This window comes from Diadema antillarum, unplaced genomic scaffold (assembly GCF_040938485.1).
Source record: "Diadema antillarum isolate AM-2024a unplaced genomic scaffold, OU_Dant_1.0 seq00000036_RagTag, whole genome shotgun sequence".
NCBI lineage: Eukaryota > Metazoa > Echinodermata > Echinoidea > Diadematoida > Diadematidae > Diadema > Diadema antillarum.
The window spans coordinates 100,524-172,612 of record NW_027271150.1 but is presented as its reverse complement, the minus strand read 5'-3'; the positions used below and the strand labels follow the sequence as shown (position 1 = coordinate 172,612).

Sequence of the window (72,089 nt, the reverse complement as noted above, 5' to 3'; positions counted from 1 at the left end):
GGAATCTGTAAAAATCTTCTTCTCTAGAACCATAAGTGATAGAGCTAAGTTAATACTATGAGTTTGTACATTAATGACTGTAGTTTCAAGTTTGTTCATGGCAGAATCAGGGGTGCCCCCCTTGGGACCCAGGGGAGGGGGGTGAGGAGGGATCCTAATGGGGCCTAAATTGTACATTTTTATCTTCTTGAGAACCCCATGACCCATTTTCACCAAACTTGGCAGGTAGCATCCCTATAAGGGGTTAGGATCTCAATTTGTTAAAATGGGCACCATGCCCAACCCAGGGGGCCCCCGGGGGGCCCACACCCCCAAAATGAAGGAATCTTTTAAAATCTTCTCTAGTATCAGAAGTTATAGAGCTAAGATAATACTATGAGTGAGTACATTAATGACTGTAGTTTCAAGTTTGTTCATAGGAGATCCAGGGGTGCCCCTCGGGGAGGGGGGGGGGGTGGTTGGGAAGGTCCAAATGGGGGCCTAAATTGTACATTTTCATCTTCTTCCTGAAAACCTCATGATGGATTTTCGTCAAACTTGGCAAGTAGCATCCCTAGGGGATCAGGATCACAATTTATCAAAATGAGCACCATGCCCCACCCAGAGGGCCCCAGGGGGCCCCAATCCCCCCAAATTAAGGAATCTTTTAAAAAATGGGACCTTATTGTACATTTTCATCTTCTACTTGAGAGTGCCTGGTCAAATTTTGGTAGAGCTGTGAATAATTTAGATTAGTGACTGCGTGAAAGGTGAACTTGCAATACTCAGGTGAGCGCTAGACCCGCGGGTCTCTTGTCATATATATGAAGACAGTTTATGAGGAAGTCGGGACATGGAATCATTTTTCTTGTAGACATCCTATCTAGTCTGATCTTCAGCTGAAGTGAATTGCCTCGACTTGAAAGACTTGATCTGTATTGCAATCCCCATTGCACCAGATGTCACATGTTTTGTTTTCCAATCTAAGGAGTTCATCAACAGATGGGCCAATTGATATTTGTGACATTGTAGAAGTGACCGTGGTGACCTTCGTTGACAAGTTTGCAAAAGAAACAAGTGGTGTGTGAAATCATCAAGTTTTGCTTGAGTTACATGTACATAGACTTTGTAAGTGAGGAATGAAGATGTGGTTATCCCCCTCTCAGACTGTGAGACAGGCTGAAAGCTATTTCCATGACTCCTCACTCTGCTCTCCTATACAACCCATGTTTATGTTAATCATAGTAGTTTGATGAACCAGGAAAGTGATGCCCCCCCCCCCCCCACCTTACTCAAAGCTGAAAAGTGATATCAAATTTGAATGTTTGAAATGTTTCAATATATGAATGTTGTGTATCCCTTTTTGCAAATGTTGTGAAATTTTGCATGGTTGAAGAATAATATTTCCCAGCATAATATATAAGATCTTGCGGTATAAATACACCTCAGAGTCTTCTCATCCAGCATTGGCTGCACTGAAACTTTTAAGATGCATAACTTTTGAGCTGATTGTCCAATTTCCAGCAAGCTTTCACCGATGTGTTTGACTAATATTGCTGCATTCACTCAATCCACATTTAAGTTTGGGTTTTATTGAGCTTTAACCTTCTCTGATCTACTGCATTAATACAATTAAGTGTGGTTACATGTACACTATTAGCTGGAATGTATTCAATTGTAAATCTTGTTTATAGTACTTATCATGACATGATTAATGTATTAAACAATTTCTTACTTTTTGTTTTATTGACAATTATGTTGAATCAAATTTGATATTATGGACAGCTTTATCATATGATATGGGGTAACACATAGGGATTCATTTGCCTCTGGGTAATAGTAAAGAATTTTACTTTTGCGAGTCCTGGCCCATGTGCCACCTCCCTTACATTTAATACATGTACCCCTGTATGTATCCTACATTGCAATTGTATGGCCAAATAAATAAATGAATAGATATATGAATAACCAAATAAATGAATAAATTATTGTTTAATAAAATGATTAATAAAAGTTTAATGATAATGGTAATGATGATGATGATAATAATAATAATAATGATAATAATAATAATAATAATAATAATAATAATAATAATAATAATAATGAAGAATAATAATGGTAATAATGAAAAAATTATAATAGTGACAATTATAATAATGATAATGATGATGATGATGATGAAAATAATGATAATGATAATAACAACAACAACAATTATGCTGATTGTTGACTTTTTTGTAAACTTTGGTTGATTTGAGCAAATGAAAGACTTTGGAGCAATGCTTTGATCTCCGGTGAAGAGTGGTGCATTGCAACCATGCAGGGACTGTGTTCACCAGAAAAGCCTGCATCTTTAAGGGCATGCGTCCTTTTTTTTTTTGTAATTGAATCAATATCACTTGTCCTCTAGGAAAATCTACATTTATTCTGCCCATGTTCCAAGCAATAACAGTTTGCAATTGTGTGATTAGCCAACTGTAAAACACGCATGTCCTTGATCCTATTGAAAATCTCCCCAAAGTCACTTGAATAGTAGGTTGCAATGAAGTGGAAGTAATTGTGTACATGTATAACATATACATTTGATGTGTTTATATGTTATACTTGGCTGTGATAATGCATAGATTATTTCCAGCACTTTGCTTCTTTAGGAAAAGGTCTGAGGATGGGGTGGAGTTTTAACTGCATTAAGTGCAATTAAATACCAGTGATTATTTCCCTGTGGCTGTGGCTGAAAGGCCCTCGCCGTAAAAGAAAAGTTAGTGTGATATTAAACAAAACAATAAACACAGCAAGACAGCTACAATAATTTTTATGCAGTGCCAAGCGGTGGAAGTTACTGTGGGTACTGTAATAATCAGTCTTTTATGGGATAGGTACTGTGAGTGAAATTGACCATCTAGTTAAGAGTACAGTAAAAAAAAAAAAAAGTTTGATGTCAACAGCCAGTTGCTGAAGGGAATTAAAGGATAACTTACAAAGAAAGAGGGAACCACTTGTTACACTTAGACCTGCTCTTATCGATTACCTTTGTACCCCTTTTATACTGGGCGTAAGCTGGCTTCAGGTGCGGACCTGAAGCGAGCTAACTCTCAGTATAAAAGGTCGAAAAATAGTTAGTCCGAGCTAAAGTTAGTCCGCTCTAAGGGATGGATCAGGTCAGCTTCAGGTCCGAGCTAACTTCAGTATAAAAGGTACGCGAGTTTAGCTCGGACTAAATCCACTGACCCGTGACTGGAAATCGTGTACGGTGCTTCTGGGTTGCCAATATGTATTACGTTTACTGTTGTACTGTTGCCATTGGTGCACTGTGTATTACACATGGCATGCACTGGTGTATTAAGAGTATTTCACACTGCTGTCGTCACTGTTCGCTGTTCGGTAAAACTCTAGCTCTCAGTGAACTCTTTGAACTAGCAAACGACATGATTAAATCTTGAGAAAAAAAATAAAGCGGCGCAGTGCGTACACTATATAATAAGTATATATGAATATATGCCGATGACTGGTTGAATTTTGCAAGTAACGTATAACAAGTCAACAACAGAACTGAAATCGTACTGTAAGCATGAAAACTGTCACTGAATTTTCACGCTGGTGGGAAGGACAGCAGGCTGATGGGGAGGGGGGGGGGGCGATAGGTCTGGTCTCGCACGTAACCTTGAGTGGTCGAGAATGGCAGTATAAAACGACTCAGCCCGAGCTAAAGTTAGCTCGCTTCAGAAGCGAGCTAAAAATCGTGGGCAGTATAGGAGGGGAATTAGAGAGAGTTATGGAGGAGGAGAGAGAGAATGAGAGAGACAGAGAGAAGAGGGAGGGGGAGGAGGGGAGGGGAAGTGGGAGGGAGAGAAGAAGGAGGAGAGGGAGAAGGGAGGAGAGGGAGGGAGGGGAAGAAAATAAAGGAAGGAGGGGAAGAGGGGGAGGGAGAGGGGTAAGGGGGGAGATAACAGGAAACAAAAGGGAGAGGGAATAAAAAATGAGATATTGGGATATTGAAAATGGCGCATGGTCATGATTGCAAATTCACTGATGCAACATGTCCAATTAATCACACTACATGTACTACTGCCGTCTAATGGGGCGCTCTTCCAAACGACCGCCAGTCTGTTCGGGATGCTCTGTGAGTTTTGGATGCTCCACGAGTCTGACGAGCAACACCGCTTCATCAATTACGAGTGACAGCACACCCTAAACATTGACACCTGTATAATCTCCCCACGTTTGCTTGACGGATGACGGAACGCTCTTGGCGCACTGTAAATAGTTCCGTTTATAGTGCACCTTATTGCTAATTGATCAATTGAATTAAAACAGTTAAGATGAGTGACAAATGCATGTATTTGTAGAAGAGAAGTTTCCAGAAGAAAAGTCAAATCCTGGCATTTATTACTCAATCCTTTCCCCATTCCTTCCATTATGACAGCAATTTTCTTTTTAGAAAAACCCCAAAACAAAATGAAATTATCTTTTGTGGTACAATATTCTTTTTTATTTAATCAATAGCTTTTTTCAGTCTAAACAGCATGATAGTGATGACACTCCTTCTCAAATTATAATTACGATGAGATTCAATAAAAGGATATGCTGAAGAAGTGGCAGGAGTTCACAGTAAAGAATTATGTTTCGGTATGATCTTACATTACATTACAGCTTTCTTTTCACATTCAATTACTTGCATTCTCTACACTTCCGCAATACCTTGGAAAGTACAATGTTCCACTGTCATGTCATCAAAGAGTTGGTTGTAGGAATGAGATATATGGGCATGAAATCGTTAAGAATAATGCTGCCATGGGTTGCTTGATGTTACGCTTGAAGATTCTCTGGAATAAATTGAGAATTGAGGACATCCTTGGAAGGGGAATAGAAAATGGGGATGTGATGACAGAAAACGGGCATGAAGGAAATCTTCTGAAAGTGTAAAAAAAAAAAAAATGGAGAAATTTCATTTTGTTGTTTGTGGGCTAGGGTCTAGACAATAGAATGCTTGTTGAGTTGACATGCTAGTGTATTTGGAGGAGCAAATTATAGAATGTGTCCTTTCTGGTACATGTTGAGCTGATAGCTGTCTGCTATTGCATCATGAAGCAAATTTGTTTGAAATTTCCATATTGAAAATTTGGCCTTTACGTCTATGTCACATACCCTCATTTGAGGTCTTTCGAAATTGCTAGACAATTGAGCTCACGGTCAGATCTTATGGCATGTGTGGATTGCTCTTTCCTCCTCCCCCCCCCCCCCCCCTTTCTCAGCAGAGCAAATATGTGGTGAGGTTGTAGCTTGGATACAAATATGCTCTCACAAAACCAGAGGATTACATCCTGACAAAAGTGACACTTACAGATTTTTATTTTTTTAAATTCTTTTTTTGATGTGTGTGTGTGTTTTGGGTCGGCATGAGGGACTCAAGATTTTTTACTTTAGTAAGTCCTTTATGACTTTTCCTTTTATACCATGCTTGCATGATGCAAAAATCTTGTTTGTACGTATCCCCATGATTTTTTGTCTTTTTCTTTTTTTTAGATAAAAAATTTGACTTTCACACAGTCAGTTTGTAAATAAATGAGCAACAAGAAGAGTCATATCATGTGATGTCATTTCAGTGTTTTTCCTCTGCATTTTGGCAAGAGATTTGTATTAATTGAAATATGTCAGAGTGTGAGTACAACAGTATTACCACCACAACAAGAGCCAGATAAAGTCATCAAAGACCTGCTTTCAGAGCACAACATCTCAAATTATCCAGACTCTGAGCTTTCCAATTGATACAGAAATTTATTTGTGTCCATTTTCAATCACACTCCCTTATAAAAAATAAATAAATAAAAGGAAATAGAATGCAACAGGGCCTTCGGAAAATCCCAGTTTTGAGAGAATTGGCTATGAAGTTTTGATGCCGTCATGTGAACAAGATATGAGGTACTCCAATGCAAATAGATCAATTCACAATACTGTAGTAACATGACGGCTGTAAAGATGAAAGGATTTTGATTTTAAATGTCTGTGAGGAAGACATGAAATGTACTGTTACTGAGCAAACATCAAATTTTTTATTTTCAAACAGACCACCACCTATGCATTTTTGGAGGGTATTTTTTGGGTTTTGTTTTCTAATCATGGTGATGTGGTGACAAGTCCCTTATATTTTCTTGTGCAGTGAAAGGTGAAAGGTTAACGTCTGTAATATAAGTCTATCACAATGTAATATGTTTGCTTGTGTATGTGTATATTTGTGTTTGTTTTTGACGCTGGAACATGTGATCACATGAAATGAAAGTTCCGTGTTGACCTCTGGCAAGTTTACTTAAATGTTGGAAATAGGTGTGACTGAATTGTATAGATTTAAGTGCAGATTTTCAGATTAACCTGATAAGGACCTGTATTGCAGGTATCTTTAGAGAACTTTAGAGGGGTTAGAAGGAGTTACGATGCAAGGCCATTTAGGGCTTGCATATGTACAGAACAGCCTCTGTATTTATCACTCGGAGATTGTTTGAATCAGTTGATCATTGTCCGGTGTGAACGTTGACAGTGAGTCTTTAAAAGCCAAGCGAGTCTGGTGGCTTTCAGTGGCACCAGACTGATTGGAAAGATGAACGGACTTGGTGAACACCTCAAACGCCACGGTATTGTCTGTGCATGAATCCCCTTCCCCCAGCCTTCATATCGCCTGTCACAAATGATGCTGTTTTAGATCAGGTATTTCGGAAAAGGAAGAAGAAAAATCAATCGCGTCGTAGACCCACATCCTCACAAAACGAGGTAGGCCCTTATGGAAATAATGTCGAAAACAACACTGACAAAAGCATCCCTCGGGATATTGACTTTTGGTCGGCGCTGGCAAGATGGATGCGGTTGTCATCTGACTTCTTAGATGTAAATAAAGATGTGGGACTTGCGGTTCTATATCGGAGCAGAAAGCAAATCACAACCATCCCTACTCATATCTCAGCTTGGAGGATGGTGTGCTGAGCTAAAAACGTTCTCAATCCATTCAGCCATTACGGTGGGTGGGAGGTAGCCTCTTTCAAGGCTCTCACTCTATTATTCAGTCTGACGTTTGTCAGCAAAGAGCTACTAGAGAGCTTAAAGCTGAGGGCGTCAGCGTGAGAGCGTTTTGAGTTCTGCCATTGTGATTATTATTCATGACCGGAGAAAGCCTAACTCGTGCACAACTACTATTGAGTAATTCAGTCACTGAATAATTCAGTCACTGCATTATTCAATCACTGAATGATTCAGTTAGCCACTTGGACCAATGAAATTGCTCGATTGGCCCGTTGGCCCTCAGTATAAAACATGTATGCATGAGCTTCCGACTGTGCTCTACTGATTGGTTGTGAATTTTGCTTCCAAACACTGGCAGCAAGATTTGGTAACTCAAAATCGCGAGTGAAGAAATTTGGACAGATTCTCTACAGGTTCTCTCACTAGGTCTTGGTTACCTGCTGGTGGCTTGAGTTGTATACAAATAATACACAGGTGAGAGTGCGTTAGTGGAGATGCAGCCCGCTCAAGGGTATTTACAATCGTGTAACATGCATGAGGTCAGCCGAGTGCTATGTTGCACAACATTGTGAACCCAGGAGTGAGCTGCATCTCCACTAACATCACAAGCTTAAACCTGTACATTATTTGTTTTATAAAATGGGTCTGTGAACTGTTTTTCATTTACCTTTATGGGTAAATATCAGTCAGCTGCATGTGGAACTTGCTCAAAAGCCAAGATATCTGAAGAAATGTTCCAAATACATTGAACATGAAGTTAGAAGTTGTTTACAGTAGATAAAATGATTCAGCGCGCGCTGGTAACTGATTGAGTGCATGCTGTGGAAGTATTACTAATTATACTATTGCTATGATAGAGGACATTCTCCAATTTCCATTGACACTATAGTGTAGAGGAAATTGAGCTCTACAACATCATACCAATAACTCTATCCCCCCCCCCCCCCAAAAAAAAAAAAAAAAAAATGTGAGAAAGCATCCCTGGTTCTCAGCCAATATTATAATATCTATGTTGTAAAACATTTTTTTTTTTCTGCGTCATTTACAATTGTAAGCTACAAATTTAACTGATAAAAAATCCTTTACTTCTATACATAAAGTGTATGAGGGTATATGCATACATATAATTTGTTAATTTATATAGCAATTCCTCTCTTTATCTTTATATGATGAACATTTCATTTATGTGTTCAAACATGTACATATATGGGTACATTTATATATTTGCAAATGTGTGGTTTTGCTTGTTGCATGAATGCATCCTCCAAAACCATCACACATTTATCCTTAACTGCTCTGTGGTACTGGATTTCCTTATTGCATCACCTTTCTCTGTTTCTCTGTGTGCCACCATATGGAAGCAGCACAAGAAATATAAAAGGAGCCACATGCTTTACCATTATTTCTTTCATGGGACCAATTTCAGTCAGTCTGACTTCACACTCATTCTTCCATTTTGTGTAAAAATCAATGAGAACTACAAGGCAAAGGAGGTGACAGATTTTGTTTCGTTCTCTAAAATACGGCGGAAGTTGAGGTTTTGCGATGTAGATCATAACGCTTCATTTATTGTATGGTAATGTGGTCAAAAGAAGACTGGCAATGATATGCAACTTGTTGGCAGAAATTTACTTCCTTTATGGCTGCTCATTATTGAAATGACTCTGAATATGAAATTCAATTACTATTATACCAAATGCAAAATGGTACTATCTGGTTCTCTCTCTTCATGACACATTTCCAATGTCATTTGCAGCTTGGATGTTCACAAAGCTCTGTACATACTTATACAGACAAAGTGAAACATAATTATAAAGAGTTTGATCGCAAAACATCTTAAGTGCCATATCTAAATATTTTAAAGTAAATCTACCATCAGATGGAGCACGGTAAAACCTTTCCGGTGATACCTCACATGTTGCATAAGGTATATTCTGAAAATTATGATATGAAAAATGGTATATTTCTCATAGATTTCTTTACATTTTAGCGGGTTTATTCACAAATATCTCAAAGTGAAAAGAATGGAGTTATCTCACTTTGTGATCAAACTTTTCACACACACACACATACATATGACCATGCATCCCAACAACGACAGGTTGCCTCATGTGATTTCAGAAAGAATGTCAAATACCAAAAGAGGGGATTATCTCACCTTGGATATGATGGGATATCACTCATCAAACCTGGATGCTTCTGAACCTGCAAATATATGTAACATTTTTCCAAAAGTATTTTGCTGGAATCATACTGAAATGGAAAAAAAAAAGAGCTGCAGAATTTTGAAGTTTAATATGTTCTTGTGAAACAGTGCTATTGGTTATAATCACATATTCATACCTGAATGAACTGTATGACCGAATATTATATGAAGTAATTTCTTATTTTCTCTGTTTTATCTTCTACATGCCACATGCCATCCCACTTGGTTACACCACTAACAGGTAAGTGTGTGAAAGACAAATTAATATTTTTGTGGTAATCCCTGTGTGCAAGAGGTAGGAGCAATGTCCCGAATTATCACTGGGATTGCATGCAAACGAGTCGGCATTGGTGCTGACAGCTTATTGCTGATGGAGCCAATAAGCGTTCTATGCAGTTGGTCCAGTTGGTATAAAGTGAGGGTATGCAGGATATTTTAACATCATTGCTTGTCACTAGGCCTTCCTTGTGGCCAATGGCGGAGTGAGGTATTTACGAAGATCTCTCATCTGCCTTGTGTCAGCTATTGCACTTTTTACAATTAATTCATCTTCTTTGACTGTTACCAAAATTGCCTGGAATCATTCTTTGGGACAGACATTACACATTTGTTCATTGAGAACTGATGTCTCTAATAACTAGGGGTTCAGAAAACGGAAGGAGGTAGCATGAAGGTTCAATTCATCTGGAAGATCCTCAGGTGTTACATGTTTAATAAATTTCCTAATTCTGAACAAGAGTTCTGGACGTGACTTTTTCCCCTCTGTGATTTTTCCCCCCTTGAAAAACTGTCAGGACATTATGTTTCATAATTTCTTATCCCAGCATCTTCAGACCAATCTGATGTCTAAAATGAACGTTTTCTTCCCTAATACTGAAATGAATTTGAGAATCCAGTTGATATATTTCCCATAATCAGAGCAGAAGGTGAATGCGTCCCTGGCAAGAAACCATTTAAGAGTGTGATCATCATGAATGGTCTCAGGGTTTTATGTTCCCCGATGCTCGGCTGGGACTGATGGAGCGTAATTGGTACAAGTTAATCGTACTGCTGGCCTCATTTCTTAATTTTTGGCAGCAGGCTGCTTTTGTTCAGCAGATAGTTAATCAGACAGTCACCTGTCCCGGCCTAAGCGGGGCATCTGTATAATGGGATTCTGTTCCTTTAATATACAAGGTAGATGCGTGTGTGTCTATCACCATCTCATTACAGAAGTCTTTTAGATTTGTCCGACCAGTTTCTGGTTTCCCACTCAAATGTGTAGCTATGTCCATCTTCTCGTCTTTATCAAAACCAGTATAGTATTGTAATGTGATATTTTTGTCTCCATTTCAGTTGTTTTCATTATATGAATTGTTTGTTGTATTCAACTATGTTAGAGGAAAAGTAAACTTTCAGTGTATATTTAAACCATTGCATACTAGAGGTGGGTGTACCATGTATTAAAGGACTTTGAGGATTGCCATTGCTGGAAATTATTGGAGTAAAGACCGACATCTGATTTGAAAGTGAGGCAAGGTGATAAGAGGTGTGCTCCAGATAATCCCCACCCCCCCAAAAAAAAAAAAGAGAGAAGAAAACACCTAACTCCCGGACATTTAAACATTCTAGACAAAGAATTTCTTTTCATTTGTATGAATCTGATGCTGTAGATGGGTTTTGCTGATTGGAAGTTTCATCCTTCACAAAGTATTCACACTAATGGCTATGAATTCAATGTCATCAAGTGCATATGTGGAATACAACTTGGAGCTTCATCTTCAGAACAAGGACGATGGGAGGGATTTCCCAGTAGAAGCCACATCATAATTTGAAGCATTAGTTATGTTCAGAAGACAGGCCCTAACCTCAACGTTAAGCTCTTGCCCTCTAACTACGACGTGCGTCCACACGACGAATCTTAACCTCAAGGTTAAATTCCTGCCCCTTTGAGTGCGTAGATTTTTGTGTCCACACAGTGCTTAACTACGAGTGGGGACCCCCCGGGGCTCATGGTTTGAGTGCTAACCATAAGATTTCTCGTGGCTCTTAACATCGAGCAAACCTCGAGGTTAGCTGACTACGAGTGCGTCTTCACGGTCCCTAACTACAAGCTCTAACCTCGAGGTTACGGCTTGTAGTCTGAACGTAACTATCGTTGTACACTCTTGGTTCAGACAGCAGTCAATGTTTCTGCCCCACCCCCCTCCCCCAAAGGCAAAACTTTAAAAAAGGCACGGTGCAACCAACATGAGAACCGACGTGTTCTCGTAACAGAATGACATTGACTTTACACCAAGAAGGGCTGGCTTGGAAATAGAAATTTTTCAAAAACCCTATGATTCATCTATGCATATCTATGCTCTGTTAGGAATTGCCATTCAGAGTACAATAGCCAGGTATGCACTAAATGAATGTAGATCCTCTTCGTGTGGTATACTTGGCTTGGTGATTCACCATAGTTACAAATGTATGTTTGACATGTACATCATGAGCATGATATATTCATTATTGATCAAAAATTTTAGCAGTTCTTTCTGAAGTCAGCATCACAATCCACTTTAAAAAGCAATCATTCAAATAGAGGAGAAAAAAAATTAGTACTCAGACCAGTTGTCTGTGTAGGGCAGCCACTAGAGATTTGAGTCTCTTTATTCTACTTTTGTGTCATTTTCATGTGATATCATATATGCTATATATGTGGAAAATCTTGTGGATATTCACTCTGCATTGTCAACAAATTATTTTTATGTTTTCCTTATATCATTTTGTGCATGTGACATCATACACTGTAGTAATCTTCTCATCCAGCAGTGACTGCACAGATATATCAAAAATCAATAACTTTTGAACGGATTGTCCCATTTACTCCAAACTTTCACTGATGTGCTCTACATCCACATGTACATGAAGTGGGATTTGCCCTCTGATATTCATAGAGAATGATTTCAGTAATGGTGGCTTCAGCAATTTCAGCCAAATGGATACTTCACTTATTTGATCCTGTTGTCCCAGTTCCAATTAAAAAAGCACTCTGAGAGCACAGACCTCCACCAAACAGCTAATTTACACCCATTGTACACGCATGCTAAAAATCACCCAATTTCCCAGTATAGACGCCTTATATTACATCATCAGCTTCCAGCTACGCAGCACCTCACCCGAGCAGAGGAAAAGCATGTATGCAAACTTCTATGCACAGCTTGAACTCCCGCTTGAACTCCCAAGTTCATTGTTCCTAACTGCCAAAAGCTAAAAATCCTTCAAAAATCCATAAAAATTAATGGATCCCTACCAAAATTTAATCATAAATGTTCCTTGTGTCATTATCAATATTTCCTGCAAGTTTCATTCAAATCCGTTCACAACTTTTTGAGTTATTTTGCAAACATTCAAACAGAGAGTAATCAGTGGACTCTCATTATCATTGACAATTTATTAAATTGACGAAATTGGTGGATTGTGTGATGCTTTAAAATCTTTTAATTCAATGTTCACAGTTTTATGAGAACTTGAAATTAACAAAAACTGGAAAAGGGTTGACTTCGCAGGGGCTGTCATAGATGCCGTTATGATTTACCGAGCAAATCCTGGGATAAACTCTTTCGTACCACATCCTAATCCGTTTACTTGCCATTCCCAGTATTCAGAAATGAATTTAGGTAGGGTGTTTGATTTCATGCGATACCAGGATCATCAGCTCATTGAATCAGAAGCGTTGCTCTGTAAGATCTACTTATAAAGCACACATTGTCAATATCAGTGCTGATGTACCACAAAATGTGTGATTCACTTCAACAGGATAGGATATCAGTTTATTGCATGATTAAGATCCATAAACAGTCATTCAAGGTTTTTTTTTCTACCCCTTGATTGCACTAGTTTCATTAACTAAATTGATACAAGATGTTTTCATTTTGCCAGTTAGTCAACAGGATAGTTCTGTGTTGTATGTATAGGAACATGTTTTGTGTTTTTTGTCAATTGCCTCACACTATGTTTCTAATGCATTAATATTAATTGTCTGTCCTCATGCTGCAATTACAGACCGACCAGGTCTCACTCATCAAGCATGAGACTAGGACTCACACTTCAGGGGTCTTTCTTACGCTTGCATGCCTGACACATACATACACTCACACACACACACACACACACACACACACACACACACACACTACCACAAACAACCCCACCCCTACCCCCACCAAGGTTTCCAATCGCCGCCACCACCACCACCACCGAAAAAATTGTCACATTTTTGGGTGTTCTTTTCTTTTGTCATAATTCAAAATATTCAGTATACACCAGATTGCATGATTTACAGCTTAAGAATGCAAAGCTGCTTCCTGTTTTCTGGTCATAGTGCCTCCGTATATGTGTCCTGCCACAATGAAAAGACTCTAAAGTTGCTGATGGCTGAGCGGAGAATATCGAGTTTGAAGTCAGATCATCAAAATTGGTCAAAACCATCAGATTTTTGTTTTAATTGGACATAATTTTGTAGTCTATGTATCGTCTATCATCTGCTGAAATTTTGAAGCTAAATGATCAAAGGAAAGGAAAGAAATTAGCAGTTTTCTGGGCCATAATTCTCAACAGAACAGAAACGTGTGGAATGATTCGGTTTTAGCACCGCAGACAGACTCCGCCCCTAGCAACGAGGGAGCGATCTTATTGGTCAGTGCAAGGCATCCTGGTTACTGATTGGTCATGCATAGACCGCCGGCGCTAAGCTTGGATGAGCATCACGGAGGTTGCTAGGAGCATTTCTTCTATTGTCAAGAGGTGAAAACTGTCTTGATCATGATAGCGTAGTAAGGAAAACTTTGAAGGCGGTGTTCTCGAAATGCTGATTTCCTAAACCACTCAAAATGCACTAATAATCATCTGTATCTCCGCAACCAAGTAGGCCTACTTTTATGAGTCGTCTTATATGTGAAATTAAAGTGGAAGAGTAAGGGAATCATGTCATGTCATTTTCTGAAAATTGTTCTCCCCCGACTTTTGAATCCATTTGTTGTAGTGGGTCACTTATCATTTATTTTATTATGAATTCCTTCTGTTATGCTCCTCTGTTTGTTTGCCTGTCAATTTTCATCTGTGTTTTCTGTTGTGTGTTGTATTTTTGTGCTCTGTTCCTATTTTGCACTCTTTACCAAAGTAATGTCTTCACATCCTGATATATATTCTATTTTCCATGTTCTGCTCAACCACTTTCTTTTTTGTCTGGTGCCATCTCTTCTTCTCTCACTGACTTTTAGTTTGAGTTGTTTTTATTCTATTCATACACGATTTAAAAGTGTGCTTTTAGCTAGACAGCCTTTTTTGTTTTGTTTTTGTTTTTTGTTTTTTTAAACAAAGCCATATTTTACATTATTATTTATGTAAGGCATTTTAGCAGTGCATTAAAAATGCATACTTTTGTCTGCTCGATTTACATGTGCAATGTCAGAGCGCATTCAATGCAACACACAAGCTACTGTATTAATTCCCCGTAGGCTACTTGCTTTAATAAAATGGCTGTGCAATGATGCACAGTATTTTGTCTGGTCTGTTGTGCAAATGCGCACACACTTGTCCAATGGGTTAACTCTTGCTACAAGCATTCATACTTCCTACACATGCAAGTTACTCACAACCTACAGAGTCTACTTCAAATCCCAGTACTAATAATGAAAATGCTTTTTACACTTCATGACTTTTCTAGATAATGATTGACATAGATAAATGATAGTCATATTGGATGGCTTGATTCCTTGCAAAACGAGGTACTATTACACTCATTAGGGCCAATATTGCACTCATCTATGATTTTGTGTAATATTGGCCATACCTCATGCAATATTGCCCGGTATTCCATTCATTGCCATCTAATGTAATGTAATTAACCAACACAGAATTTGCCCAGCAAAATTAGGAACATATATACAGCCATTGAATATTTACAAACACAATTTCCATAGAAAAAAAAAATTAACATAATGACATGATTCATGTGCTTTCTAGATTGCATACAGATAGGAGAAGGCCTGTGATTTAAACACAGTGTTATTCTCTCTCATTATGCCCCTTTCTGTTTGTTTCTTTACTGCTTTCCTGATGGGCATATGTCTTTCATTTTTTCCTTTTCTTTCTATTTTCATCTTTTTTGAATATTTTACTTTTATGAATAGTTTACTTTTTTGCATTCACATTCTTTCTCTTTCTTTGTCTTTTTCTTTGTCTTGTCTCTCTGTTTTATTTCTATGCGTCTATCTGTTTGTCTATATATATATTTCTCTCCCACTTGTTTTTCCCTCCCCGTCCCTCTCTACATCTCTCATGCCCATTGATTCAGAAGTGCAGACTACGTGACACCATTTTCCAGACCCTGCCCAGAGAGCTCCCGTTACTCCCTCGGTGCACTGAAGGTTCATTCATGTGCTTCATCCAATTAGTGATCGATTTCAAGCGCAAGAGATTACAGGCTTTCAAGAGGCGTTGTGAGATGGGCAGCGATTGCGCAGGGGCGTGCAGCAATAGATGGGCGAGTCCCAGGGAGTTCATTCGGTGGGTATCATCACCAGAAGAGCTGAAGTAATCCGCCCCCCTTCGGTGCAAATGTAGCTGTAACCGGACCTAAATATATACATATGTGACGTTGGTTATCTGTAGAGGATGTGAAGCTGCCGTGTTTTGATTCCCAGCACAGAAAGAAGCAAAAGCACTCTTGCTAAAAGTATGCCGTCAACACAAATATCAGTAACAATAACAACAATGGCACAAAAAGATTGTGAAACATGTGAAGGAATCGAGTTCCTCTTGCTTGAAACTACTGAACTTTCTTGCACTGAGGAAATGCATTTCGGAGTCTTTTATAGGAGATATTGATTCAACAATAAAGGAATCACATCTGAGCCAAGTGCAATCTTGGTTCACTTGAATGTCTTGGGTTGTTTTATTGACTTCAAGTCTCGTATGAAGTTAGTTATCAAGTTTCCTCAAGGAGCAGATTGTACACTTCATTTTTTTTTCAATCTATTTGTGTATATTTTCAATGAGAGTTTAGCGATTACACCGTGTGAAGATTACTGGCATCCACGGTATTGACAATGCATGTCATTGAATATTTAGAGTTTGTAATGTGTTGGCTGTAACAAAATAAAGTATTCATTGTAAACTTTTTTTGTGTGTGTAAACTTTGAGATAGTTTGTCTATTTTTGTTTTATGATATTCTTTATTTGAATTTCATTCGATATCAGGCCCATGTTAACAATGGAATTGATATGAACAAACAATTTATGCAAAGGAAATGAGCCTGTAGTATAGCACACTCAAATTTGCGCCTTCATTCATCTTCTTTTAAAGATACCTATTAAAGTACAAGGTAGCTTGTTTTCCAGTTCTAAACTCATGAAAATATCTGTGTGCAGAATTCATATCATCTTGTGCTTGATTCGATTTTGTTTTATTTGATACACTGAAAGGATGGAATTGCAGCTTTGTAAAGAAGACAGACCAGCCCATGAGGATGATTATTTGCGATCAACTTGAAGCAGAAGTTTGTTCCTGTGAAATATTTGTTCCTGTGAAAATGACTTTGTGATGACAAAAGCCTGTCTCTATCTTTCTTCTTGATATATGTGAAAGCAAATTAATGAGATGGATCAAGTCATCATCCATCTAGAGAATTTAATGTATGTAGTCTTCTTGCGTCAAGAGCCTAATATGCCTGCCGGAAATGAGTGTTTTTGGTTTTTAGTAACATAGCATTCTCTGGACATCAAAATTTCAAGTTACATAATGTATAGTATGTCTCAACTTTATTGCTAGAGATCTGCTACAGCAGTAGCAAAGAAGCTCTCCGCCAGATAAGCAAAGCTTTGAGAAAATCGCCTTTGAAAAGAACTATGGTGTATTCAGAAAATGGCAATAGCTTGTTTCATGAAAAAAAAAGTAGAATTCCAAAGTAATCATGTAGCTTTCACATTTGGACAAGAGTCAGTTAACAACTCAGTAACATGAAGTTGTATTTTCCTTTTTTAATTTCAACTGGCCATATATCTCATTTTGTTTTCTTAGTTTGAATGTCTGCAAGTTTGTCAAGCTTTCCTTGTGTCAGCTCTAAGATCTGTATTATCTACGACTGACGATAGTCAGGTTCTGCTATGAGATACACTGTAAATAATACACTTAAACACTTTGTGAGTTTACTGAACAAAAATGCAGATTCTTATGCTATTTATTTTTCCAACAAAAATCCAATAACAAAAAATATATTGTACAATACTTTCCCACAAAAAAAACCTAATACAATTTCATTCATATTTACACAAAAAATTATTGAAATATTCAGGAGCAAATCAATGAAATAATTATACTAATAAATCCCAGACACTTCCCAAACAAATCCTAGACCCGGGTTTAACCAAATACGTGTGGTTCAATACTCTATACTGTGCGCACGTGTGGTTTCACTTTATACTGTCCGACAGGGATGGGGGTGAAGTGGGTGATGAGATAGTCCGTAAGGTAATGCAGAGGTTGCCAAGATAATCGGGATGTCGCTGTGTCAACGAGGATGTCGTCCGGCTGACGGGGATGTCGTCCGGCTGGCGGGACTGTTGTCGGGTCGACAGAGATGCCACCGTGTGCACCGGAGGGCTACCGAGTTAACAGAAATTCTGTCCAGCTAGTGGGAATTGCCCTCACGCTAACCGAGATGCCGTTGAGATAATGGTGATGCCGTAGAGATAACGGTGATGCTGTCGAGATAACAGTGATGCCGTCGAGATAACGGTGATTCCGTCGAGTGTAGTGGCGATGCCATGGAGCCCAGTTGTTGTCAGTGCCTGCAGCATGTCTTGCGCGTGCCCTGCCCTCATGCGTGGGGCTTCTGTGCCATGACTCTCCTGCCTGAAATGCAGCGCTGCATTGTAGGTTGATCAGCTACCTCTCTACTCCTATCACCAGTGAGTTAGAAGAGCATGTCCTGCTCTGACAGATGTTCAGATCCAACTGATTTTTCCCTCCAAATTTACTTTCCTTGTCCCCTTTCAATATGACTCCACCCTCTACAGTGCTTAAACTTGTTCCAACTAGCTTTCTCCTTTTTATTACATGTCCCTTTTCTTTCTAACTAATTCTCCCTTTTTGCTTTAAACCTATCTATCCCAACTATCTCCCCCTGACTAAATAGCTATTCTTTCCTACCAACTCTCCCTTTCTATAAAGTTAGCTATGCTACCCTGACTCCACTGATCCTCCCTCTTTCTTCTACACTGTCCTTTCTCACTGACCACTTCTCTCCACCTGGCTTGCCCGATTCTCAATTTCTATGCTGTTTACTTCTGCTGTCCCCATTTCTCACCTGATGGCTTGCCTGAACAAAGGAATCTCACACAATCCACACTCGCACTCTCAGTCACATCGTGACACCTTGTGACAGTCGGTCTACATATATCTAGCTCCAATGCTTCTCTGCTCTGTTTTTGTTAGTTTTATTTTGTTTTTAACCATTATGTGGCATGCACTCTTTTTTCTTCCCCAAGTTTTTCCCTCCTGCCCTGAATGTTGTTTGAATTCAAATAGTGTCAGCTTGCATTCTCTTCCCTGCAAACATGCAATACCTACAGCTGTGGCGTACCGTCAGAAATAGAGGTGGACTATTCGAGAGCGTTACTCTCTCTCTCTCGCTCTTTCTCCTTAGATAAAAACAAACATCTTTAAGGGATTGGTTATGTAAAGAGACCCACTCACGTCAACATGCGTAAAGCATTCTGGGTGCCTACAAAAGTTACACTGCGACTTAGAAAGATGCACGTTGTAGGCATGCTACTGCAATTCTTGATGAAAGTGATGAGAGAGAGGGAAAGATAGTGACATAGACACACACACACACACACAAGGGAAATGCGGAATAAACAGTAGTTTGGGGGAATTTTGATAAAAAGCATAATAATATTCAGAAAAAAAGGCAAATATTGCCCTTTCAGAAAAATTATCTGTTAGTATGGGCTCAATGGAGTATTGAATTGACAAGAGCACATAATGCATCTTATACCCCTAAATTCTGTATGTTAATGAGAAAATACTTTTTTTTTAGAAAAAGCAGGTATACCTACATTCCCCAAATGACCCGTTTTCTATGCACATGCAATATATACTTCCATTTATTTTTTTTTGCATCGCTGACTATCTCCCCTAAATTGTATTGATGGTACGGTCCTCAATCTACACACACTATGACATCTGTGTCCTACTGTGGAGAAGTCCTTAGGCCCCAGATCACTGATAAGGTATTGAAAAACATTGTCAAAATCTTAAGGGGAATCCAAAATTTCCCCTTTGGAACAAATTCCTGTTAAGATATCTAATTTTCAGATGTATACAGTTGAACCTCTCGTATCCGGACAAGTCGGGACCGGGGCTCATCCGGATAAGGGATTTGGCCGGATACAGGAGACTCAATGCTTTATACACGTGTACATATACATACACATGTACTGATGTAGCCCATTGTAGTACCACATGTAGTAATGTGTATACTGCAACCTTTTCATTGTTACATTTGGGGATGTTTGGGGATGTTAAAATGTTTGAAGGCAAGCAATTTGGAAGGAAATTTGATGTAATGTATGTTAATCATGTTGGAAGTAATATGTAATTCATGTGTGTTTGTGTAGGAGTTCTCAAGGAGTTGGGAATCCCCCTTTCCTCCCGTAATTATTAATAAAAAAATCATGGCGAGATTGCGTCCGTATAATAGAGAGATCCGGATAAAGGGAGGCCGGATAAGAGAGGTTCAACTGTATTCCCATGGGGGAATATATGTCTGAAGACGTATATTCCCATAGGGGGAATATATGTCTGAAGACATTGTAGAATTATCAAAGGCCTCTACACAGTAGTAGATTTATGTATGATTCCCTAATGGGTAGTTCATGACAGAGAACCAAATCTCATTTTATCCTAAAATTGACAAATCATGTCAGCCTTTTTTTTCTGTTTTTACTTTTTTTGCAGATTTGATTATTATATTAATTTGCAATTCCAATTAACTTTTCTCCAGCATGGGACATGCAGCAAATCAAGTATTGCTAAGTATGTAATGACAAGATGATTATATCTGTAAGCAAAGTTAATCCTAAGCTTGATGGAGTAATACATATAACTTATTGATATACAGAGATACCACTGTTACATTTTTAGCAGTATTTTGCACGATGTTTTTTGTTTTTGTTTTTGTTTTTGCCAAAAATACTATATGTCTCATGGACAATATTGTTTTTCCAAGATTGTGTAAGTATACATGTCTATTTCAGGAGATGTAAATATGCTGGGGGTTTTTTCACCAAAAATACATCCTTTTGTCCCTCAGAATACTGTAGTGCTGTGTACAAAGTTGGCATTCCTGGATGAGCATGAAGGTTTTCTTATGGTGTAAAGTATATGGCTTCTCTGCACAACAGATCAGTCAAAATTCGTGTTTAATGATTACAGAAATAGCTGAGTTAAATGGATTCAAGTTTTATATTTATAAGACATGATTTGTATGAAAATGTCACAACTTGCATAATACCCACCAAGAATGAAATTAGGTTAGGTTAATTTTCTCAGTTCCTGGTATCTCTCAAAAAAAGAAAAAAGAGATAGCGGTAATATAGTCCTTACGTGTTACGCAATGTTTAAGTCAAGAAAGGCTATAAGAAGCCAATCATTATGTTTCCAGTTATAGTCATATGGATGAGAATAAGATATACTAGCAGAATTTATGGATGCTTATTTTTAGCTGATAATGACCTTTTCAGTAGCATTTCCAGTTAAAAACATTTTTGTTTAAAGCCATGTGAGAAGTAGCCTTTTTGATGGCCCTCAGACTGCTTATAGCATATATTCTATGAAACCTTATGTCAGAATCCTCATGGCAATGCTTGTGTCATTGATTTTATATTATTTTGTATAGCTGTTATAGTGGCATGCAATCAGAATTTCCCATTTCCACTAATGTGTAGACAGTCTGTTAAGGCTTTTGCCACAAAATGTCGCCAGAGGCATCATGTTTTCGGGTTGTCCATCGGTCAGCCCATCTGTCCATCAGTCCATTCATCCATTTTTGTATCCTTTATCAATTATGTACTAGACAGTATAACTTAAAAACAGTTTGAGGTATCCTAATGAAACTTGGCATATATGTGAATGAGGGAATGAAGTTGTAGCTGCACAACTTTTGGGTGCTCATGCTCAAGATCAATATCAAGGACAAATTCTTAAAATTTCACTATTTCCCCTATATCTATGCAATGCCTGAAGGTATTTTCTGGAAACAATGATTCTACAGGGAAAGATTTTGGCCTTGGGGTCAAAGATCAAATGACAAGTCACAATTGTTCCCATATATTGAAAATATCTCCAAGTATTGTCATGAAAATGGATGTTACCAGTTAATAGTGATTATTTGAAGAATTGTGGGATATGGCATCAAAGGGCAAGGGTCAAGAGTCAAGTGAAAATGCTCAAATTCCCAAATTTTTGCTCTTGCAAGCAATTTCATCGTCCATCCAAATGTAACCTGGTTCAAAGAAGAGGAAACACTTAACACTTTGTGACGAACATGTCATTTCATTTTTTTTTTTTGGGGGGGGGGGAGGGAGGGTAATCTCACATTGTTGAGATGTACTCTAGACCTATTGGGAGAACCATGTGATAAAGTGGAGGATCGCCATTGCAGCATTATCTTGTGTGTATGTGTGCAAGTTGGGGGGTGATGATGGCACAAGATTCTTGGTAGGAGCTCGAGAAAGCAGAACAGGACTGCAACATTGCAAAATACATCGTCTTGTCCCGAATGAAAAGTGCAATGAACCATGCATTCTTTTTTCCGTTTTGTCTCTGTGATAGCATCTTGGGAGTATATCACCCATAAAGTGCGCTGACATTGTTGTGTTGCAAAAAAAGTGAAAAAACAACAACAAAAAACAAGACAATTTGTCCAAAGCTGCCTATCAGATGCAGAGAGATTTATTTGGCTTGTGACTCCCCTCCTCCCCCCCCCCCAGCCTTTAGCAGTTTTCGACAAGTATCTCCACTCGTTATCACTACCATGCACCCTTCACATGCCCCTGCACTTGGCCATAACCTTTCAACACCTTTTATCAGTATTCCCTTAACCATGTATGTGCTGGGGTACTGAGCTTAAATTGCCAAGCTTTTCTCATCTGCATTCAGCGATCCATTCAGATTTGACCAATTGATGTTTGTGAAGTCTGTATAAAATGTGAAGTCAGCAAGCCCGCTGGGGTGTAGCAATTGTGCCTCGATCCAGGGAGGTGTTACAGAGATGGAGTGGCAACTCTTTCGTAATTCATGCATACACATGTTTAGGTTCAAGGCGTTACAATGGGATGTCTAGCATTCCACTATGCTTTGAAGTCATGCTCTGCACCGCTCTAGTTGAAGACAAAGTTTGGAGACGAAGAACGAATTTCACCTTTCGTTGAATTACAAGCTTTATTTCACCATAAAATTTTTAATGAAATACTCAAATTGATTTAGAATAGTTTAAGAAAGAATTCACTACAAAAAAACATGTATATCTAGTTTCTTCGTAATGCGCAAATCGAAATGAAATGAAAATTAGGCCCTCTTAAAAACCTATTATTTTGTATAATGTGCACATTTGTGCATGTTAGTTTTCTATCTTTTAATCTGGGATATTTTGATCTTTCCAATGAAGTACTCCGCTAAAGCGTGTTCCAGCGTGTTTTTAAACTATTTACTGTTAAAATTGTCAGTTTTACACCGCATTTTGATTTGTTGCTCCAATTCAAGGTACACAAATTCACTGTTGTCGTCACATTGAAAGAGAGAGCGAATTGCAGTAGGAGCAAGTATTTCTAGATGTGAGAGCGCTAGTCCTGATTATTGATGCTCTCTTTTGTCAAAGCACATGGGTGACACCTGTAGTTGAACGCATAACTTCTCGGCAGTGCCGCGCATGACTTCAAAGGAGAGCAGTAGTTGTCTCTCCTTCTCTAGCACCTCCCTGCTCGATCTAAAAGGGAGGCAATGCTTACACATAGGGATAAACATCTACTTTAAGTGATAAGGTGGATTAGGTAATCTCAATTCTTTGACAGCTAGTCTCCAGACATCTGTGCCAATCGGGAAAAAATAACAACAACAAAACCAACTCCAGGATGCATGCCAATCAATGAACAAAACGCATCGAGACTTAACTTCCTAGTAATTGAAGGCAAAACATAGTTCTCATATGCCAGCTGAACTGTCGATTATTGCTCTAAGATGTACATGTAAGCGTAGGAAATGTGTAAAATAATGCTGTAATAACACAATTTAAGCCGGGTAACAATGAAAATGCAAAATACTAGCCAAAAGGGCTGGCTGGAAGTCCACAATCTCATAATTTTTTTCATATTTGACTATTGGTGATCAGCAAATCAGGCCGCAGTGACACTCATTGATATTCTGCGCTAGAGTGAATCGCATGCAGCTTGTTGGGAAATATGATTGCACGATCATGATCAATCATCACATTACCTTCTGCCTTCCCACAATGCTGAACACAGGGTTAATGTGGAGGGCTCTTTTGGAATAAAAGTTTTGTGCAATGATCAAATTTATTCTACATTTTTTATCTCAAAACACTCCAAAACAGCTCATCATTTATGGCAAATCACATCAGCCATTTAAAGTTTCTTGGTAGACTGTATTGATGTATTGGAAGTACATACTTGTAAATTCCAAGAGATTGAAGATTAATTTTGAGCCCTTCTGAGAAATTTGTTTTGGCTTTACCATCATGTCTGTTCCACAAACTCACAGTGTGAAATGGCTGCATCTGTCCCACTAAGAGGCCACTGTGATTCAGTACTTATTAATGGGGGGGGGGGGGGCATAGTATCTGTATTTATTTAATTTTCTTTGTTGCTATCAAACATTTTGGTTGGTGTTGTTGTTAAAAGCTTTTAAATCAAACATGTTCGACTGGATTTACTTCTGAAAATCGCGGAGAGAACAGTTTCGTGACTCATCCGAGTCACTTCTTCAGCTCAGCTTTTATGGCTGGCTGGAGAGCATTCACCCGAGCATTCATGCATTTAGCATACTACCTGGATGAATCAAAATCCACATCAATATGTCGACACAGTTGTTGTTGTTATTTTTTCAGGACACATGTAGTTCGGCAGATATCAGCGTGTGCATGGATTAACAGCAGATAGGTAAAGAAAAGCACTGTAAAAATTAAAGGAAACCTAGAAACATCGAAGGAACACTAGCTAAAAGTTATTTTCTTTAAAAGCCGAATCATCTTTTAATTTGCAGATTCTCAGCCTATGGACTGTGACTTTGAGAGGGTATAGTGGTGAAGTGTGACACAATAGTGCTACTCTCTCGGATGTGGATGTCATTCATTCATTCATTCATTCATTCATTCATTCATTCATTCATTCTTTCATTCATTCATTCTTTCATTTATTCATTCATTCATTCATTCATTCATTCATTCATTCATTCATTCATTCATTCATTCATTCATTCATTCACATCACAATTACATATGTCTATGACAGGCACAATGAATACAACAACACCCTACAAATCTATTGCACAATACACATAAGACAATATATCAGTTCATTATAACCCTATATAACCCAAGCTACTTTATCCCTTCCCAGACCCCAACATTTTAAATTTACAAAATGATAATATAATACTACAAACAATATTCAAAATAACACACTAACACACACATAAATAACTAACCTAGGTCTGAGTTTACAATTTTTTTAAATCATAACAACCAGCAATATTAAACATAACTAAATGAAACCCCTGGAGGTTCCCTAGGGTTGAATAAATGCATCATATCCCTTCTAACATATAGCAAAAAACACTATTTCAACATTTATACTAACATTAACCCAAAACCCTTGGCTCCATAACCCACATTTGAGAGAGAGAGAGAGAGAGAAAGGGAGAGAGAGAGAGAGAGAGAGAGGAATATGTTATTTGTCCCTAGCCCATAATTCTGTTCCCTGGAGCACGTATGTGCAGATGAAACAAAAATGCAACTCAGGATTGGTTCAAACAAGAGGCCATGTGATCAACAGTTGTATCATTGATCAAGAGAATCACACTAGAAGTGAAATGTTTGGTAGTTTGTTTGTACAGTTAACAAATGTGAAATGAGATGGCAGCACAAGCAGTTTCCCCAGAGTATTTTTGTTTTATCTTGACACCTTGTCATCATTATGCAATTATAAATATTATCAATGATGTAGTGATGATTAGATGACATTTGTAATGTGCATTTGAAACTCCAGTTTGTTTGTTTGTTTGTTTGTTTGTTTTTGTAGAACATACTTCTTGATCATGAAAATATTGTTTTTGCCATGTAAAAACATCCAGTAGATTTGTTGCAGTTTTTTTTTAACCTCTCTTGTTGCTCCAAGTAAGTGCTTGCTATAGTCACCACAAAAGAGACACCACAAAAATTAGGCTCTATTCAGCATTTGCTCTTTAATATTGTCGCAAACAAAGCTTAAGATAACTTTACAGGTAATTCGAACAGTGCAATATATGGACACACGCATTATGTTACCAGAGGCGAAACACACACATAAAACATTGCTTCTATAATAATTTACTTATATTACCTATAAGGAAATAATTTGCTTACAGTATAATACTTATAAGAAAATAATTTACTTCTATTACTTTAAGGAAATAATTATATTATAATTATATTGCTTATAAGAAAATGTTCTAGTTATTATTTCCTATAAGGACAGAGCATCTTCAGAAAGAGGTGGAATTAACTTTAAGAACAACTCAACCTTTGTTTTCCCTTAATATTAACTAAGTGCTGAAATGGGGCGAATACAACAGTGATTCACATTCAATACAAATATGATCTTACCACATGCATGTACACATTTATGCCTTGTTGGCAGACTAAACATCATTGCATTTGAATTCATCTTCTTTACCGGGATTTGTTTTGCTCCTGAAAGATATAGTAATGTCATTGCAATTCAAGAAGTAACAATACTTGACCAAGTATAGTTTGCTTTTGAATCATTAGAAAAAAAAATCTACAAATATCTATTAATAATTCTTTTTTCTTTTTTTCTTTTATTTGGGGGGAGGGTTATCATTTGCATCATCACTTTTACTACTACTACTACAACTCCTTGTGTCATTATCATTATTGTTGTGATTATTTTCTTCTTGCAAGGGGTAAAAATAGGAAATCAAGAAGATTTGCAACATCATTCATATGGGTCCTTGAATGGTGACCTTAGACCCCGTTTACAGTGCGGGGCCGAGCCTGCCTTCGTTTCAGTGTAAACGCGCAGAAAGCCAAATGCGGGGCCAAAATTGGCCGCGCATTTGGCCGCGCTCTGGAAGTGGTCTCAGCCACGGCCAAGCCTGGCCTTTTCTCAGTGTAAACGCAAACTGTGCCAAATACAGTACCAAATTTAGTCTGGCTTCCAGACCCTCTGTCCGTATATTTTGCTATTCAGAATATTAACGCCCTTAAAGGACAAGTTCACCTTCATAAACATAACGATTGAGAGAATGCAACAATATTAGTAGAACACATCAGTGAAAGTTTGAGGAAAATTGGACAATCGATGCAAAAGTTATGAATTTTTTAAATTTTTGTTTTGGAACCGCTGGATGAGGAGACTACTACAGCTTGTGAGTCATATGCGTACAACAGTATAAAGAAAATATAAAGAAAATTCAACATATTTTCACTTTTTTCGCATAATAAAAGAGCACTTGACTTGCCTCTTTCTAAAGGCTGGGGGAATAATGTTACCCATAACATTTGTCGGTAACGAGTCGGGGGAATGTGTACTTTTTTCATAAGATGAAATTTTGTGAAATTCTCTTTATATTTTCTTTATATTGTTGTACGCATGTGACATCTAAGTTTTTCACACACTGCAGTAGTCTTCTCATCCAGCGGTTACTGCACAAAAACTTCAAAAATTCATAACTTTTGAACGGATTGTCCGATTTTCCTCAAACTTTCAATGATGTGTTCTACTAATATTGCTACATTCTCTCAATCCTTATGTTTATGAAGGTGAACTTGTCCTTTAACGTCGAAAACTAATATAGTTTAAGGTGGTTTTGTCCTGCAAAGGATTTTACCTTCAGCAAAGGTGGCGACTTCATCGCCTGCTGCGGAGTCCAGTTGGCAAAGGGTCTGGAAACCAGACTATACCAAATTGCATTTGTTTACAAGCAGAGCGCCACTGCAACAAAATATTAAAAGGTTTGAATTAAAAGCCCAGGCCGAGCCCGGCAGTTTAAATGGACAAAATTGCAGGGCTCGGCCGCGACTTGGTCCAGCCCAGCACTGTAAATGGGGTCTTAGAAATGTGAACAAACAAAAAAAATATCAGAGCAGAAATAGAAGTGGATGTGCATTTATTTTCTTAACCAAATCTTGCTAAATTGTGTCTTTTAATTGTTATAAATGTCTTATGTACGTAAGAAAAATACAGTCCATGGGTGGTCACAGGATTGTGAGTATCTAAAGTTGGAGCAGGAAAGACTGTAATGTGATTGTAATTTACAATAATTTGATTTGGCCTTCAAATCTGGATATCACAAGCCAAGATGGTGTAAATGTCTTTGTAAGTGATGATTAGGAGGGTAGTTGGTATACAGGTTGACCCTATGGAGTGCCAAGTGCTTCATTTCCACTGCCCAGTGGCAGTTATAAGACTTGGCATTAGCTATGTCCACAGGAGCCGCCCCACCTCCAGTGATAATGGGGCTGTGAGGATCACCAATTCTAAGTAAAAGATGGTATTAACATACATAGCAGAGACGGTGCTGAGATTTTTCAAATGGGGGGGGGGGGGGCAGTTTATATTTCCGAAGCCACTTTCTTTTTCTGGTGCCACTTCCGGGGTTAATCAGCTGACAAGCAAAAAAACAACAACAAAAAACAAAGCAAGAAAAAAAACCCAACAACTTTTCCAGCGCACAAAAGAAAAAAAAAAGGACTTAAACATAGTTTTCTGGTGCCACTTTCTGGTAAAAAGTGGGGGCGGGCTGAGCCCCCCACCCGCCCCAGTTGTGTTGGCCCTGTATTGTACCTCATACTCAGCTCACTTCAACTTTGCATTAACCCTCTAAGATTGAAAAAGTCTTGCAGTTAAGTCAGGCATAGCTTCAGCTTCATGAGGCATGTACAGGTCCAGGGCCCTGTTTCATAAAGCTGTTCGTAAAGTTACGAACATGCTTACGAGTGACTGGTGATCAGTTCTGATGTGCTATACCTATCAGAATTTCAGTAATTCTGCACAACAACTGATCACCAGTTGCTCGTAAGTTGTGCGTAACTTTACGAACAGCTTTATGAAACAGGGCCCATGTCATTTTTTTTTATAGATACAAGCAGCGAATACGTAAACTTTTCGTGTGTGTCATAACAAATGTAAAACCTTAAAGGGGCATTCCGGACAATTTTCATAATTTCACATCATGTAGTACATAAATCAACAGCTCCATGTATAGATTTGTGGAATTTATTGTGGTTCTTGAGCAGAGAAACAATACTTTGAAAAACCTTAAACAAATTACACTGAACAAGGATGATGACATAAGAGGTTCACATATTTCAGAAATGTAGTAGTGTAATTCCATTGCAATACCACTTGCTTGCGAGTTCACCTGTGAATAATCTATGCATGCCTTCTTCTTTTGTTCTGCTTCCTTGAGCCCCAAGTCATGCATTCTTATGGTGACTCTGCCATGTCATCCTTGTTCATTGCAATTTGTTATAAATTTCGAAAGTATTCTCATTCTTCATCCATATTATCAAATTCTGAAACTCTGTCCTCAGTATATCTAATTTATAGTTGTTCAAATGTAAAATTTTGAAAATCATCCAGAGATCTTCTCTAAATGAGGATTGTTTTTTATATGCCCCTGCCACAAAGTGTTGCCGGAGGCATCATGTTTTCGGCTTATCTGTCCATCCATGATAAATTTTGTGGACAGCGTATTCTAACTTAAAAACGATTTGAGTTATACTAATAAAACTTGGCATGTATGTGTATGAGAAGATGAAATTATGCATATCACCTCTTGGCTGCAGATGCTTAAGGTCAAAGTTCAAGGCCGAATTCTAAAAATTTCATTATTTTCCCCATATCTATGCAATACTGGAAGGTTTTTTTTGTCTGTAATTTTGGTGTATACATTTATTACCAGATCTAGGATGCATTTATAAACTTACTTCTTTCAGGGAGTGTTAGACAATTACTTTAAAACACAAAGCTGTTTTGATGTTTGCTCTATAAATTACCCAAACACTCTTAATTGCTCTTATTTGTATCATTTCAGGACTATATAAGCTGTATTTACTAAGGCATCCATATTTCAACATTATTTGCATATAGCTTCATTAAAAAAAAGAAAGGCCTTTCCTGTCATCTATTTAAGAGTTGCTGCCAAGATTAACATGCCTGCCACAAGGGAAAAAACAAATAGACTGAAGTTAGATTGTAATATGGACAGATTAAATCAAAAAATGACCAGTTTAATAGCACTGGTAATTTACAATGAAAGTGTATAGTCTATTCTTTTTGTTATTAAAGTCTTTCTAGGATGTGTGTTTGTTTGTTTGTAAGTGTATGTGTGTGTGTGTGTGTGTGTGTGTGTGTGTGTATGGGGTAGAGGGAGAAGCTTTCTATTTCACTTTGTGAAAGTGAGTATTATTCATGAGTTTGAAGAACACTGCTTAACCGGCATACTAATTACTATTCCAACTGAATAAATCAGGTAGTTACGTTGACCAATGAAAATTTGTAGATTTGCCTGCCAGCTAGTTGTCAGTGCAAAACTTTCACAAGACCAAATAAAAAAGAAAATGTAGTTTCTCGTCCTCATGCACATCTGATTGGCTGCCGCATGTTTAAAGACCACTATTTGCTATTTGTGCAAAATGCTGATAAGAATATCAAATTTTTCTTTTTTAGTCAATACCTGCAACCTGTTCGAATTAATATATCAACTTGTAAGATATTTACTATTTTGAGGCTGCCCCCCCCCCCAAAAAAAAGAAGAAGAAATCAGAATTCACCTATCATCCATGATGTCCCATTTCTGTGTCATGCATCCATTGCATTAAAATCTCCTCTAGTAACATTATAATGCATTGATATGCACTGTGTTACCACCAGGAAAGAGTGATCTACAAACCAGCTCTGCAGCACACCTGGATGCAGAGTACTATTGAGAAAGCATCAGAATACTAGTATGCATCTTGAATGGACAAGTTGTCTTTTTTTTTTTGTAAACAAACTTTTGCAATAAGGAATGGTCAAATTTATGAACCTTTTGAATCATTCTATAAATGTTCAGATTAACGAACCCTTTTTGTCCGCGCAGAACGAGTTCGAGCAGGGGACTATGAAACGGGCTCTGTACGTGTGTGTGTCAATGCGTCCGTCCGTCTGTCTGTCTGTCTGTGCGTCCGTGTGTGATCAAAATCTTCAATTTGCTACTTCTCTGTCATTTATGGGCCAATTTTGATTCTGTTTGCTTTATATGATAGCACTACATGGGAGCTTTGAAACTGCTACACAGAATTTCAATTGTGACCTTTGACCTTGACCTTTGACCTATATTGTACATTTTGCTACAAAATGCTACTCCTTCGCCATTTCTAACCCGATTTCGATTCCGTTTGCTTTATGTGATGGCACTAGTTGAGGGCTTCAAAACTTTTACACAGAATTTTGACCTTTGACTTCTTTGACCTTTTACCTTGATTTTTTACCTATATTGTACATTTTGCTACAAAATGCTACTCCTTCGCCATTTCTAACCCGATTTCGATTCCGTTTGCTTTATGTGATGGCACTAGGTGAGGGCTTCAAAACTTCTACACAGAATTTTGACCTTTGACTTCTTTGACCTTTGACCTTGATTTTTGACCTATATTGTACATTGGCTGCAAAATGCTACTCCTTCGCCATTTCTAACCCGATTTCGATTCCGTTTGCTTTATGTGATGGCACTTGGTGAGGGCTTCAAAACTTCTACACAGAATTTTGACCTTTGACTTCTTTGACCTTTGACTTCTTTGACCTTTGACCTTGATTTTTGACCTATATTGTACATTTTGCTACAAAATGCTACTCCTTCGCCATTTCTAACCCGATTTCGATTCCGTTTGCTTTATGTGATGGCACTAGGTGAGGGCTTCAAAACTTCTGCACAGAATTTTGACCTTTGACTTCTTTGACCTTTGACCTTGATTTCTGATCTACATTGTACATTTTGCTACAAAATGCTACTCCTTCGCCATTTCTAACCCGATTTCGATTCCGTTTGCTTTATGTGATGGCAATAGGTGAGGGCTTCAAAACTTGTACACAGAATTTTGACCTTTGACCTTGATTTTTTACCTGTATTGTACATTTTGCTACAAAATGCTACTTCCGGCGAGGACATATATTACGCATTGCGTAATTTCTACTTTTCCTTGTTCATTTTTTGATTAATGAATGTCTAGTTAAAGGGAATTTATGTGTTTCAGACAAATAAACCTTATTTCATTTTTGGATTAACAAACCTTCAGAATATCGAACACTATCCGTATGATCCTGGCTTGGCTTCAAAGGTTGTGTACTAGTACTCACGGCTTATATCACACCCGCTTGTATGGGATTGCAGCAGTTTCAGATCAGAAAAATAGTAGGATATCAAATAGAAAGGACCTCCCGCATTATCTTTATCTGAAAATCTGGACTAGAAACTACTTGTTTTCTTTTTGTTGGCCTGATAATCATTTATCAGCTTTTTCAAGAGGTGCTCTGTAGGTAGCAAATGTAGTACTTTAAAGGCATACGTTAAGAAACTTGAATGGTTCACAAAAGGCCCTCTCATTAGGGCTTGCCCTTTATTTGGTCACTCCATTTGACCTTGTGTGGTGACTGTCTGCTTCTTTTCTTTCAATTACTGAAGTGAGAGGGGACTCTGGCTGGAGTTTGGGGAAAGGTGATGGTTTTATTTATTTTTTAATGAAACGGGTCTCATTTTCATCTCAGCACATTTCAAAGGGGTTAAGATGCCTTTCCAGTGATACCAAATGATTCCTACCATGGTTCTCTTCCCCAAATTGTATGGTCCATTCAGGTTGGCCTGTACACATCTGCTGAACCACCAACCACTCTTGAAAAGTACAGCACAGTTGGAGTCAGATACAATGTCATTATCATTGTCCCACGTGGAAAAATCTCTGCCATTGTGTCCACTCATAGAATTCCCTGCAGAGGATAAATTGAGGGGGAAAATTTGCCAGCAAACATGAACATTGTAAGTGTGTGTGTTTTTTTATACCCTACATTAGCAGCAAATGAAAGAAGTTGTGGGGGATTATACAATATTGTACTTTGAAGGCTTTGATAAAATCCTAATGCAGTCGGGTTATTATTAATGCAACCCTAGCATTCCTGAACTAAGTCTGACATTTCCTTTAATTTTTGTCGTGCATTCATTGCAGAAGTTTGTTTTTTAATCTTTTCATGTCAATCTGTGTATAAAGATTGCAATTGTTTTGACAGTGTGTATCTAAAAAAAAGAGGGGGGGGGGAGGTAATCCAACTTTGGAAGGCAACTGTTTCATAATTGTCAGCTATAACATGGATAACAAATTCATTGTGAGGAAAAAAAAAACCTCTTCTTCTTCATTCTTCTTCTTTCCATTGACACCTTATTATGCTGACAAATGTCCTGCATGACTGAGCACATGAACCTTAAAGACAACAATAGCATATTGCACTTTCTCCAAGTAAGTAGCCAAAGAAATAGGCCAGCCTTTATGAATGCAAGTTTGTGTTCATAGGTTTACAAGTTGTATTGAGGGTTTCTTCTAACATTTTTGGTCCGTACATTGTAAACTTTGATATGGCCAGCTGGGTCCATTTTTTAAAAACATTTTGCTCATATTGAACACTTAGCTCGACAAACCGTGTCTTGAATATGAAAAGAGAAAATGGGAATGGGTTAGCCTTTGTGGGATTGACCAAGTTATCAACAACATGGCTATTTTGAAGGTTGTGGACCATTAAAGGTTAGAAAAACACAAATCTGCAGGTTCATGCAGGCTGGCCTGTTAGTTTCACTACTTTCACAGATTTCACCCATTCAGTGAGACATTCATTGTTCCTTCATGTTAACATTCAAACTTGGAAAAAGTGCAGTTTGTTGTTGCTGTCTTTAAAGTTCATGTGCTCAGTCATGCATGAATTGGGTATTAATGGAAAGAGGAAGAGTTCCCCTTTCTTCACAACCAACGTCGCGCTCTCCATAACTGACAATTATGAAATAATAATCCTCCAAATTTAGATTACTTTTTGTTGAGCCCACCGGAGGTGAGGGGAGACTAAGGCCAAAAAAAAATTGTTGTATTGGCGTAACCCGCCCGACCCTAAAAAAACCCTTGACCCTGAACTTTTCAACAACAAAAAAAAGGAAATACATCGTGTTTACCGAGAGAGGGCGTGATATGGGTTTGCGAATTATCAAAAACAACAACAACAACAGCTGGTGTCGGAAAATGGCCGCGCGGTACAGCGTGTCGGCGACCGGCAAGTCCGGTTCGAAGATTTGATTTAATATTATTCAGAGAATCGATTTGTCTGTGGCGCTGGGTGATTTTCAATGGACACCCCTATCTACGGAAAAGACTAAAAAACACCCCCTCCACTCCTTCATAAATTTCTAGGGACAAATCTTCCGTAGATAGACGTTGAAAACGGGAACACGCATGCGGTCTTCTATGGGTTCGAGTGGGGGGCCAGGGTGTTTTTCCATGTCCAAAATATGATTCTCTTTTAATATTTATTGCTTTTAAACCGGTGATATAACAAACTTTGGAGGCAACAGACCCTCTCTATTGATAGGGGTTTTGTTAAATATTAGTTTTACATGTAGAATGCAAGTAGCAAAGAAAAAAACAAAATCTGCCCGCCCGACCCTATTTGAAAATGTCATGTTACGCCAATACAACATTTTTTTTTTGGCCTAAGGGATCGCCTGCAGCGTCTGTCCATCCGTCCTCCGTCCGTCCGTTGTCTGTCCGTAACGCTACAAAAACTTCAATAACTCTTTATTCTGGGCTTCAATTGCAATCAAACTTCGAGGGAAGAGGGGTCATACAAAGTTTCACATTTTACCATATGTGAAGGTCACCTCATGGTCAATGCTCACAGGCAGGGGTCGATGAACTTTAGGGCCCAATGTCAAGTTTTTATGGGGCGTTTCTATTATGGGTCATAACTTTTGATCCATAACTCCATTTGTGACCAAACGTAGATGATAGATGTCCCTTGGGGAGTGGATGGTCACCACAAGGTCAAAGGTCACAGGCAGGGGTCAACGAACTTTTAGAGCCCAATGTTAAGTTTTTGTGGCGCATTTCTATTATGGGTCATAACTTTTGATCCATAGGTCCGTTTGTTACCAAACTTGAATGGTAGATGTCCCTTGGGGAGTAGGTGTTCACCACAAGGTCAAAGGTCACAGGCAGGGGTCAATGAACTTTTAGAGCCCAATGTTAAGTTTTTATGGTGCGTTTCTATTATGGGTCATAACTTTTGATCCATAACGCCATTTGTGACCAAACTTGGATGGTAGATGTCCCATGGGGAGTGCATGGTCACCACAAGGTCAAAAGTCACAGGCAGGGGTCAACGAACTTTTAGAGCCCAATGTTAAGTTTTTATGGCTCGTTTCTATTATGGGTCATAACTTTTGAATCATAGGTCCGTTTGTTACCAAACTTGGATGGTTGATGTACCTTGGGGAGTGGATGATCACCACAAGGTCAAAGGTCACAAGCAGGGGTCAACAAACTTTTAGAGCCCAATGTTAAGTTTTTATGGCACATTTCTATTATGGGTCATAACTTTTGATCCATAACTCCATTTGTGACCAAACTTAGATGGTAGATGTCCCTTGGGGAGTGGATGGTCACCACAAGGTCAATGGTCACAAGCATGGGTCAACAAACTTTTAGAGCCCAGTGTTAAGTTTTTATGGCGCGTTCTATTATGGGTCATAACTTTTGATCCATAGGTTCGTTTGTTACCAAACTTGGATGGTAGATGTCCCTTGGAGAGTGGATGGTCACCACAAGGTCAAAGGTCACAGACAGGGGTCAACAAACTTTAAGGGCTCAATGTTAAGTTTTTATAACACGTTTCTTTTTTGCCATAAATTTTTACTCTTTCATATCTCTTTTTATCTGTTATATCTCTATTTTCTTTATATATCCCTTTCGCGAACAATATCTTGTACGCGAATGGGCGAGACACATTATGGCACTTGCCTTGTTTTTATTCGCACTCTACTTTATTTCTTTCCACAATGAAAGTAAAAACATACAGGCAAATTTAATCAAATAAACATGAAATGAAATACCATGTGAGCAAGTTGTTGCCAAATATAAAAGCAAAGTACTTACAAATTCATATTTTATCTGGAAAAGCAGACGTCATTAGGAGGCCTATCAAGATTTAACAGTACAAAAGTTGTTAATATCTATTATAATGATAAAACAGTTACAGACGGACCATAATTATCCGGCCATCAATTATATGGATTCTCTGTTATCGGGATGTCGCTTAATGGCTGACATTAATTTTTATGCCCCTGGTGAGAAGTGTTGCCGGAGGCATTTTATTTTCGTGTTGTGCGTCCTTCTGTCCGTCTGTCCTTCCGTCCGTCTGTAATCAATTTTCTGGACAGCGTAACAACAGAAGCGTTTGAGGTATCCTAATACAACTTGGCATGTATATGCATGAGTGGGCAAAGTTGTGCCTATCAACTTTTGAGCATAAACACATGTATGCTCAAGGGTCAAAGATCAAGGTCAAATTCTCAAAATTTTCATATGAAAAAGTTGCTTACACCTGCTCAGCTTGCTCCGCGTGAATCATGTTTAACACAGGAAGTAAACATTGAAACTAGCACTTTTTGATGAATTGACTGTAATCATGTAGAGTTGAGCACTTTTTACAAAAACCTTCGGGCGGATCAATTTGCAATTATATTTTGAAAGAAAAGAGCTGCATTTTTGGCGTCAAGATTTCCATGTTTTCAGTTTCTTTAGAAAGCCTTTGCTAATCTTCCCGATTTTGAGGCTTGGTGTACAATCTAAGGCTTGCCAAATTTTGCGGGACTATGGTATCAATTTTCTGATGATTTCTAATGATTTTTTTTTTCCAATTTTATTTTCCCAATTCACATGCTGCTTCATATACCAAATACGTGCAAAATAATGAATAGTACATTATGGAAAAAACATATAACATAGAAAACTATGGTATAAGAGCTTGCCATTTGCTCACATGAAAATCTAGACGATTCTTTTTCATAGCTATGATGCGTTCTGTATTTTCCAAATGCTTCATAGAAAACAGAAACGGACTTAGAGTTGGAATGATATTTTTGATTTTACAAGAAAATATAAAATATTTTGCTTAATAGATAATTGTATTCACGAAATGTCCCCTTTCAACATGCAAAGTTCCAAAACAGATTTCTTCATCTGTGAACATAACATAACATTTCTAATGATATTAGCTGGAGATTTATGTTACAATGGCTCTTACTTGTCAATAGGAAAGGGTTGCACTTTTAGTATCTTTTCAGGTATAGTTTTATTAAAAGTTGTGGTTTGATAAGATATTATAGCACTGGATCTGTATGTCCTCAGCACCAAGTGCACTTCCCCTATCACGTTCAACGCCGGTGCTTGTGCGTTGCACTGCGTAGTTGCATGCTGTTGCTGAACGCCAATACTGATTCCTCGAGAGGGATAGAATGGTACTGGGTTATAAGGAGCTAGACAGCTTGTTAGGCCTAGGCCTAATTCCTAACTTCAGTATGAATAAGGTAAATGTACAAATAACAAAATGCACATTGAATCAAGACGTTCAGTGTAGAGTACCTACCAATTATCAACAAAGCTGTTCTTTCATAAGCAGTCGTCATGCGTAGCCGTAGCGTCTGCTGCGTTGCTACTAATACTATATGTACTGTGCTAACTACGTATACATTGTACCATCATGTAAATCATGTAATATATTAACATACTATGTACTAGAAGCTGCCTTGTGTAGCATGTGTGTAGTGTAGCAGATATGGATGTAATGGGGAAAATGTATCATTTTAATCTGTGTGCGCACAAATGCACTCAGTCCTGCCCGTAATACTTCCTGCACATTTTAGGGTTAAACTTTTTCTTATGTCATACATGTATCTGCCATACAATTTTATATGCAATGCCTGAAGACATTTTCAAAAAAACTAGTGTGTATGTGTATTGCTTGTGTTACCAGATAAAGATTCTCTTGGAGCATTTGGGCTGTGGGGTCAGAGGCCAGAGGTTCAAGGTCAAATGAAAATGCTAAAATTTTACTTTTTCCCCATATCTCAGAAATGGTGCATGGTATCATCATGAACCCAAGTGCATGTATGCAGGTAATGCCTAACAGTGATTCTCTTGGAAATCTTTTGCCAATAGGTTCAAAGGTTCAGGGTAAAAGGTCAGGTTGATATGCTACAATTCTTTATTTTCTATTACTCTTTTTCTCCATACCATGGAGGTTACTCAACTCGTTAACTTAATAAACTATTTGTGCACATGTATGCATACACATTAATCACTGCAGAGTGATTTTGTAGGGAAAGATTTTGGCCATGGATTCAAAGGTCAAGGGAAAATGTTCAAATGTCACAATTATTCTCATATTGTGAAATAGCTATAAACACAATGTGCTATCACAAAAATGGCTGGTACCGAAGAATGATAGGCCATGAGGTCAGAGGGCAAGGGTTAAAGGTCAAGTGAAAATGAAACAATTCCCAATACCTGCACTCTCAAACAATTAAACCATCCACCCAAATGAAACCTACTTTGAGAAAGTTAACAATCAACACATTTGTGACAAGCATGTCACTCACCAGTCTACCAGTACATGAAACAGTCATTTCATACTGTCAAGAAGTACGCTTATCCTATCGGGATGACCATACAGTGTGTCTGAGGCATACAGGTTGCCATAGTGACATTTCTAGTTTCTTTTTACAGTAATCAACTTTTATAGATGAAAATAAAAAATGCACATTAGATACATACAAATATGTATATTTACATTAAAGCAATGTACATGATTTCAGTAAGTGTATTTTACACTTCATGCAATGCAAGATTTACTTGCAGTGGTGCACTTGTGTGTTTTGTACCATTTGGAATATTCTTTTATGTTTGCTGCATAAATTACCTAAACACTATCAATTATGAGTATTGTATCCTGTCAGGACCATGTATACCAGCTGTACTTACTAAGGCATCTAGATTTCCTCATTTTGCAGATAGCTTGAATAAAAAAGGCCTCTGCTGTCATGTATTTAAAGACATGATTTACCATTTGCAGATGAAACAAAATCCCAGCATTAATTCTTCAAAATTGTTTTTGAAAAATGTGAGTTAGAGAGAAGAACAACCACTGCAAAAATTTGAATGGGTAATATTGATGGTAACTATAGTTAAATATACAAAATGTGAACAAAAGTTCTGATAAAAATGCTTCCAGACTAAACTGCATGCAGTTACGATTTATTGATAGATAAGATATACAGTTGAACCTCTCGTATCCGGACAAGTCAGGACCGGGGCTCATCCGGATAAGGGATTTGGCCGGATACCGGAGACTCAATGCTTTTTGACATGTACATATACATACACATGTACTGATGTAGCCCATTGTAGTACCACATGTAGTAATGTGTATACTGCAACCTTTTCATTGTTACACTCAGTAACAGACCCTAAAATAGAAGTTTGTGTTTGCAAGAATGACATCATTTTCTTTTATAAACTCTTGGAATGATTTACCTAAATAATTATCAAGAAATGTATCAAGTAGATCTTGAAAATAAACCGTACTCGGCAAAGTCGACTGTAGGTCGCCATTGTTAGATTGAGTTGGGAATCCCCCTTTCCTCCCGTAATTATTTTTAAAAATCACGGCAAGATTGCGTCCGTATAATAGAGAGATCCGGATAAAGGGAGGCCGGATTAGAGAGGTTCAACTGTATCCTTATATTCAAGGCTTTATCGCAAAAAATTTTAAATGATGGGATGTTTTGTGGTACAACAAACCTACACATATGCATGAAATGTCATATCTTGAAAAATTTGTAAGTGTTCCCAAAGGTAAAGAGGACCTTTAAGATTGACTGCAAAGATTTATATACCAGTACAATTGTAACATGGAAAGAATCTTTATAGACTGAAATGTATATATATTGACAATTTGAAACAAAGGGATAAGCAGTTAGCTCTGGTGATTTAGAATGAAAGTGTGTAATCTATTCTTTTATAGTTACAGTCTTTCTAGGGGGTATATTTGCGTGTGTGTGTGTGTAAGTGTGTGTGTGTGTGTGTGTGTATATGTATGGGAGAAATTGTCTATTTCAAACTCCTTTGTGCTGTCATCAGCACCCATAGCTTCTTGAGTGAACATGCCAAGGTGAACATGTCGGTGACAGGGCCAGATGATATTTGAGAATGTAATTGTTATTCATGCTATTTGTGCTAAATTCTTATAAGAATAGCAACATTCTCTTTTTTAGTCAGCACCTGCAACCAGTATGAATTAATATGTCATCTTTAATTATTCTTATTTTATGAAAAATTGTAGGATATCAAAGGTGATTCATTCTGCATCACAAAACCAACAAAAATTCACCAGGCATTGATCTTAAGTTAAGAGCAGATTCTAAAAGAGCAGACTTTAAACTTTAAATGATGTATAACTAAATTGAAATGGATTCTCCTAACCTATCTAAACATTGGAAAGAAAAGCATGCACACAGGGAAAAGTGTAAACTGAGAAAAGAGACTCTGAAGTACGTACAGGGTCTATTCAAGTACTTAATCTTTACCAAGCCCTGCTAGCTGTGTGAAGAATGTAACAAGCAGACAGTATGTAAACCACCAGAGCAACAACAATGAAGGGATTATGAGATAAAGCTGAAATTGAGCATGCTCTATAAACAAATTTTGTCCATTATAAATGACAACTTTCAAAGCAGGAGCATCATCCTTTCCTAAAGTTATGAGAGTTAAAAGTGAAGAGTAGGAACAGAGTTTTATAAGAAATGACACAAAAAAAGACACACCTAATCATACCATTCTACAAAAAAAAAAGTGTTTGAGAAAAACTGGTAACAACACAATTTCCTGTTCATTTTATGATCCAAAACTTAAGCATAATGTAAAAGGAAACTTGCTCTTTCAGAAAATATGAAAAACTCAAGATTGCATAGGTTGACCCATTTCACCTATTTTCAGTCCACGCGCGAAATCAGTGCATGCAACTTTTTGTTGGTTTTGTGATGCACAGTTACAAGTAGAAAGGACCTTCTGCATCACCTTTATCCAAAAATCCAGACGAGACACTACTTACTTTTTTTTGTCTTGTCCTGATAATCATTTATAAGCTTTTTCAACAAGTGCCGTGTAGGAAGCAAATTTTGTTCTTTAAAGACATAAGGTTAAAAAAAAAAGGCTTGAATCGTTCATAGAAGGCCCTCTCATTAGGGCTTGCCCCTTGGAGCTGGGGGAGAGGTGATGGTATTATTTCTTTTCTCATGAAACAGGTCTTATTTTCATCTCAGTGCCTTTCATGGAGGTGAAGAGACCTTTCCAGCTAGACCAAATGGTTCCGTACATGGTTTTCTTGCCCAATTTGTACAGTCCATTCAGATTGGACTGAATACATCGGTTGAACCACCAACCGCTGCGAAAGTTTGCAGCACAGTTGAACTGATATATGTCATTATCATCGTCCCACGTGGAAAAATCTCTGCCATTGTGTGTTTTCATGGAATTCCCTGCAGAGGAAGAGTGAGGAGAAAAATTTGCCAGGAAACATGAACATTGGAAGTATTTTTTTTTTCACTCTACATAAGCTGCAAATGGAAGAAGTTTTGGGAAGATTATACTTTGAAGCCTAGGAGAAACCCAAACCCAGCTGGGCAGTTGTTCATGTAACCGTAGCATTCCTGAACTAAGTCCGACATTTCCTTTAAAGGGATCATATAGTTTTGGTTGAGACCTAATTTCAGGTTTCTAACATTTTTTGGTGAGATAATGAGAAACCTCCTATGACATATGAAAGAACATGTAATTCTATGAGGAATTCAACGTTTATTTGATGAAATTTGGTTTTGAAATGGCTGAGATATTCAAAAACGAGCGATTCTCATAAAGTGTGGGACCCACACTTTATTACCATCGCTTTTTTTTACTTTGTTTTTGGATGTTTCAGTCATTCCAATCCCGATATTCATCAAACAAACTTTGAATTCCTCTTAAAATGGTATGCTCTGTACTATATCATAAGTGTTTTCTTGGTATCTCGCAAAAAGTTAAATGCCCAATTCTCATCTCCACCAATACTGTAACATCCCAAACCCATCTGCAACCATGTTGCAGAACTTCTGGTGCATGCATACATCACATCGAGGCTTGACATGGGAAATTCAGTATTGTATTATCTGAATAAATCACAAATACACAGACTTCAGCGCCTGCAGAATAGCGCAGCTAGAGTTGTCACCATGTCCAGGAAGAGTACAAGCATCAACTCTCTTCTGAAAAAGCTACATTGGCTATGTGTTGAACAGAGGATTGAGTATAAGATCAGTTTGGTTGTGTACAAGGCACTGAATGGCAGTTCTCCATCATATATATGTGATCTACTAGAGCCATATGTCCCAGCAAGAGAAAATCTACGTTCTGCAGACAAGTACCTGCTGGTGGAACACAGAGCACACAACTCTTGGGGAGCTCGTTCATTCCGCGTGGCTGCTGCAAAGATATGGAATGGCCTTCCACAGTCTATCCGCAGAGCTCTTACCACAGAATCTTTTAAAACAGCCCTCAAGACCCATCTCTTCAAATTGAAAAACTAGCCAATGTGTAAAAATGTATGTTTACACATTTGGAGACAATTACTTCCTGGAACTATTTCTTTTTATTTTAACTGTCATATCACAAGCGGTGCACCCATGAAATTTAAGCTGGATTATGTATTCATTTTGGAGCAAGCGCCATGAGCGCGTGACTTGGCGGATACCGGCGCTATACAAGACTTCATCATCATCATCATCCCTTTAATGTTTGCCTTGTATTCATCACATCATTTTTTTAATGTCATTCTTAGTATGAAAATAATATCATAATATCATACCTATCAGGAGAGGTGAGAATTTCAAGAACAACTCAACCTTTCTATCACCTTATTGACTGAGAGCTGAAATGGGCAATTACAATAGATTTGAATCATATCATGTACACATATTGATCTTACCACATACATATGGGCATTTCCACAGCAAAAGGGTACTTTTCAGATGTCTCTTTATTTTCTGCTTCCAATGTGCAGTACCACTGAATACAATCTGATCTTCTAGAACACTTTAATGAGAGATAACTTTGCCCCAGAATTGCTTCAAACAAGCAATCTGTTAGAATTTATGCCATGATAAAAAAAATTGAGTGAACTTGTGTTATACTGGACAGAAATCCATGTACTAACATATGAAGGTCAAATTATGAATGTTCATTTGTTGTTTTTTCAATTGAATGGCTTAATTTTGATGAGTGAACATGATACCAGCTCTAAAATTCTATTGAGCATTGTGTTTTATACCATTTCGAGACTTAGAGGTGAACATGAGTAACATGGACAGACCAAAATGCAACAAGTTGAGGACAATGTGCCGTCGGTATGAAGTGGTCACATACAGAATCATACAGGGCTGTGTCAAATTTTTCATTTTAGAAGCTAGCAGCAACTTGTAATGTGTGTGTGTATGTTTGTGTACATATGCATTATGGCAAATATAAAGCCCTTAATAACAATGGTATATTGGCATTATTTCTAGGATTTTCCCAATTAAAAGCCTGCACTCATGCTATGACATTTAAGGACAGGGTTTTTTTTTAATGCCTCTGCCATGAAGTGTCACTGGAGGCATTATGTTTTTCGGGTTGTCCTTCCGTCCTTCCATCCTTCCGTTCATAATCAATTTTGTGGACAGCATAACCTAAGAGATCCATTTGAGGTATCCTAATGAGACTTGGCATTTGTAAGTATGAGTGGACAAAGTTGTACTTATCAAAATTTTGGAGCACATGCTCAAGGTCAAAGGGCAGAGTCAATCTTTTCAAATTTCGCTATATCCCCCATATATCTGTGCAATGCCAGAAGGTACATTGTATTTTCGTCAAACTTAGTGTATAACTAGACAGAGATTCTCTAGGGAAAGTTTTTGGCCATGAGGTCGAAGTTCAAGTGAAAATGCTAAATTTTCACTTTTTCACCATATCTCTGGAATTTCTCAAGATATCTTCTTGAAACATGATACATATGCATGCACTGCCTGATAGTGAATCTCTTGAGAGTATTTAGGTCATGGGACCAAGGTCAAGGTCAAATGCTCAAAGTGTTCATATGGAAAAATTGTGTACATCTGCTCAGCATGGCCCCGACAAATCTTGTTTAACATGGGAAGTAAACATTGCAACTAGAACTTTTTGATGGATTGACTGTAATTACATAAAGTAGAGTACTTCGTACAAAAACCTCTAAGTGGATTCTAAAATTTTAAAAGGTTTTACGTACAATGATGCCAAATTTCAACTATTCTATGAAAGAAAAGAGTTGCAATTTTGGCATCGAAATGTCCATGTTTCCAGCGTCTTTATGGAGCTTTTGGTAATTTTTCTGATTTTGGGGCTCAGTGTACAATCTAAGGCTTGCTAAATTTAACAGGACTATGGATGTAATTCTCTTCGGGTGGTTTCTGAAACCTGGTGAGTTTAGCTGGAGATTCATGGTACAATGGTTCTTACTGGGTCATAAGGAGCTCGTCAGGTTTGCTAGACAGCTTGTTAGGCCTAGGCTTTGTTCATAACTTTAGTATGAATAAGATACATGCATGAATAACAAAATGCATATTGTATCAAGATGTTCAGTGTAGAGTATCTACCAATTATCGACAAAGCAGTTCTTTACCAAAACATATGCAGTTTTCATAGTAATTACAAAGTTATGTTGCTACTAATACTACACATAATGTGCTAGCTAGGTATACATGTACTCTCTAAAAACAATCGAGTGAAAATATTCACTCTTAAAAGAGTGAATACAAAAAGGAGTGAAGTTAGAGTGGAATTGGAGTGAATTTTGAGTGAAAATGTTCATTTTCACTCCGTTTGGAGTGACCTCAGGGATCACGAACAATCGAGTGAAAATATTCACTCTTAAAAGAGTGAATACAAAAAGGAGTGAAGTTAGAGTGGAATTGGAGTGAATTTTGAGTGAAAATGTTCATTTTCACACCGTTTGGAGTGACCTCAGGGATCACTCAAAGATTTTGGAGTGATCCCTGAGGTCACTCTAAAACGAGTGAAAATTAACAGTTTCACTCAAAAATCAATCCAATTTCACTCTAAATTCACTCTTTTTTATATTCACTCTTTTAAGAGTGAATACTTTCACTTGATTTTTTTTTTTTTTTTAGAGAGTAGTATATTAATATACGTACAGTAGATGCTGCCTTGTGCAGCATACATCGTTATATATAGGGTATGGATGGATCATAGAAAATGTAACATTTTGATCCATGTGTGCACAAATGCACTCAGCCCTACATGTACTTTCTATGCATTTCGGGTTAAACTTTTTCATGCGCAATTTCTCCCAGCATGTAGTTTTATATGCAATGCCAGAAGGGCATTTAGCATTTTCAAGAAACCTAGCGTGTATGTGTATTGCTTGTGTTACCAGATAAAGATTCTTCTGTAACATTTGGGCTGTGGGATCAGAGGCTAGAGGTCAAAGTTCAACTTTCAACTTTCAACTTTATTTTCACCTCCATCAAAATGAACAAAGAAATTATGTACATTTGCATATACACGCGATATTTGTGATACAGAACAAAATTTGAAAAGGTACATAAGAAAATTATGAAAATGAAAAGTAGATGCGATTACATCTTTGTTAAATACATAAAGCGTATAATGCAAGTCAACTAAGGATGAGGATGGATGTGGAGGGTCCCACTAAGAAGCAAAGCTTGTACGATATGGGACCCTCAGAAAATACACAAAACATCAATATAAAACACAATAAACGAACCGATGTCAACTGACATCAAAATGATTGGGAAGAGGAGAAAGAGAGGAAAGGAAAGAAGAAAAAAAAAGAGGAAAAAAGAGAGGAAAAAAGGGAGAAAAAAGAGGGAACTACAGCATGTGCCATCGTGGACGCAAGCAATCTAGATTTCATAATGTAAAATAAGTGATAAAATACAAGCTGGATTGAATGTAATGCAAAACATTTTTTTATACGTAGTTATGTTGGTAAGAATGCAGGAGAAAGAGAAAAACACATCGTTATAATAGAACACAGACAGGGACATACTTAGGAGGACTTATGTAAAAAAGAATGATGACTTGACTGAGATGATAAAGGGAAACTAACTCTGTTGGATGTTGTAAAATTTCAATAAAAATGATTTTAGTTCATATGAAATGCTAAAACTTTACTTTTTTCCCCCATATCTAAAAATGGCTCAAAGTTTCATCATGAACCTTAGTGCGTATGCACGTATTGCCTGACAGTGATTCTTTTGGAAATTTTAGGGAAATGGGTTCAAAGGTTAAGGGTCAAAGGTAAGGTTAATATGCTAAAATTCCATATTTTTATTACTCTTTTTCTCCATACCTTGGAGGTTAAACTTAATAGAACTAGGTACACGTGTACACATACATATTAATCACTGCAGAGTAATTTTGTAGGGAAAGATTTTGGCCATTTATTCAAAGGTCAAGGGAAAATATTTAAGCATCACAATTTTTCTCATATTGTGAAATACTTCTATTGAAAGTACAATGTGTTGTCATGAAAATGGCTGTTAAATACCAAAAAATCATAGGCCACGAGTGAAGAGGGCAAGGGTTAAGGGTCAAGTGAAAATGAAAAAAATTCCCAACACCTGCACTCTCAAACAGGTTAAGCCATCTGCTGAAATGAAACCTACTTCAAGAAAGTAAACAAGCATCACATTTGTGACAAATGTGTCACTTTGATTTTTTGCTGTTTACCAGTATGTGAAGCAGTCATTTCATATTGTCAAGATGTACGCTAGTCCTCTTGGGGGGACTATACATTATGGCGGAGGCATACAAGGTGCCATAGAGACATTTCTAGTTTCGTTTTACAGTAGTCAACTTTGATAATTGAAATTTTAAAAAATTGCACATTGAATACAGTTGAACCTCTCTTATCCGGCCTCCCTTTATCCGGATCTCTCTATTATACGGACGCAATCTCGCCGTGATTTTTTTTAAAAATAATTACGGGAAGAAAGGGGGATTCCCAACTCCTTGAGAACTCCTACACAAACACACATGAATTACATATACTTGATACATTTCTTAATAATCATTTAGGTAAATCATCCTAAGAATTTATAAAAGAAAATGATTTCATTCTTGCAAACACGAACCTCTATTTTGGGGTCTGTTACTGAGTGTAACAATGAAAAGGTTGCAGTACTACTACATGTGGTACTACAATGGGCTACATCAGTACATGTGTATGTATAATTATGTACATGTATAAAGCATTGAGTCTCCCGTATCCGGCCAAATCCCTTATCCGGATGAGCCCCGGTCCCGACTTGTCCGGATACGAGAGGTTCAACTGTACATACAAATATATATATTTACAGTGGAGCAATTGACATGATTTTATTAAGTGTAAATTACACTTGATGCAAAGGAATATTTACTTGCAGTGGTGCACTTGTGTGTTTTGTACCATGTGGTATATTCTTTTATGTTTGCTGCATAACTTACCTAAACCCTATCAATTGTGAGTATTGTATCTTGTCAGGACTATGTATACCAGCTGTATTTACTACGGCATCCAGATTTCCACATTTGCAGAGAGCTTGATTAAAAAAGTCCACTGCTGTCATGTATTTCAAGGAATAATTTTCCATTTGCAGATGAAACAAAAACCCAGCATTTAAAATAGTTCTAAAATGTGAGTTAGAGATAAGGATAACCTCTATAAAAATGTGAATGGGTAGAATTGATGGTAAGTATTGTTGATTATACAAAATGTGAACAATAGTTATGATAAAAATACTCCAGACTAAACTGCCTACAGTTACAGTTTATTGAGAAAAATACAGATATCTCCTTATATTCTAGGCTTTGTTGCAAAAATTTTAAATAATAGGATGTTTTGTGGTTCAACAGACCTACACATATGCATTAAATGTCATATCTTAATAAATTTTTTAATCACTATTCCCAAAGGTAAACAGGACCTTTAAGATTGTCTGCAAAGATTTATATGCCAAGTAACATGAAAAAAATAAACAGACTGAAATGTATATATTGACAGTTTGAATCAAAGAGATAGGCAGTTAGCTCTGGTGATTGACAATGAAAGTATGTGATATATTTTTTTATAGTTATAGTGTCTAGGGATATATTTGTGTGTGTGCGTGTGTGTGTGTGTTTGTGTGTGTATGTATGTATGTATGGGAGAAGTGTCTCTTTCAAACTCCTTTGTGTTGTTGTTATCACCCATAGCTTATTGAGCAAACATGCCAAGGTGAACATGTTAGTGGCAGGGCCAGTTGAGATTTGAGAATGTAATTGTGATTCATGCTATTTGCGTAAATTCTGATGAGAATATTAACATTTTCATTTTTAGTCAGCACCTGCAACCAGTATGAATTAATACACCATCTTTTATGATTCTTATTTTATGAATAATTGTAGGATATCAATATGATTCTCCATCACAAAATCAACAAAAAGTTGCCAGACATTGATCTTTAGTTAAGAGCAGATTCTGAAAGAGCAGACTTTAAGCTTTAAAATGATGTATATATCTCAATTCAAATGGATTCTTAAAACTGTCTAAACATTGGAAAGAAAGCATGCACTCGGGGGAAAAGTGTGACCTGAGAAAAGAGGCTCTGAAGTACGGGGTCTATTCAAGCACCTAATCTTTACGAAATCCTGCTACATACCTGTGTGAAGAATGTGACAAAAAACAGGATATAAACCACCAGAGCAGCAACAATGAAGGGATCATGAGATTAAGTGGAAATTGAGCATGCTTTATATACAAATTCTGTCCATTATTAGTGACAACTTTCAATTTTAAGCAGTAGCATTATCCTTTCTAAAGTTATTAGAGTTAGAAGTGAAGAGTATGAACAGAGGGTTTTTTTAAGAAATGAAAAGGAAAAACACACACCTAATCATACCATTCTAAAAAAAAGTGTTTGAGAAAAACTGCTAGCAACACAATTTCCTGTTCATTTGATGATCCCAAACTTTCGCATAATGCAGAAGGAAACTTACTCTTTCAGAAAATATGAAAAACTCAAGATTACATAGGTTAACCCATTTCACCTAATGTCAGTCCATGCACAAAATCAGTGCGTGCGGCTTTTTGTTGGTTTTGTGATGCATGGTTACAAATAGAAAGGACCTTCCGCATCACCTTTGTCCAAAAATCTAGACGAGACACTACTTACTTTTTTTTGTCTTGTCCTGATAATCATTTATAAGCTTTTTCAACAAGTGCCGTGTAGGAAGCAAATTTTGTTCTTTAAAGACATAAGGTTAAAAAAAAAAAGCTCGAATCGTTCATAGAAGGCCCTCTCATTAGGGCTTGCCCCTTGGAGCTGGGGAAGAGGTGATGGTATTATTTCTTTTCTCATGAAACAGGTCTTATTTTCATCTCAGTGCCTTTCATGGAGGTGGAGAGACCTTTCCAGCTAGACCAAATGGTTCCGTACATGGTTTTCTTGCCCAATTTGTACAGTCCATTCAGGTTGGACTGAATACATCGGTTGAACCACCAACCGCTGCGAAAGTTTGCAGCACAGTTGAACCGATATATGTCATTATCATTGTCCCACGTGGAAAAATCTCTGCCATTGTGTGAATGCATGGAATTCCCTGCAGAGGAAGAGTGAGGAGAAAAATTTGCCAGGAAACATGAACATTGGAAGTATTTTTTTTTCACTCTACATAAGCTGCAAATGGAAGAAGTTTTGGGAGATTATACTTTGAAACCTAGGAGAAACCCAAACCCAGCTAGGCAGTTTTTCATGTAACCATACCATTCCTGAACTAAGTCCAACATTTCCTTTTACATTTGCATTGTATTCTTCACATAAGTTTTTGTTTTTATTATGTCATTTTAAGTATGAAGATAATACCTATCAAGAGAGGTGAGAATTTCAAGAACAACTCAACCTTTCTTTCGCCTTATTGACTGAGAGCTGAAATGGGGTGAATACAATAGATTTGAATCGCATCATATACATGTATTGATCTTACCACATGCATGCGGGCATTTCCACAATAAATGGGTACTTTTCAGGGATGTCTCTTTTATTTTCTGCTTCCATTGTACAGTCACCACTGAATCCAATCTGATCTTGTAGAACACTTTAATGAGAGATACCTTTGTCCCAAAATTGCATCAAACAAGCAATCTATTAGAATTTATGCCAAAATGAAAAATATTGACAATATATACTAACATATGAAGGTCAAATTATGAATGCTCATTTGTTGTTTTTCAATTGAATGGCTTAATTTTGATGAGAGAACATGATAACAGCTCTGGAATTCTATTGAGTATTGTGTTTTATACCATTTCCAAACCAAGGGGTGAACATGCGTAACATGGACTGACCAAAATGCAAGAAAATGAGGACAATGTGTCGTCGGTATCAAGTGGTCACAATATCATATAGATTAATACAGGGCTATTTTTTTTTCATTTTTGAAGCTAGCAGCAACGTTTAATGTGTGTGTGTATGTCTGTGTACATATGACAAATATAAAGTCCTTATTAACAATGGTATAATAGCATTATTTCTTGGATTTACCCAATTAAAAGCCTGCATTTATAACATTTAAGGACAGCTGGGTTTATTTTATGCCTCTGCCATAAAGTGCCACTGGAGGCATTATGTTTTGGGGTTGTCCTCCCGTCCTTCCATCCTTCTGTTCATAATCATATTTGTGGACAGCATAACCTAAGATCCATTTGAGGTATCCTGATGAAACTTGGCATTTGTAAGTATGCGTGGACAAAATTGTGCTTAAATCAACATTTGTGGTGCACATGCTCAAGGTCAAAGTTCAAGGTCTTTTTTTTAAATTTCAATTTTCCCCCCATATCTATGTAATTCCAGAAGATACATTGTATTTTCCTCAAAATTTTTGTAAATAACCAGATAGAGATTCTTTAGTGAAAGTTTTTGGCCATGAGGTCAAAGGTCAAGTGAAAATGCTAAATTTTCACTTTTTCTCCATATCTCTGGAATGGCTCAAGATATCTTCATGAAACATGATACATATGCATGTACTGCCTGATAGTGAATCTCTTACGAGTATATAGGTCATGGGTCCAAGGTCAAGGTCAAATGCTCAAAATTTTCGTATGGAAAAGTGGTGTACATCCGCTCAGCATGGTGCCGACAAATTTTGTTTAACATGGGAAGTAAACATTGCGACTAGAACTTCTTGGTGAATTGACTGTGATTAATATAGTAGTGCATTTTTTACAAAAATCTCTAGGTGGAGTCAAAATTTCTTTAAAGGCTTTGCCTACAATGATACCAAATTTGCAATTATTCTATGAAAGAAAAGAGTTGCATTTTGGGCATCAAAATGTCCATGTTGTCAGCGTCTTTATGGAGCTTTTGCTAATTTTTCACATTTTGGGGCTAGGTGTACAATCTAAGGCTTGCCAAATTTTACAGGACTATGGATATAATTAGAACTTTTTGGGTGGTTCTGAAACCTGAAGATTTCATATGGAGATTCATGTTACAATGGTTCTTACTGGGTTGTAAGGAGCTCAAGTTTGCTATGCAGCTTGTTAGTCCTAGGCTTCATTCATAACTTCAGTATGAATAAGATACATGCATGACTAACAAAATGCACATTGTATCAAGATGTTCAGTGTAGAGTATCTACCAATAATTATCAACAAAGCATGTTCTTTACGAGCAGTCATCATAGTAATTATGTAGCTGCAGCGTCTGGTGCGTTACTTCTAATACTATACATAATGTGCTTGCTAGGTATACATGTAGAATATTAAAATACGTACAGTAAATGCTGCCTTGTGCAGCATATGTATAGCAAAGTGTAAGGAAAGATCTAAGAAAATGCATCATTTTGATGTGTATGTGCACAAATGCACTCAGCCCTACATGTACTTTCCTCGCATTTAGGGTTAAACTTTTTCATATTCTGTTTCTCCCATGTAATTTTACATGCAATGCCTGAAGGCATTTAGCATTTTCAAGAAACCAAGTGTGTATGTGTATTGCTTGTGTTACCAGATAAAGATTCTTTTGTAGCGTTTGGACTGTGGTGTCAGAGGTGAAAGATCAAATGAAATGCTTAAATTTTAGTTTTTTCCCTCATATCTAGAAACTGGATCGAAGTATCATTATGAACCTTAGTGCATATGCATGTACTGCCTGACAGTGATTCTCTTGGAAATTTTAGGGCAATGGGTTCAAAGGTTAAGGGTCAATGGTAAGGTTAATATGCTAAAATTCTATATTTTTATTACTCTTTTTCTCCATACCTTGGAGGTTACTCAACTCATAAACTTAAGAGAACTAGGTACATATGTACGCATACATATTGATCACTGCAGAGTGATTCTGTCATTGAGAAAGAATTTGGCCATGGATTTTCTGGTCAAGGGAAAATATTTAAGCATCACAATTTTTCTCACATTGTGAAGTAGTTCAAAGTACAATGTGTTGTCATGAAAATGGCTGTTTAGTACAGAAGAATTATAGGCCCTGAGTTCAGAGGGCAAGGGTTAAAGGTCAAGTACAAATGAAAAAATCCCCAATACCTGCACTCTCAAACAGTTAAGACATCTACCCAAGTGAAACCTACTTTAAGAAAGTTAACAATCAACACATTTGTGACAAATATGTCATTTTGATTTTTTTTTGCCGCTTACCAGTATGTGAAACAGTCTTTTCTTATTGTCAAGATGTACTCTAGGCCTATATTGGGAGAACCATACATTATGGTGGAGGTACACAAGTTGCCATAGCGACATTTCTAGTTTCTTTTTACAGTACTCAATTTTCATAAATAAAATCTTAAGAATTTACACATTAAATACATACAAAATATTTATGTTTGAGCGATGTATATGATTTTAATAAGTGCACATTACACTCGATGTGAAGGAAAATTTGCTTGCAATGGTACACTTCTGTGTTTTGTACCATTTTGAATATTCTATTTTGTTTGCTGCATAAATTACCTAAACACTATCAAATATGAGTATTGTATCCTGTCAGGACTATGTATACCAGCTGTATTTATCAAGGCATCCAGATTCCACATTTGCAGACAGCTTGTTAAAAAAGGCCACTGCTGTCATGTATTTAAAGGCATAATTTACCATTTGTAGATGAAACAAAACCCTGCATTTGTGCTGTAAAATACACATAGTTCTAAAAATGTGAGTAAGAGATAAAAACAACCACTGTAAAAATTGAATTTGTGAATTGATTTTAAGTTTTGTTAAATATACAAAATGTGAACTATAGTTATAATAAAAATGCTTCCAGACTAAACTGCCTACAGTTACAGTTTATTGAGAAAATACAGATATCTCCTTTTATTCTAGGCTTTAGTACAAAACTTTTATATGATAGGATGTTTTGTGGTACAACAGACCTACACATATATGCATTAAATGTCATATCTTGAAAAAATGTAAAATCACTATTCCCGAAGGTAAACAGGACCTTTAAGATTGACTGCAAAGATTTATATACATGTACCTGTAACATGGAAGAATAAACAGACTGAAATGTATACATTGACAGTTTGAATTGAAGAGATAGGCAGTTAGCTCTGGTGATTCACAATGAATGTGTGTAATCTATTCTTTTATAGTTATAGCCTTTCTAAGGGGAATATTTGTGTGTGTGTGCGTGTGTGTTTGTGTTTGCGTGTGTGTTTGTTTGTTTGTGTGTGTGTGTTTGTTTGTGTGTGTGTGTATGTATGGGAGAAGTTGTCTATTTCAAACTCCTTTGTGTTTTTGTCAGCACCCATAGCTTCTTGAGTGAACACACCAATGTGAACATGTTGGTGGCAGGGCCAGTTTAGATTTGAGGATGTAACTGTTGGTCATGCTATTTATGCTAGTTTCTGATAAGAATATCAACATTTTCTTTTCTTTTTTTAGTCAGCACCTGCAACTAGTCTGAATTAGTACATCATCATTTATGATTCTTATTTTACGATATATTTCAGGATTTGAAATGCTATTCTGCATCACAAAACCAATAAAATGTTGTCAGACATGGATCTTTAGTTTAGAACAGATTCTGAAAGAGCAGACTTTAAGCTTTAAAATGATGAATAACTCGAGGCAAATGGATTCTCCTAACCTATCTAAATATTGGGAAGAAGGCATGAACTCAGGGAAAAGTGTGAACTGAGAAAAGAGGCTCTGAAGTACAGGGTCTATTCAAGCACTTAATCTTTACCAAGCCCTGCTAGCTGTGTGAAGAATTTAACAAGCAGACAGAAACCACTAGAGCAACAACAATGAAGGGATTATGAGATAAAGCTGAAATTGAGCATGCTTTATAAACAAATTTTGTCCATTATAAATGACAACTTTAAAAGCAGTAGCATCATCCTTTCCTAAAGTTATGAGAGTTAAAAGTGAAGAGTAGGAACAGAGTTTTATAAGAAATGACACAAAAAAGACACACTTAATCATACCATTCTACAAAAAAAAAGGTGTTTGAGAAAAACTGGTAACAACACAATATCCTGTTCATTTTATGATCCCAAACTTAAGCATAATGTAAAAGGAAACTTGCTCTTTCAGAAAATATGAAAAGCTCAAGATTGCATAGGCTGACTCATTTCACCTATTTTCAGTCCATTCTCAAAATCAGTGCATGCAACTTTTTGTTGGTTTTGTGATGCATAGTTACAAATAGAAAGGACTTTCTGCATCACCTTTATCCAAAAATCCAGAGGAGACGCTACTAACTTTTCTTTCCTTGTCCTGATAATCATTTATAAGATTTTTTCAAGAAGTGCCAGGTAAGTAGCAAATTTTGTTCTTTAAAGTCACAGGTAAAGAGAAAAAAAGCTTGAATTGTTAATCGGAGGCCCTCTCATTAGGGCTTGCCCCTTTGAGCTGGGGGAGAGGTGATGGTATTCTTTCTTTTCTCATGAAACAGGTCTTATTTTCATCTCAGTGCCTGTCAAGGAGTTGGAGAGACCTTTCCAGCTAGACCAAATGACTTCTGACACAGTTTTCTCGCCCGATTTGTACACTCCATTCAGGTTGGCATAAAGACATCGATTGAACCACCAACCGCTGTGAAAAATCGCAGCACAGTTGAACCGATATATGTCATTATCATTGTCCCACGTGGAAAAATCTCTGCCATTGTGTAAATTCATGGAATCCCCTGGAGAGGAAAGAGTGAGGAGAAAAATTGCCAGTAAATATAAACATTTGAAGTAAATGTTAAGCTGCAAATGGAATAACTTGTTGGAGATTATACTTTGAAGGCTGTTTTGATAAACCCAAACCCAGCTGGGCAATTGTTCATGCAACGGCACCATATGAACTAAGTTTGACACTTTCCTCACTGCTTGCCTTGTTTTCATCACAGAAGTTTTATGTTTTTATGGCTCTGCCATGAAGTGTCACTGGAGCCCTTATTTTTTCGGGTTGTCCATCCATCCATCGTTCCCTCTGTAATCAATTTTCCTTTTCCATTTGTCCTAATGAAACTTGGCATGTGTATGTGCTGTATGAGTGGAGGAAGTTGTGCCTGTCAACTTTTGGGCGCACACGCTCAATGCCCAAGGTCAAAGGTCAAGATCAAGTGAAATTGCTAAAATGTCCTTTTTTATTTCTCCATATCTCCAAATGGTTCAAAATATCTTCATGGAACTTATTACATATGCATGATCTGCCTGATAGTGATTCTCTTTGAAATGTTGTTGTGATGGGGGTCAAAGTTCAAGGGTCAAAGGTCAAGGTAAATTCCCCCAAATTTCAGTATTTCCTTCATATCTATGCAGTGAACAATTATAAATTGGTCATCCTGGGTGCAGAGTTTCAGAATTTATTGTGATAAGGATAATGTTTTCAACACAATGAACAAGGTTGATGACATGACAGCCTCGCTACAAGCATGCGTGAGGAGGGGCTGAAGGAAGCAGAACTAAAGGAAGAAAACATTCATAAATTTTACACAGGTAAACTTGTTAAGTACTTGGTATTGTAATGGTACTACATTGCTACATTTCTGAAACATGTGAGGCTCCTATGTCGTCATCCCTGTTAAGTGTAATTAGGTGATCCGAGTATCCTCTTTTGTTTTATTGTTTTTTGAATATTGATTTCTCTGATTAATAACCACCATATAATTCACAAATCTACACATGGAACTGTTGATTTATGTATTCCATGATGTGAAATTATGAAAATGGTGTGGAATGCCCCTTTAAGCAATATAACTGTTTGTCCAATTAAACCTACATGTAGTTCAAGAAAATTAAGACTCAACACATTTTGTGAAAACATGTCATTTTGATGCTTTGCCAATTATGTTGTCACACATTGTCAAGACGTGCAGATGTACTATACACCTATTGGGAGAATCATGCATTGTGGTGGACGCAAACCCATCACAATAGCAACATTTCTATTTTTTTTTTTTGTGGCTAATCTGTGTATGAAGATTGCATTTGATTTGACTCTGGCTGATGCATATAAATACATTTTAATTTGTTTCTTTCAACAACAAAAGTTAAAACAGACAAACGAATGTAATCAGATAAATGTGATATAAAGTACCATGCAAGTTTATTGCCAAACATAACAACAAAGTACAAACAGATCTATATCGTAATGGTCATCGGGAGGCCTTTCAAGAATTTATCCTGTAATATAATATCCTATATATCAAAATGGTAAAACAGTTACATTCGGTCCTTGATTTTCTGGCCATCGATTAGTCAGTTCTCTGTTATTTGGATGTCGACTATTATCAGTGCCAAGTCTCATTCAAAAGAAATACACCTTCAACAGTTATCGTGTGAATACACGGCTTGGTATATTCCAATCATAGCAGCGGACTCACTACAACCATAGAACTACAACATTGCAGCTCCATGCTCGTATCTTGTAGCTGAATGATTAGTATGATGTTGTTTATAGTCTACCAGGGAGTGAAATAGCTCCACAGAAATAGACATAAAACAATCAAGACTTTACTTTCAAAGCAGAGATTAAAGCAATTTACAGTTACCGCAAGTACTATGAGACACCTTTATCAACAGTTTTATATTCTTCGGTTGTATGATACATTACAATTCTCGGTATTGCCAATTACCTAGGTGGCATGCGCAGAGCAGCATTTTAGATGTATCATTAGAAAGCTCAAAGGACAAACTTGCCCCGGGTTTGGCTTCACATCGTTGCTGGGGTGACAAGACCTTGTATCTGCAATTTTGGTGAAAATGACTTTTTTTGATTAATGGTCAAATAATCAGTTAAGTGATGTCCTGTCCAAATACTAAGTGTCTAAACCCCAAAATGAAGCCACCATGGCATTTCCAAGGAAAGGCTATTCCATGCGCTATAGTGCTTTGGCTCCCCTGAACATTTGACATTTTGTAGATACGAGGTCTTGTCGCCCCAGCGACAATGCACTCAGGTCACATTCTGTCTTTATCCAGGGGTATTTTTGTTGAAGATTTCTTCACTTTCATCATGTGACCAGCACATTGAAGCCTTGCAGTAGTGACCATGACTGTAGTGACTGCAACTCAGTTAAATTTGGAAACTTTCAACTCCTTCAAAGCTGAATTATAGCCAAGAAAAAAGGAGTATTAATGTAAAAGCAGACAGATATCTCCATTGAATCATACGGGAACTGTAACACGCCCGAGACAACTGGAAGCGACAACGGCACAGAGGTATCTCACAGTGCATCTGTGACAATGCTCTTCAGTGTGTACAGAAGTCTTCTGTGCATCGGCCATACCGAGATTGGGGGGAGGGGTGTTAAAGCCTCATTGGTTGATATCTAGCTGTGGATCCAGTTCAGGGCAGCATCACTTGCTTGAACAACTTCTTCAAGCCCACCTGGACCCTTCCGTCGGTGGCAGTCTTCCACAATGTGATGCAGGGTTTGGTCAGGATGGCGACAGTAACATGCTGGGATAGCTGTGAACCTTCATTTGTGTAGATGTTGGCCTGTCCTTGCATGGAGGATTTGAATTCAGTTTAAGGTGAGCCCCTGTTTCCGAGTGAGGTTGAACCCCTATGGCTTTGCTGCTGGGTCAGTGATGGTGTCATATACTAGTATGACTTGAGTTGTGTTTGAGACAGCACCAGACCAACTTTTGTGGCCTTCAGTTTTGGAGTCTGATACCCCGTTTAAACTGCGATCGGGTTTCAAAGCCTCCTCGAGGAGGTTCGAAAGCCCACTCTGAAAAAGCAGCCTCTTGTCTGTTTACACTGCTCCCCAAAAGCTGGCCCTAGCAGTCCAGAGCAGGCCCAACCAGCTCCTCCCCTCTGATACATATGGCGCGGGCTTTTGCACGAAAGTGTGCAAGTTGAAAAGCTTTCTTCAGTGGGGATTGGCCGAAATGGCTGGGTTGTTTATGTAAGTGGGTGATGACTTTCAGGGATAACTTCTGGGTAGGCTGAAAAGCAGCTTCTCGAACCCCTTAGGATATATACTGTAGCAAAGACTGCTATAGCAGGCTCTTTAAAACCACCCCCTGTAGGTGGTTTCAGAACCTGACCTTGATCTGATCCGTTTCAATCCGATCTCTTTTTGTCCGTTTATACTGAGCTGAAAGGCTGCTCGAGGCTGCTATAGGAGGCTGCAGAACCCCCTTTTGCTTCGTATAAATGGGTATGAGTGTTCCCTTGATTGAGGGACATCCAGACTAGCTTGTGGGAGTTCAGTTGCATCAGTTCATCCTGGATTGGAAGGTCAGGGTCTGCATTGATGGCACTGGCAACCCTTGCCATATCCTTTACTTCCTGCGGAGAGGGTGGGGGGGGGGGGGGAGGGGTGGGGAGAGATGTGTGCCAAGACGGCTAGGCAACTGGTGAAGAGGGGAGCACTTGAGCATGTCTGAGACTTGTGACATTGCCGAGTTTAGGACCATGTCAACTCATTTCACGTTACAGCTGTTGGCTTCACAAAGATGAGCAGTACCGGTACTCTGCAGTGGAGCAGACAAGGGCCAGTGTTGCAGTACAGAGAGTACTGGCTTTTGAACCATAATTGTTGCGAGTTTCATGATGTTGACAACTCTCTTTTAATAGGCATTCTCGTTACATGAGAGTGCGGTCCAATGTACCCCATGGTACTTACGAAACTACTCATGCTTGGCAGGCTTGCCATAGAAGGCTACCTTCAGCTTAGCGTTAGCAAGATCATTACTAAGATGAAAGGCAGTAATCATGGTGGACTTTGAAGGGTTGCCACAAAGTCTCCAGCAGGTGAAGTACTCCTCCATTGTCTTCAGATCTTGGGTCAGGATTTGGCTGATGTCATCCAAGGATCTTCCCCTGAGATGAAAGGGCGAGGTCGTCCCTATAAGCAGACGACCTCGCCCTTCTCAGAGCCAACACATAGCTTGATGTGTTGGCCCTGAAAGGGCAATTATAGAAAGGTGCTAGGTATCGAGGGACTGATGAATTGGTAATAACATATGTATGCCCTAGCATGATATGCTAGAAGTGCTGTATTTGAGCATGTCTCTCTTATGCAGCCAAATTGCTGTTCGGACACCAGCCGGTCCCAATCTGGCCAGATAATCGAGGTCTGACTGCATATGAATATGACTTTATAAAACAGAGGAAAGACAAGAGACAATTCAAATATTATAAAAGACAGAGAAAGGTAGGATTTTATTTTACTTTAGTAGGAAGGGTACTTGTAGGCATCTATTATTTTCCATGTGAATACACATTAAGGCCAGCTAGATTAAGGCTATTCATTAAGGATGGGCAAGTTCTGAGGTCAATTTCCAAGCTATTCCATATAGTGTTTAAACAATAGTATTGATGGTAGTATGGAAAAGTATGAGAAAATCCATACCTTCAATTTAGAATCCATATCAAATTACATTATCTTGTAATATTTAGAATTATTAAAAAAAAAAGATCCTCCATTCAAAAAGTTGTGGTGGAAATGTTATGCGAACATTAGTACCTGAATATATATATACACATACATGAATAAATAAATAAATGAATGAATAAATGAATATATGTATATTATGTATATGTATATATATATATATATATATTCACATACATATGGGAGGACGAGCTGATTTTGCTACAACATGCATTTTCCATAGACCCTTGTCCGAGTATACTGCGCGACGGTCCTCAATGTGTTACATTGAATGAATTTTCTCTAAACTGAATGAATTAAAATTCAAAGGGAAGGGAAAAAAATAAAATATCCTCAGAGAAAGAAAATGAACTATGAATGCAGAGAAGTGACAAAAATCATTCAGACTTGAATATCTGTTTATATTAGATGGCTTAGACAGTTTCTGGTATGTGATTGGTCGAGAGCTCATCACGTGATGCTGTTTCCCAGCTCATTATATTGACCAACTGGTCAACTGAATGTATTTTTTCCATGTGTGTCGCCCTCTTACGGTTGAAAAACAAACAATTACACCAATATAAGAGTGTGGGACCACGTTGGTAACTGGGAGGAGCAAACAATTACTATCGATAACTGCAGTCTGGATCGATATAATCTGTTCCCACTCACCCCCCACCACACACACACACACACACACACACACACACACACACGATACGTGAGAGAGTAGGAGACGGCACGGCGCGGCGCGGAGTAGTGTCATGCGCTAGGCCTGCCTGGATGGAATTCGAGAAGCTAAATGTTACGTACAGTGTAATAATGTACATAGTAGGCTACCCAATGTACTGTTTACGTATGCACGTATCATTCGGCCAGCGAAGTTTGGATTCACACTTCAAAATGGAACCCCATTTTGTCTATAATAAACAACGACGAGCTCGATAAGATTTTGGAGGATAAGGATTCTATTAACTCCACTAAACATGGCCTAAAACAAGCAAGTTAACAGTCTAGAGACATTTTGTTCAGTTCAGTTCTTAGAACGAGGGCAATTCATGCATCTTTGTAATTAGACTAAAGTTAGATCCAGGCCTAACGTTACGTCGAACAAACCACAAGTGGAGGACTAACTCAACTGTAGTGTTACGACACCGAGCAGACTGGTTTGCAAATCACTGTGTTTCTACAATGTTCATCTCTGCAACAGAGGAGAAAAAAAGACTGATTTTGAAATTGCTCCAGATTCCTGATGACAGAACGTCAGAAGGTAGGCCTACGTCTATACCGGTCCTGGCACAAGACAAATTGATTGAAAATCACAGGGTAGGGCCTATAACGTAAGGCCTAGAAAAAGGTGATGCACTGGACTGGGGAGTCAATTTGGACGCATGTGATGTAGGCCCTTCTAACAGTTAGACACTAACTCTAACGTTAGACTTAACGTTAGAGTCTTATAGACACTAACATAGAGGATAGACTTACCGCTGCATAACGACAAATAACGTTAGACCGTGTATTTATATTCTTACATTAGAACTCCCTAACGTTAGATCTAAATTAGGACTAACGACGAATGTTAGAATAGAGTCTATCTAACTACTGTAAACGTCAATATTTTCGCGCGATTAATTTTTCGCGCTGAGCGGCTCGAAAACGTATTCGCGGGTTCTTAAATTCGCGCTCCGCAGCAGGTTACTTTACTGTAGTACACATTCACTGCTTTCATCCAAAGCCTCTGCTACATAGCTTGCTATGCCAGCGTACGACAAGCGACGTAGCGAGCGGCTCGACTGCGAGTACAAGCACTCAAATACGTAGTACAGCTGTGACTGTAGTACCGTAGTCACGGTACGGGGGAATGTACAATGTTGTAGCATCGGTGCGTGCGGTGCACACATGCATGCTACAGCACACAGCAATCTATCGTCTCTTCGCACAGTACTAGTAGCGTAAACATGCCTGTACATTGTACTACGTAGCAGTATCATCGATGAAGCGCACACAATTCATCCCGTTCAAAATGTGCATAGAAAATTGTGAAGATATATTCGCGCGTTTTTGAATTCGCGCTAGCCGAACGTAGCGCGAAATCCGCGAAAATTAATGTACCGCGAAAATTTCCACGTTTACAGTAATAGGCCCTGTAACATTTAACAAACATAATTATACCCCCGCCAAACGAAGTTTGAAGGGGGTATATAGGAATCAGCAGACGGTCGGGCGGTCGGGCGGTCGGGCGGTCGGGCGGGCGGGCGGGCGGTCAGTCGGGCAGTCGGTCCGTTGCAAATCTTGCGTCGCGAACTACTTCCTCAGTTTTCAACCGATTCCCATAAAACTTGGCACAGATGTGTGCCTTGGGTTGTAGATGTGCAAGACGTATTTTTTGACAGTACCCAAAAGTATGTTGCCATGGTAACGGCATATTATGGGCAAAAATGGGTACAAATCTTGCGTCGCGAACTCCTCCCACAGTTTTTGATCAATTTTTATGAAATTAGGTACAGATGTTCATCTGAATATGTTAATGTGCAAGACACATATTTCCGCAGTGGCAAAAAGTGCGTTGCCATGGTAACGGCATGTTATTGGTAAAATATAGGGCAAAATGCTTCATGGCAAAACTGCTTCATCAGTGTTCTTCCAATTCTCATGGAATTCATATTGAATGTTTGTCTTAGGATATAGGTCAGCATGACACATTTCTTGACAGTGACAAAAAGTATGTTGCCATGGTAACCAGTACAGCTTACATATTATGAGCCAAAATGATGGAAAATTTTGTGTTGCAAACTACTTCCTCAGTTTTTGCCCAATTTCCATGAAACTTGGTACAGATGTGTGCCTTTGGTTGTAGATGTGCAAGACGCATTTTTTGACAGTACTCTAAAGTACGTTGCCATGGTAACGGCATATTAATGGCAGAAGATCAAGGAAAGATCTTGCGGATTTAACTACTTCCTCAGTTTTTTGACCAAAACTTATGAAATGTGGCACACACCTTGATCTTGGTGGGAAGATGTGGAAGACATATTTTTCGGACGTGTCGGAAGCTGCGTTGCCATGGTAACGGCATATAAATGGCAGAAGATCAAGGAAAGATCTTGCGGATTGAACTACTTCCTCTGTATTCGACTGAAGCTCATGAAATGTGGCACACACGTTGGTCTTGGTGGGAAGATGTGCAAGACTTTTTTTTTGGACGTGTCGGAAGCTGCGTTGCCATGGTAACGGCATATTAATGGTGGAAGATCAAGGAAAGATCTTGTGGATTGAACTACTTCCTCAGTTTTTGACAAAAGCTTATGAAATGTGGCACACACAATAGTCTTGGTGGGAAGATGTGCAAGACATATTTTTTGGACGTGTCGGAAGCTGCGTTGCCATGGTAACGGCATATTAATGGTGGAAGATCAAGGAAAGATCTTGTGGATTGAACTACTTCCTCAGTTTTTGACAAAAGCTTATGAAATGTGGCACACACAATAGTCTTGGTGGGAAGATGTGCAAGACATATTTTTCGGACGTGTCGGAAGCTGCGTTGCCATGGTAACGGCATTTAAATGGCAGAAGATCAAGGAAAGATCATTCCTTGGGTAAGACTGTCGTCACGGGGCAGGGGTATTAATCACCTTCAGTGATATTTCTAGTTAGAATCTAACATGTTAACGTTAGACATAGACTAGGTTCTAATGTTTGGGCCTACCTGTAGAAACAAATGTCAAATGATAAAAATTGCCCAGTAGGCCATAACGTTTAAGGCCTAAAGTTAGATTTATATTGTGAGAAGACCCTAAAACATCTGCTGATCTTTTGGACCTCAGCCTAATTCAACTGTAGGGCCCGAAAGCATCGCTACTTGACTTGAGCCTAACGTTAACGTTTAAGTACTGTCGTTTAATAGAGGACATGAGCCTAGCAACTACACAGTCCAGTCGCCGCTGTACAACTACAAAATCGCGACAGTGCACACACAGCGTCTGGTCGGGCTAACATGAGCGTATAAACAGCCACGGTTAGGCTATACGTCGTTAGTGTAGGCTCTTCTGTAAAGCACAATCAAGCACAATAACAGATATCGACTGGTAGGGGGTGGAATGTAACAATCTTTGGAACGCCTGGGAGTTATATTTTCCCTCGTGATCATATTTTCCCTTGGGAAAATATAACTCCCTGGCGGTCCAAAGAATGTTATATTCCACCCCGTACCAGTCAATAACTGTATAATGAGTTTGGATACAACTGATATTCCAGGTACTTTCATGTAGGTCAGTTCATACTTCTCTTTGTACAACCCAATTTTGACCAGTTATCATAATCGATGTGTGTATCATTGAATATGTATATCTTTTGTTTGTTTTGTACATTTTTGGTATAAGGTACAAGAACTTGTACAAATTTCTTTTGATGTAATATTAATAAATAAGATGAAATTGAAATTGTACTGAAACTGAAATAGAGGAAGAAAACCTTCATTGTCCTCTTTGTGCGTGATGAAAATGGAAGTGAATTTGTACATGTTAGTTTCACAGAAATATCAGATGGAAGTGTTAATATATGTATCATATGTTAGTGGTCATGTTTGCATTCCAGCAAGCTCATTCTCATAATTACTTTCACATATTGATATCTTGCAAGCAAAATCTTGTAATTACCAGCATTTCCACTGTAGCCACGAATATGCAGACGATAGTTCATGGTTTCGTTGGCAATCCTGAAAGCCTTGTATTTGGCATATCTTGTGCTGCCAGCTTCATCCATCAGGTCAATACGGAGTTCGTAGTTGCGCTGTGACATCATCAGGTGGATCTTGTCATTTCCCAGCCAATGCTCTGATGTCAGGTTTCCAAACCCGGTCTTGTAGTCGATCCAGGGACGATTGAAGTTCTCCGTTCCATCAATGCGGCGCTGGAATACCTGTTATTGTCAGAGATTTTTTTCATTGATGTGTGAAAATAATGTTATTTGTAAATCAAATAAAAAATAGTCTGCTACATGAAAAGAAGAAGCATCTCCTCAAGTAACTTCCATTGCACCCAAATGATTCGGCACGCCGTACACCGAGGTACTGTTGTAACCCGGGGTATCGCGTTGTATAGCGCCATCTCATGCCCATTATTTATAATGAGTATCCGAATTCAGATACGCCGATTCCGAATTCGGATACGGCAAAGTCGTCGCAATGAACTAGCACCATAGGTGTTTTTCGAAGTAATTTCTAGCACCACACCGTTTTGTAAACATCATCTGCCGTAACTTATTTTCAGTAATCAATAATTCAGTTTCAATAATCGCCGAAAGCCCAGAAAATTCACCCCAAAATTAACTGTATTTCTTCAAAATTTGGTCATGGGGGCTGCCATCTTTATAATCTTCTACGCGTGCGCGAATGGTCAATAATAAGAGATGAAATGCGAAAGAAAAAGGTTCAGAGCAGAAAATAATTATCAGTTGCATGCATTAATTGTTGCATAATCACATAAAAGAAAACATTTTTGTGCATAATAATACTAAAATAATACTAAAAAATATTTTGACACATTTTTTCAACTAATTAATTCAACAAAATGGCGAATTTTCATTTGGTACCCCAGGGTACCAAATACTGCATCAAATATTACAGTAGGCAGTGAGGACAGGACCCTTATCATTCAGCTGTTTCGGTGTTATGGTCCCATACCTGTATTTTCGCCCTGAAATCTCATGCCAAGAGGATGTACTTCTGTTAACTCTCTATGTGCCACGTCCGCATGCCCGATGGCATGCCAAGTTCGTATATTCTGCTTTATAAAATGGGTTCAAGAATGTAGCCAATAGGAAGCGCTGAAATGAGACACACCTCCTTCCTTTACTTCAGTACAACTGCACTGCCTGTAATCCTATGGTAGATTGCCGATCGTCTGTGCGCGCGGCGGCTCCTTTGATGAATTGCATGCATATGCGTACGCGCTGTCAATCCTGTAAATAACTTCTAGTTCGGGCTGCCGGCCGGCCGGCCTGTCTTCCCTTGTGCATAACATATGTGGCGTACGTACGTATACTGTACTATACGTACACTTTGTACAGTACAGTAGACCAAGCGTTATGGGACCGGACGCGTACATGGAGTCACTTTGAAGAGCAAATCCAACGATTTAGCAGGTTAATTCTCACGCCGTTTTCAGAGTATGTTGTCTAGTAGGCCTATATGAGGAGTCTATATCAAGTCTTTAAGGTAAAGGGTGCATATTCTATGTAAAATAAGTAAGTTTTCATGCGGGTGTCCGGAAACCCAACCCCCCATTATACTTATACTGTATGTGCGGGACTTCCGCGAGTGCGACGTGCGTAAAAGTTTGGGACGAACATCTTCGGACGTCTTGACCCACAAAGGTACGTGAAAAACGCTGAAAAATGATGTTAGTTTTCGAATTTAACGCACTCTATCCTGTGCATCATTTGTATACTAACACACAGACCCGCCTAAACTAAAAATTGTTCTTTGCATGTCGCACGCAAGGCTTGCCCGGAAAGGTTGTTTTCCCAAAGCATTACTATGTTTGTTTCTCAGAATAATATGGCACATAGGGGACTTCAGCCCTGGCACATAAAGAGATAATGGGGGCTTTGTTGCTGTCTGTGTTTTTTCTGAATTTATGCTAGCCTTGTGCATGTAGAAACTTTCCTCATTTGAAGGTGAAATTCAAATCTTTGGTAGGATATGTGGGTTAAGCAATGAGAATCAGGGTAGAGTTGTGAAATATTGCCATGAAATGCAAAGTTCGAATTAAACTTTGTATTGTTATATAATCATGTATCAAATACACCTGAGCAAGATCAGGTGAAGCTCTTGTAAAAGGTGAAACTAAGAGACTTATGAAATTCAAAAGTTTCATTGTTTTTTATGACACAGTGGTCAGTCACATTCATATGATAAGAAATATTACCATAATGGTAACTATCCTAGTGATAATAAAATGTCATGCAAATAATGAATGTGTACATGAGTGCTATTATGGACATGATATTCACAAGGCACAAGACAGAATGATCCATTCAATGAGACATAGCTGAGTTGAATGGATCAATGATTTCATCTTTCACTGATGAATGACATGTTCTGTTCATTTCACAAATGAAAAAAAAATTGTTTGTTTTTAAATAGATCCTAGTTATTTGACTGCTTGTTTGACATAGATAATTTGTCCCATTTCTTATATTATCATTTGTGCCATTGTGGCTCTTTTTACTGTACAATCTTGGATCCTTGTAATTTGCTTCATTGCTTGCACGCCAAGAGCTTGGAACACTACGTACTACCTATTCAAAACACTCGCGCTAGCACTTTGCATGCAGTCAAGCATATTGACAGACAGTGTGTCAGCGTATAGCACTCAGCACTCTCTTGATTTCAGATTTTGAACATTTTCTTGTGTTTCAAAAGTCATGAAACATCAAATGACAAAGATCTATTGCCAAGTGTTATATAAAACAAATAATAAATGCTTTTCATTCATGCAATGGACAGAATATTTGATTTGATTTGATTTTTATCTTATTTCTGAATTTCTTTTTCATACATAAATGGAATACAAAGTCAAATAAACAAACTAATTGAGCACAGTATAATTTGAATCAGACAGTTAAAACAAAATAAATGATTATATCCAACATTTTTTCTGACACAATGCAAAATGAAAATAAACAAATTATTTTATGCATACTTTTATGGAAACATATTATGTTCCTGCATATCTATTCTTCAAAGACAAATTAGGCAACTCTTGATGTACAGAAATTCAGGAGACCATCATCATAAGCAAACACTTAATGAGGACAATGGCCACAGAAATGATTGTCTAAACAATACGACATTGTAAGAATATAACATACAAGTCACTACTCACTGAGTGGCGATAAAGAGAAAGGGAGGGAAGAATGAGGGGGGAAAAAAATTCATGCGGTGAAAGATAAACTTACTGATCCATTCAACAAGGCTGTGCTTTGATGAATGGATCATTTCATCTTTTAGCATCACGAAAAATTCTGTCCATGAACACCTAAAAATGTAGATCCTTGTCATTTGATGTTTGATGAATTGGCTCTGCGGAAGCTGATCCCTAATTCAGTCTCTCATGTACTCAGTGATCCTCTTTAATTTCTTGATTAGATGTGAGATATCATGTCAGAGAAATATATGGCAGTGATGCTATGGCCTCATGATGCTCCCATTGAATTCAATATCCCTTCACCCCCCCCCCCCCCCCCCACAAAAAAAACCCACAACAAACCAGCAAAATGAATAACGTTAGATGATATACACATAAAATAAAATGAAATAAAATAATTTAAAAATAAGGAATGTAATGTAATAAAATGAATGAATTAATTATAGTCTGTAAAAGTGGATATTCTTGCACGAGTAATTTTCCATGCTCGGCCGGGTAAAGATGAATTTCGCATGTCTTTAATTCCACAGAATCAGGACATTGTACCACTGGAACATATGGCATGCAAAAATATTTTCGTGCTTCTTTTCTTATTGCGCCAGCTTTGGTTGCTAGAAATGTGCAATAAATTCCACTTTTTTTTTCCAAAGTAAAAGTACCTGCCTAGCAAATTTTGCTTATTGCCAATCAAAATGCAAGGAATAATGAAAAAGAATTAAAACGAAACAGCGGAACTAACCGTCCAGTTTCCCCCATCTGTGTCCATATCGCAGTATACTTGGAACGACTGGTTCCCTCCAGCTGGTCGGACCTCATACAGCCCACTTGTCCTCGGCTGACTTGGGTCTATGTCAGAACAGTCATAGGGAAGCAAAACTTCCTCTGCAAGGGAAATGAGATGATTCTTGGAGGCAATTAAATGCTTAAGTAATGAGATGTTCGTTTTCTGGCGGGGGAAAGATTACTTTGTAGATCCGATTTAACCTGTTGGAGGCTAGTCCCTAGTATTATTGGTGTATTGGAAAATAGTTATATCATACCAAAATCAACTCATCCTCAATGGGTTAAGACACATTATATATCCACAAGAATAGCCACTTATTTGAGTGTTTTTTTAATCAGAAAAAAATATATATATATCTTTTTTCAGAAAGAATTAAGGGAATATGCCTGGTTTCCTTAAGCAAACTATCATATCCTTAGTTGAAGAATTGATGAGAATGTGTGTGTGTGTGTGTGTGTGTGTGTGTGTGTGTGTGTGTGTGTGTGTGTGTGTGTATGTGTGTGTGTTATTATGTGTAGAGAGAGAGAAAAAAAATAAGACTATTTGATGGTTTTCTGGCTTTGCATTTTGTGATGTGAAGAGAAAGAGAGAGAAAAATGACTTATTTGCTGGTTCATTTGAGAGGAAAGCAAGACCTTAGACACCATTAAACTTCAAGGCTTGTAGTTCCCTTAAAGGACAAGTTCACCTTAATAGACATGTGGATTGAGTGAATGCAGCAAAATTTATTAGAACACTTCAGTGAAAGTTTGAGGAAAATCAGACAATCCATTCAAAAGTTGTGAATTTTTGAAGTTTCAGTACCCCCATCGCCGGATGAGAAACTGCTACAGCATGCAATTTCACATGTGAAGAATGATACAAAGAAAATATAGAGAAAATTCAACATATTTTTACTCTTCTCACATAATAAAAGAACACTCAGAAGGCAGGGGGAATGATATTACCCTTAACATACATACTGCAGTAACAAGTCAGGGAAATGTGTCCTTTTTTTTCTAAAATTTGATTTGATTTATTTCCGACAGTCAATAAGGCAAAGTATGTATATCACCAGTGTTGGTGCTTCAGAGTATGTATAATTGTTTGAGAATTGTATTACTTGGCCTGAAAAGACAAATGCAGTTTTGTATATTTGCATATATAGCTTTTGTGTGATTTACAGTTATATTCACTTGATATCAAATGGTTTTAAAGTCTCTGAAGTCTCGGAAGAATGTGACCCACCTGTATTCTCAGCAAACTCAGGCACAGTCTTGGAGATATCAGTCTCAGCAGATGTGGTAGTGCCCAGTTCTAGTTTCATTTAAGCCAGGTTTACAGAAAGTATTCATACATGAAATACTGTATACACTATAATTTTCGCGTACATAAATTTTCGCGAATTGCCGCAGTCACACATTTTCGCGAGTGGTTAAATTCGCGATTGGGGGACCAGAGAAAATATGAAGTGGCAAAGAAAGTGTGAATTTTCAATTTACTAGCAAATAAGAATGATACTAGTTATACACTGCATGAAAAAAACTTACCAAACTCTGCGAACTAGTAAGTTAGAATTCAACATTTTTGAAATGATTAAGTCCATCGCGCTAGATTTCTGACGAGTGGTCCCCTTGCGATAATGGATTGGCTCTCTACAGTATTCGTAAGTAGACGTGGACGTGCGTAAACAAGCTTAGCCAGTATGGTCTGTTCGGTAAGCCGTGACATGGTATACTAGTACTGGAATGTTCGTATCATCAAGGCAAGGGATTCATTTTGGAAGGTAATATTTTCGCATGTTGTTAATTTCGCGAATAGCTCCCGACTTGCGAAATTCGCGAAAATAAAACCCACGCGAAATATATAGCGTATACAGTAGTCATGAAAAAGATATAGACAGACATCCAGAGACAGAAAGACAAACATCCCAACATCATCTATACATGATTATTGGCTAGAAGCTCAATTCTCTTTATGAAAGTGATGCAACAACAAACGTGTCTGGATCAACAAGGCATTGTCAAAAAAAAAAGGAAATGAATTTTTCTTTCCAAGGGTAATGTCTTCTGCCTTGTGGGGCCATATTGTTCAGCTACCAACTTTCTGTAGAAATCTGTAACTTCACACCAGTTCGCAGTCAAAATTATTTTCAAGAAGAAAGGAACAAACAATGTTGCTTTATTTTCTACTCCCTGTAGAAAATACTAACTGGATAGAAGACCTGGAAAGAGGAAAGCATGCATGTCATTGCACTCTGTAATACAAAAGTCAAAAGATACTTAAAGATTCCATTCAAGTCTTCGCTTTATGCTTTGATATTCACTTAAAAAGAGCAACAACTATAACTCAAGACATGAGGATATAAAGAAGGTATTTTCTTTGAAATTTCAGTTATTTTTAAGTTCTACGAAATTTCCTTTCTACCTTCAGCAAGACATTGTGTCTTTAGAACAGTCCTTCTGCACTGATTCCAATGTGGCATTCTCTGCAGTAGTTTCCAGTGATTCATCATGGTTGCATTCTGGAAAGACTGCTTGCACATAGATGTAGTCTTGGTGCAAGCAGCTGCAAACCACAGAGAATGCAGAAATTTAGAAAGAGAAAAAAGAAGTTGCTATGTTGCCATGAAAAAAAAGAAAGTTGGCCTAAGCCATCATTTATCAAGAGAAATAAGAATAGGAAATTATTAACAGAAGAGAAAACACTTTTAAGAGGACTTTCAAGAGTATTCCGAAGGTGATCCTACAGATTTCATCAGAATATGATAGTCACAATTTATTCATATTTGCATTAATATTTCCCTCTCAACATTTCCAAACAAAGTACATGAATATTACAGCAATTCAAATACCGTAATACTATATTTCATCTAACATAATGTCATGGAGAGATGCACCTTGTTTCATTTAAAACTGAAATTGGAAAAATTGAGCAACTGCAAAAAAGCAAATACAATGCAGTCCCCTCACAATCACATCCAAGCAAACTTGATCAGGGAATAATGTCATTTTTCCACTCAGTTCTCCCAATGGTCTATATTCAAAAATATTTTGAAATTAAGATGGAATCAAGTGTGTGAGGACTAATGGAAATGTGAAAGGTCAGTTTCAAGCAAAAATTCAGAAATTATGGTTGGGGTAAGAATATCAGTGGTAGAAATGGCAAGGGTAAAAATGTCTGGTAAAAATGTTATAGGGAAAAGTGTTACAGGTAAAATGTAAGTGGTAAAAATGTCATGATAAAAATGTCAAGGGCAAAATATCTGGAGAAAACATGTCAAGAAAAATAAACAAACAAAGGAATTAACATACAGGCAGAAGCAAGTTACCAAAAAAAAAAAATCACCTTGTCATGTTATCACTATTCATCGATGTTCAACTCCTAGTTAGTGGTACTTGAAGTGTAAGTTGCATATTGTGCAAGTAGTCTACACCAGATCGCTCTTCAGGAGTGACTTGTTTCAGGTTTTGAGCAACATTACAAAAGTGGACATCCGTATCTATATAATAGTTCTAGGCTTCCTGTCAACCAAAGTGCTTCAAATTTATGAGAGTGAGTGGATGTAGGTCTATAAGCTAATGACTATTTCTTGTGATTTTATGGAGCTTGACTTTGCGTAAATTGAGATTCGGGAATCTATATTGATATGGATATGAAAGTATTTTAGCACCACCAAGTGTTGCAGTGTAAACTGCAGTGTCAAGACTCAAGTTGCATTCAATCCTTACGCTACTACAAGCAAAGTATATCATATATTAATGACAACAGCAGAGGTCTACTTGAAAGGTGTTCCAAGTAATTCTACTAAAATAAACTAACCAGTTTCCTTGAATTTGTCAGGTCAAGTACTGTATGCTGCAA

At 37.8% G+C, this 72,089-nt stretch overlaps 1 protein-coding gene across 1 annotated transcript; it reads right to left on the bottom strand.

Annotated features, from left to right (window-relative positions):
• Window positions 1-49,057: 49,057 nt before the first annotated feature.
• LOC139725391 (microfibril-associated glycoprotein 4-like) lies at window positions 49,058-69,552 on the bottom strand. Its single transcript, XM_071636470.1, has 5 exons — window positions 69,474-69,552; window positions 68,202-68,344; window positions 64,190-64,451; window positions 54,654-54,845; window positions 49,058-49,302 (listed from the first exon to the last, which is right to left on the bottom strand). Exons 1-5 carry the CDS (start codon window positions 69,550-69,552, stop codon window positions 49,058-49,060), a joined length of 921 nt encoding a protein of 306 aa, XP_071492571.1.
• Window positions 69,553-72,089: the final 2,537 nt, after the last annotated feature.

Excerpts from the sequence above, each read along its gene's own strand:
- LOC139725391 (XM_071636470.1), bottom strand. The coding sequence starts at position 69,552 with ATGAAACTAGAACTGGGCACTACCACATCTGCTGAGACTGATATCTCC. Across the intron at positions 54,846-64,189 it reads TGGCTACAGTGGAAATGCTG|GGGATTCCATGAATTTACAC; the intron begins GTAATTACAAGA and ends TTTCCTCTCCAG. Across the intron at positions 49,303-54,653 it reads CATTTGGTCTAGCTGGAAAG|GGAATTCCATGCATTCACAC; the intron begins GTCTCTCCAACT and ends CTTCCTCTGCAG.